This window comes from Megascapheus bottae, unplaced genomic scaffold, assembly GCF_031878675.1.
Source record: "Megascapheus bottae isolate mThoBot1 unplaced genomic scaffold, mThoBot2.hap1 HAP1_SCAFFOLD_107, whole genome shotgun sequence".
NCBI lineage: Eukaryota > Metazoa > Chordata > Mammalia > Rodentia > Geomyidae > Megascapheus > Megascapheus bottae.
In genome coordinates, this window is record NW_028327432.1 from 285,041 (window position 1) to 357,129 (window position 72,089).

The 72,089-nt window shown below is 37.9% G+C and overlaps 1 long non-coding RNA gene across 1 annotated transcript; it reads right to left on the reverse strand.

Moving 5' to 3' along the window:
- Positions 1-15,389: 15,389 nt before the first annotated feature.
- On the reverse strand, positions 15,390-32,809 carry LOC150039859 (uncharacterized). The gene is made up of 3 exons (XR_016534200.1): positions 32,653-32,809; positions 28,654-28,766; positions 15,390-15,471 (listed from the first exon to the last, which is right to left on the reverse strand). It is a non-coding gene; the product is annotated as an uncharacterized LOC150039859 (long non-coding RNA).
- Positions 32,810-72,089: the final 39,280 nt, after the last annotated feature.

A 72,089-nucleotide genomic window follows, 5' to 3' on the forward strand; every position in this document is an offset into this window, starting at 1 on the left:
ACGAAAATGGTAATATCACGACAGAAATTGCCAAGATCCAGAGTATCATGAGGGAATACTTCTCAAACCTTTATGCCAACAAATTTGAGAATCTAGATGAAATGGATGAATTCCTAGCCAATATTAACATACCCACACTGAACCAAGAAGAACTAACCCAACTCAACAGGCCTATTTCAAGCTCTGAAATAGAAATGGCAATTAGAGAACCTCCACGTAAGAAAAGCCTAGAGCCAGATGAATTGACAGCTGAATTCCATAAGGTCTTCAAAGCAGAGCTTACACCAATACTCAAGCTCTTCAACGAAATTGAAAATGAAGGTTCCTTACCCCTTCATGTTAAAAGCTCTGGAGAAACTAGGAATCAATGGAACATTCCTCAATGTAATAAAGGCTGTGTATGAGAAACCTACTGCTAGTATTACACTTAATGGTGAAAATCTAAAGCCATTCCCTCTAAAATCAGGAACGAGACAAGGATGCCCACTCTCTCCACTCCTCTTTAACATATTACTAGAATTCCTAGCCAGTGCAATAAGGCACGAAGCAAGCATAAAGGGGACTTAGAAAAAATCATATTAAGTGAAGTAAGCCAGACTCAAAGGAACTTAGGCTCAATGGTTTCCCTCATTCGTCATAATCAGTAGAAACCTTGGGTTCTACTAGCAGACATTTGCAATAGAGCAAAATCTTGATACATAAAGACATATAATGTGAAGCCAATTGAAAGGACCTCCAGGATAGTGAAACAAAAGCCATATAATGAATGATTGTCGTCCTTAATGTACTATGTTGTCTCTCATCTCCTTTGCTGTCCCTTGGTTATCTCATATTGGTATAGTATCTCACTTTGTTATCTGATATATTGAAGTTATTTGTATTTGGATATTTGAAATTTGATACGGAAGGGGGGAAAACCAAGATGGGTAGGGGGTGTGGGGGGGGAGGGAAACGGGTACCAAGACATGTGAAAGGGTAGCAATGTATGTGAATTAATGCACCTTCTATCTGGCAAATATCATGTAACCCTTTTATTAATTACAATAAAAAAAAGAAATGCAAATCAAAACACCTCTAAGATTCCACCTCACTCCAGTTAGAATGTCCAGGATCAGGAAAACGAATAATAACAGATGCTGGAGGGGATGTGGCCAGGAGAGATCACTACTACACTGTTGGTGGCAGTGCAAACTCATTCAACCACTATGGAAAGCAGCAGTATGGCAGTTTCTCAAAAGACTAAACATAGAGCTCCCCTATGACCCAGCAATTCCACTACTTGGCATTTACCCAGGCGTCCAGAAACGAGGACATGCTAAATCCACTAGCACAGCGATGTTCATTGCAGCATTATTCACCATAGCAAAGATATGGAACCAACCTAGATGTCCCTCAGTTGATGAGTGGATCAACAAGTTGTGGTATTTGTACACAATGGAATTCTATGTTGCTGTCAGAAAAAATGACATCGCCCCATTTGTTAGGAAATGGAAAGACTTAGAAAAAATCCTATTAAGTGAAGTAAGCCAGACTCAAAGGAACTTAGGCTCAATGGGTTCCCTCTTTCGTCATAATCATTGGAAACCGTGGGCTCTACTAGCAGAGACTTGCAATAGAGCAAAATCTTGATACATAAGACCATATAGTATGAAGCTAAGTGAAAGGACCTCCAGGATATTGAAACAAAAGCCATATAACGAATGATTGTTGTCCTTAATGTACTATGTTGTCTCTCATCTCCTTTGCTGTCTCTTGGTTATCTCATATTGCTACAGTATCTCACTTTGTTATCTGATATATTGAATTTATTTGTATTTGGTTATTTGAAATTTGATAGGGAAGGGGGGAAAACCAAGACGGGTGGGAGGACGGGGGGGAGGATAATGCGTACCAAGACATGTGAAAGGGTATCAATGTATGTGAATTAATGCACCTTCGATCTGGCAAATATCATGTAACCCTTTTACTAATTATAATAAAAAATTAAAAAAAAAACAATGTATGGCTTGTTCTACCTACATCATGACTCTCTTGGCATCCTCAAAAGCAAATACCCTAACAAACTTGTCAGAAGCACATGAGCTGAAGACGAAGGAGGGAAAAAAATCACCTTTACATCAGATCCAATGTTTTTAAGCAGCCTTTGTACCAAGTGTTGGCGTGAAGGAACCCTCGCTCTCTGAAACAGCTAATGAAAATATAAAACGGTTCCTTACCAAACTCATTCTATGAAGCCAGTATAACCCTCATCCCCAAACCAGACAGAGATTCTTCAAAGAAAGAGAACTATAGACCTATATCTTTGATGAACATCGATGCAAAACTTCTCAACAAAATACTGGCCAACCGTCTACAACAACTCATCAAAAAAATTACACACTATGATCAAACTGGATTCATCACGGGGAGGCAAAGCTGGTTCAACATACGCAAATAAATTAATATAATTCAACACATCAACAGGAGCAAAGACAAAAATCACATGATTGTCTCAATAGACACGGAAAAGGCATTTGACAAGATCCAACACCCCTTTATGTTAAAAGTTCTGGAGAAACTAGGAATCCATGGAACATTCCTCAATGTAATAAAGGCTGTGTATGAGAAACCTACTGCTAGTATTACACTTAATGGTGAAAATCTAAAGCTATTCCCTCTAAAATCAGGAACGAGACAAGGATGCCCACTCTCTCCACTCCTCTTTAACATAGTACTAGAATTCCTAGCCAGTGCAATAAGGCAAGAAGCAAGCATAAAGGGGATCCAAGTAGGGAAAGAGGAAATAAAACTATCCCTCTTTGCAGATGACATGATTCTGTATTTAAAGAATCCTATAGACTCTACTCCCAAGCTCCTTGAGCTGATTCAAAACTTTGGAAGTGTAGCAGGCTATAAAATCAACCCTCAAAAATTAGCTTCCTTCCTTTATGCCAACAGTGAGAGGAACGAGGCAATAATCAGGAAAGAAACTCCTTTCACAATAGTCTCAAAGAAAATAAAGTACCTAGGAATTACCTTAACTAAGAATGTAAAGGACCTTTTTGATGAAAACTTTAAAACCCTAAAAAAGGAAATTAAAGCAGAACTAAGGAAATGGAAAAACCTCCCATGCTCCTGGATTGGAAGAATCAACATTGTGAAAATGACAATCTTGCCAAGAGCTATCTACAAATTCAATGCAATACCCATCAACATCCCAATGTCATTCTTTAAAGAAATAGAAGAGGCAATTCAAAATTTCATATGGAATAATAAAAGACCCCGTATAGCAAAAACACTTCTTAGCAGAAAGAACAGCGCTGGAGGAATTTCAATTCCAAACTTTAGACTCTATTACAGAGCTATAATTCTCAAAACAGCTTGGTACTGGCACAGGAACAGGCCTGAAGACGAATGGAATAGAACTGAGGACCCAGATATTAAACCACAGACCTATGGCCACCTCATCTTTGACAAGGGAGCCAAAAAAATAGAATGGAAGAAAGACAGCCTCTTCAACAAGTTGTGCTGGCAGAACTGGTTAAGCACCGGCAGAAAACTAAAGCTGGATCCTTCTTTGTCACCTTGCACTAGAATTAACTCCAAATGGATCCAAGACCTGGAGGTAAAAGCTGACACACTGAAAACTCTACAGGAAGGAATAGGAGATACACTAGGCCTCCTTGGCACAGGTCGAAACTTTCTTAATAAGGACCAAGAATCACAACAAATCAGAGAAAGGCTGGATAAGTGGGACTGCATTAAACTGCAGAGCTTTTGCATGGCAAAGACATAGCTAGTAAACTAATCAGGAAGCCTACAGAGTGGGAGAAAATCTTCACCAACCAAACAACGGACAAAGGCTTCATATCTAAAATATATCAACAGCTCAAAAAATTGAATCAGTCCAAAACTACTCTCCAAAGTAACAACCATCCCATTAAAAAATGGGCCAAAGACTTAAAGAGAGTCTTCTCTGAAGAAGAAACCAAAATGGCCTATAGACACATGAAGAAATGCTCAACATCTCTGGTCATAAAAGAAATGCAAATCAAAACAACTCTAAGATTCCACCTCACTCCAGCTAGAATGGACAGGATCAGGAAAACGAATGACAACAGATGCTGGAGGGGATGTGGCCAGGAGGGATCACTACTACACTGTTGGTGGGAGTGCAAACTCGTCCAACCACTATGGAAAGCAGTGTGGCAGTGCCTCAAAAGGCTAAACATAGAACTCCCCTATGACCCAGCAATTCCACTACTTGGCATTTACCCAACCACCCAGAAACAAGGACATACTAAACCCACTAGCACAACAATGTTCATTGCAGCACTATTCACCATAGCAAAGATATGGAACCAACCTAGATGTCCCTCAGTGGATGAGTGGATCAACAAGTTGTGGTATTTGTACACAATGGAATTCTATGCTGCTGTCAGAAAGAATGACATCGCCCCATTTGTTAGGAAATGGAAAGACTTAGAAAAAGTGAAGTAAGCCAGACTCAAAGGAACTTAGGCTCAATGGTTTCCCTCATTCGTCATAATCAGTAGAAACCTTGGGCTCTACTAGCAGAGATTTGCAATAGAGCAAAATCTTGATACATAAGGACATATAATGTGAAGCCAATTGAAAGGACCTCCAGGATAGTGAAACAAAAGCCATATAATGAATGATTGTTGTCCTTAATGTACTATGTTGTCTCTCATCTCTTTTGCTGTCCCTTGGTTATCTCATATTGGTATAGTATCTCACTTTGTTATCTGATATATTGAATTTATTTGTATTTGGATATTTGAAATTTGATAGGGAAGGGGGGAAAACCAAGACGGGTGGGGGGTGACTGGGGGAAGGGAAACCGGTACCCAGACATGTGAAAGGGTATCAATGTATGTGAATTAATGCACCTTCTATCTGGCAAAGATCATGTAACCCTTTTACTAATTACAATAAAAAAGAAAAAAAAAGAAATTAAAAAAAAGAAAATATAAAACGGTATAACCACGTCAGAAAATGTGTTTGCTGTTTCTCCAAACCTTAAAAAACCACCTACTGTATGATTAAGGAATTCATACCTCGCAATGCATTCCAGAAAGAAAGAAAAAAAAAACAGCATATACTGCTACAAAGACTTGTGCACACATGTTCACAGCAGCTTTATGTGTGTGGGGAAACATAAAAATAAAACAGTAATAGCCAACGGCAGCTCCACATTTGTGCCCCAGCCTTGAGCACAGACACTCAGGCTGCCAGCCCGAGTGCAAGGGCCAGGAAGGCACCGAGCGGCTGAGCTGTGGTTATAACTCTTCCTTATCTGACAGCTAATGAAATGTAAACAAAAGCCATCTCACTGTGACTCCCGCAAGACACAGACTCAACAATCTTCATGGAAAAAACCAAAAAATGAAAAATCCCACTGGAAGGCTTCACGCATCGCGCGCTTCAGGCCTGGGAAATGCGCCCAGGGGCAACTTCGCGCATGCGCAGATCCTCCCACCTGAGAGACACGCGCAAGGAGCAACTTCACACATGTGCAGATCCTCAGCCTGAGCTGCACAAGGCACAACTTCGCGCATGCACAGATCCTCCCAAAACCTATCAGCCCAGTCAAGGCCCCTCGTTCCTCTCAGACCATGAGGCCCCAGCCCCATGCAGGCCCCGTGCAGCCCCCGTGTCGCCCCAACTGGGGTCTCTACTCCCTGGTTCATTCACCTGCAAGCCCCGGCACAGATACCTGAAAGACCTGGTCTCTTTCTTCCTCAGGGTCAGGGGTGTTAGGGGTGAGGTAGAGGACGCCCTCATCCTTGCTGGGGTTCTTTCTACTTTGAGAGGCTAAACGCGGCCCCTGGTCATTTACCGGGCTCCTCAGCTCTGGGAGACACGTTTGAGGCAATGGCGGGTGTTGAGCTTCGCGTGTTTGTGGGGAGAACGGCATCAGGGCCACCTGTTCGTGGCTGCCATCGTGGGCCATGAGATGGGGGCGTGGCCTTGGCAAACACGCATGCTCACTGAGCACCGTGGCCGTGGCCCAGCGAAGAGCACGCATGCTCAGTGAGCACGAGGGCCAAGGCCCAGTGAAGAGCACGCATGCGGAGAGGGAAGGAAGATTGCACCGAGACAAAAAGAGAGAACTAGGGAGTCCCACGAGCCAATTATCTTAAGAAATCCACAACAACAAACTCAAAAAGCAACGGAGAAGGACTCAAAGTGGAAAAGAAATCCAGATAAAGCTCACATCCAACTTTCTGAAAGAATTGGGAATGCGAGGACCCCTCCCCCACCTTTATCTGCCAATTCCAAGCCACGGACAGCACTGGCAGGCTGGGGAAAAGCAGCGGCAGGCCTGGAAAAGCGGTGGCGGGCCGGGAAAAGCGGCGGCTGGCAGAGGGGGCCAGCCTGGGAGCCCGATTGCTGCAGAAACCAACATACAACCGGGCCGGCGAATGGCGGAAGCAGCAAAACCCAGACACGGAACCAGAACAGCAAGCAGCGGAACCCAGACTCGGAACACAGGCGACAGCGGAGACCCGAGGGGAGTGAGAGACTCCCCACCACCGTGGAGCACCCGCAGACAGACGCAGAGGCGTGAGTAATACAGCGCGTCCCCTAACACAAAGGGAAAGCAGAGCTGTGCCAAGCAATAGAACTTAACCCAGACCCCTCCACCCCGCCCACACAGGCCTAGAGGCAAAAAGAATACAAGGAGGAATCCTAAAGTTGGCTGCGCCTCCACTACCAGATTTTTGTAGACTCCAACTTACAGGCCAGAAGTTGAGAATTAATGGCTCAATAGATCAAATTAGTCCCATTCCATGTTTGTTTAAGCAGCATAGTATTTCTACACATTTGAGCCATCATTTAACAAAACAGAAGACCTATATCAGGCACCAGTATCTCACACTTTCAATCCTAGCTACTCAGGAAGCTGAGATGTGAGGATCACGGTTTGAGGTCAACTTAAGCAGGAAAGTCTGTAAGATTCTTAAACCTAATTAACCAATAGGAATTCAGAAGTACAGGTATGGCTTGAGTGGTACAGCACCAACCTTAACACCAACCCTTAAATTAATTAACATACATGTGGGTCTGTGTATATGTGCACACATATATATTATTGTATATATATACATCTATTATGTATGCTGTATACATGCACATGTGTGTGTGTTTGTGTCAGGAGACTTAAGTTTAAAATTTAAATTTCCTTAAAACAGTGAAACAACTGACCATTCTAGGCTTACAGTCCTGCCTCATGATGATAAGCTGTAGCAGAGTAGAGGCTTCCCTTCCAGATAAACTACTCAGCTGATCACAGCCCCTGTTACTCCCACTAGGCCCCACTCTAGCCTGTTTTCCTGCCTTAATCCTGTTGAAATCTTGGCTCTTCCTAAGGAGGTTCTTCAATTACTGTGTGTCTGCATAGTAATTAAAGACTAAACTCAAGTTGGGCATAGTAGCACTTGCCTATAAGCCCATCCTTAGGAAATGGAAACTGAAAGATCTTAAGTTTGAGGCCAGCCTGGACTACATATGTAGTTATTTCCAAGCCAGCCTAAGCTACATAGCCAGATCCTGTCTCAAAATAGAAAAAGGAAAAAAAAAGTCAAAAAGCAGAACAGAAAAGAACAAAACCGATTGGGCTCATTTTGGTGCTCAGAATGAGATTTCTACGTTTGGACCTTTTTCATTTTCTTCTCATATTTTATTATAATATTCCAAAGAAACTCTCAGAAGGCAATGATTATATCATATATTTTGCATTTCCCACAGCTCTCCATACAAAACGTAGTACAAAGTACATAATTAATGATTGTTAAAAGAATGCATGAATAAAGAATACATATATATATATATATATATAAAACAGGAATTTCTTGAAACATGAAAGCAAGATTATAACAACTGCTTGTTGCTCATGTTTTGAAAAACATGAAATGTCAGTATTAAAAATATTTGCTTTTAGAGGGGAGGGGGTGGGGGGGAGGGAAATGGGCACCAAGACATGCGAAATGGTATTAATGAATGGGAATTAATGCACCATCTATCTGGCAAATATCATGTAACCCTTCTATTAATTACAATAAAAATATATGAAAATACTAGTAGCCTGCTTTTCAGTGCATTAGCTTGGGGAACGATTGTGCCTGAGGTTATGTTCTAATTGATCAGTAAAGCTTCTCCTTATCACAGTTCTATCTAGTTGATTCTTTTTGAGCTTTCTTTCAGAACTGCAAATCAGTCATTTCAGGACCAGAGTAGAGGTACAGCAAAGATTATCCTGAGGCATGTAATTTGTTTTAATTTCAGTGAATCCTCAAGAAAAATTTCTGGGACACCTTCAGTACATTTTGACAACCCCTATTATTCTCAATGCCACAAATCATCAGGAAAATTCTAATATTAATATAGTGTGGAGTTATGAAATATTTGCCCAGAGAATAGTTCATATTAAAATTAATATTTAAAATGGCTTGTTTTCTACCAAGTGGATTTCATTAATTTCCTACTAACATACAAACATACAGGCCTTTTTCCTGTCTTAATTGTTTAGTATATAGCATTTCTTCTAATCAAGTTAGTCTTAATCCCTTTAAAGCACAACTTACAGTAATTCCACAACAATGCAGGTAACTAGTATGTGAGTTTTAGAAAAGATGGAAATAATGGCTCTGTGAGGGTTTTTTAAATCATTTTTCATATATTTTAAAGCCTGCAGGATTCCAAAATTTTTATGACCTTAAAATTATCTCACTTTTTAAACATATAATATTAAACTTGAAATTGTCTATGAAAGAAGAAAAATATGTAGGAGGCTGCAAAACATAATAGTATCCCAGAATCAGAGAAAATGTGGACTGTCTGAGCTTAACAGAAAGGCCATAGCAGTGCTAAGTCTTTTCCTCTTACCTACAGAGACCATGCAGTGAATTTTAAGAGTGCAATCTGATGAAAGAGGAAAAGGGAAGATGCTTAGAGAATATAAATTACTCAGAGCATCAGAGCTTCATGGGAAAAGGTACTGTGTTTTAAAATCATATTAATAACACATATGTCCTTTCTAGGTAACACAACATGCATAAAGCTTACTGAATGTTGTACATCTAATAATCCATATGCATAACAACTGACATTGTTCTTTTACATGCCTCTACAAAGTGCCGCTCGGGTTCATATTTCTCTGTAAGCTTTTTACTACCCCAGGAAAAATTAATAAAATAGCATATAGGATAGTTGTGATGGACAGCAGTACCTTCCCACAGAATTGGATGTCTGGTCGACCTCGGTGAAGTAGATATTGTTACTTCAGGCCAAGGTGTTAAGTAATTTTGCTCTGTGTGTTCTGAGTACTGGGGAAACAAGTCTCAGTCCCTGATGGCATTGTAAGTTAAGGTGTAACCGATAAATCCAGCAAAATCCAGCCGAAAGAATAGGCATTGTTGATCACACATTGCCTGCCAAACAGCCAACAGGCTTGATCCATGTTCTGTTATTTAGTCTGTTGAGTTTTGTGGATGAGTGTTTCAAGTGAAGTTTCCAGTGTTGTTTCTCAGTCTTGAGAAACGTGGATGGTACCATCAGTCTCTTCCTCACTCAGTAGTCAAGGGCACTTCTTAGAGACACCATTCTGGTTTCTTTGGCAACAGGACAGCATCAAAACAGGGAAGCAACCAGCAGGACAGGAAGAGCTCTTTCAAGTTCACATCTAAAAACACCACTCCCAGTCATACATCTGGAAAACAGGCCAAGGAAGACACATTTGAAAGATACTCTGCCTCAAAGGGAATTTTGAAAATTATGTAAAGGAATAGGACATTTCCCTTTTGTGGGAAGACAAATTAATACATCAATAGTGGGTCTAAACTTTAAACATGCATACCTTCTGAAACTAATTTTGTTTCTAATAATGTACAGTATGCTGTACCACCTCAGCATTGAATTAGGAAGTATCAATGTAATATAATAAATCCATGCAGAGGAATCTCTATTCAGCTTTGAGAAAGACTATAAATCTATATATACTGACATGGGAAGTATCTTGATTATATTACAAGGTTTAAAAAAACAGTTCAAATAACAATAGAACAGGCTGGAAATGTGGCTTGGTGGAAGAGTGTGCCTAACCTGCAATACCTGGGCTTTCATTTCTAGCCCCAGGACTGGCAAAAATGACAGTGGGATACACTGTCTATTTTCATGTGTGAAAAAGCATGTGCATCCACCTCACTCCATTTAGAATGGCCAGGATCAGGAAAACGAATAATAACAGATGCTGGAGGGGATGTGGCCAGGAGGGATCACTACTACACTGTTGGTGGGAGTGCAAAGTCATTCAACCACTATGGAGAGCAGTGTGGCAGTGCCTCAAAAGGCTAAACATAGAACTCCCCTATAACCAGCAATTCCACTACTTGGCATTTACCCAATCATCCAGAAACAAGGGCATACTAAATCCACTAGCACAACAATGTTCATTGCAGCACTATTCACCATAGCAAAGATATGGAACCAACCTAGATGTCCCTCAGTTGATGAGTGAATCAACAAGTTGTGGTATTTGTACACAATGGAATTCTATGCTGCTGTCAGAAAGAATGACATCGCCCCATTTGTTAGGAAATTGAAAGACTTAGAAAAAATCATATTAAGTGAAGTAAGCCAGACTCAAAGGAACTTAGGCTCAATGGGTTCCCTCTTTCGTCATAATCAGTAGAAACCTTGGGCTCTACTTGCAGAGGTCTGCAATTAGAGCAAAATCTTGATACATAAGACCATATAGTATGAAGCTAATTGAAAGGACCTCCAGAACATTGAAACAAAAGCCATATAACGAATGATTGTTGTCCTTAATGTGCTATGTTGTCTTTCATCTCCTTTGCTGTCCCTTCGTTATCTCATATTGTTATAGTATCTCACTTTATTATCTGATTTATTGAATTTATTTGTATTTGGTTATTTGAAATTTGATAGGGAAGGGGGGAAAACCAAGACGGGTGGGGGGTGTGGGGGGGAGGGTAATGGGTACCAAGGCATGTGAAAGGGTATCAATGTATGTGAATTAATGCACCTTCTATCTGGCAAATATCATGTAACCCTTTTACTAATTACAATAATAAATAAATTAATTAATTAAAAAAAGAAAAAGCATGTGCACAGTTTTGCTTGCAGGCATAGAAATTACATTATTCACAAAATATTTTCTACATAGTAGGTAGGACATGAAACGGCGGGGACAATTAATATGGATGAAACAGTCCTGTTTTATTAACTTTCTACCTTATTGTTCATTTATTTCTTCAAGTTTTGGGTTTGTCTGAGAGATGAGACACTCTCTTCTCTCTTTGATTATATCAGAATAAAAATAGATATTGGTCTGGAGGTTTGGCTCAAATACTAGAGCACCAGATGTGCAAGCAAGCTCAGCAAATATGAAGCCATAAGTTCAAACCAAGTAGTTTCTAAAATCATCATCATCATCAATAAAAAAATAAATAGCATAAGCTGGGGACAAGGCAGAAAAGTTCATGAAATGTTAATTTCTAATTAATCAGCAAAAAGAAATTCAGAAGTGGAGATGTGCCTCAAGTGGTAGAGCATGAAATAGTTGAAATAGGCAAGTGAGAGCTCAAGGTCCTGAGTTCATGTCCCAGTGGTGCTTCTCTTAATCAAATATGAATGCACACATACTGAAAATGTACATGGTATACACTGCCAAATACACAGCTCACTCCCTCCAGCAGCTCCTAAAACCTGTTATTAGGTTACAGGTTTGAAGTTTAGCAACTCCACATCTCTTAGGTACCTTATTTCAACGAGGATTGAACAGAGGGACCAGGAAAAGACTTAATTAACTAGGGCAGTATTTCTCGAGATATTTGTTGTTGACATTGCAAAAGGGACAACGTATTATATTTGATTTCCCATTTTCAAAGCAGAAGGAAAGGCAATCCACAACATAGGAAACATTTCACTTTCCTTCCTATTTTAATCAATCTTGAAAGAAAGACTGGGGTGGGAACACTTAAATCATAACTCTGCGGTTATTGAAAACCCCAAGAATGATGAACTTCATGCATATGATGTTGAAATAACACACAATGAATTGTAGGCACTCTGAACGGCAGTGAAATTTACAACTCCTTTCCTCTGTTCCAAAATAAAATAAGCATTTCTATCTTCCCAGCAAGTGGTCTCCAAAATAAATGCTGTTCTCACACCCATGAGCAAAGAAATAAGTTGGGGCAAGAAAGCACAGTGTGTTTTCATTTACAAATTATATACATCACATCACTTTACTAACATGCTGCCAAATATATAAATTGAAATATAAACTGTATGAGATATAAAATGCATAGCATATTAGGCCTCTCAGTATTTTTCCCCACATTACCTGACATACTGTTCCACATAACTCAAATACTGACTATGATGATGTCTCGTGCATAACTATAAATATCTACCTCCCTAAATATCCCTTCCACACAGCTGAAAACAAAAAACTTGAAGACAACTCTTGTTGCTGGCATGCCTCTTTTAGAGAGCATAAAAGGACAGAAATAAGTTGAGACCATAAATGATGCGCTCAATTTGGGTAGGTACGATACTAACTGAGTGCTTTCCAGGTGTGAGGCATTGTAATGTCTTGTGTTTAATTTTCCCTAAAACTCCATGTGGTAGATCATCTTCCCAGTTAACAGCTAAAGAAACTGAGGACTAATGTACCTTAGAATTGGCTAGTTACAAAACAGTAGCAAACTGTGTAAGAATCCTTTCTTGACTGAATTTATTCTGGGTCCATGGCTCGCCAGAGAGAAGCTTCGGATTCCCAAGGGGATCCTTAGCAACATGGGAAGGAGGGGGAAATTTGGGTTGTCTGGAGGCACAGGGAGATGTCAGGGTTCCTCTCATCTTTTGGTAGAAGCGAGGGATGCTAATATTATGACGTGGACAGGACAGTCCAAGAACATACCCACAGTGCTGTGGAGGGAGAATCAAGAGGTATCAGAGATGAATGACGAGCCACATATGTTCATCACAGTGCAATTTGTAATAGCTGAGTAGTCCAAGACTCAATAAATTACAGTGTATCTATTTATCAGAGCTCTGTGGCTACTAGCATGATATTTTTTCAAAAGAATAACCATATGAAAAAATTCACCCTTCCTATTTACATGTGCAAAAGCAATATTTGCCAAAACATTCATATTCACAAGTCCTAAAAGTAATCTGGTTAGCAGGGTTGTTGTGTTAGAAAAGTATTTATATGTTTATGTATGCACATGGGAAATACTTTGAAAGACATCAGCCAAAGTATTAATTACTATTTGTTGCTGAAGTATAGTAGAGAGTCCATATAAAATATTTTATGACAGAATCATTATAAATAGCCACACATACCACTGTAAGAAGGAAACACTCATAAGTAATATAATCTATTATCTCAAAGTCCTTATGAATTCCGTAAGCCAAAGATTTGATACCCATCTTTTCAGAATGTGTCGCTGGCAGCATTTTATTTCATTTTATTTTCTGACATCAAGTTCTTTAATAATAGAAAAGAAAAGCACCAGGTGTTTCTCAACAGGTTTCTTTGCAATGGCAGCAGAGTTCACTGGTATATTTTTTTCAGAGCCAAAATAACACCTACTATTCACATGCCCTATCTTTAAAGCCTTCATTGTTTCACTATGATTCAAAAGTGAAGTTACTCACTCCCGCCCACACAGCAAGAACAATACGATCACGACACTGAACTGAATAAATACTTGAAACTTCATAAATAGTAGGTATCTCATCTCAGAATGTCTTATGAGTAGAAATCATTATGATGCTGTCTGCCATGTAATTTATCATCATCATCGTTTGGGTTTTTGTTCTGGTACTGGCGATGGAACTCCATCACCTGAGCCATACCACCAGTCCAACATTTTGCTGGTTAATTGGAAATGAAGAATTTTCTGTTTGGACTAGCTTCAAACTGATCCTCCAGGTCTCAGCATAGTGAGCAGATAGGATTTCATATGACAGTCACTGGTGTCTTGCTCAGAAGTCTTACTTTATTAGAACACACTCTAACAAATTACCCTTTATTTTACTGACCAGTACCTCATAGTGACCTGGAAAAAAAATACAACTAAAATGGTAGAAAACCTTCAAAAATACCATGAGATTTATATCGGCCAAAAAAACCTGCTAAGAAAAAGTTTATTCCCCAATACAGATGAAAAATTTGACCTACAGTAGCAAGAAAAACAACAAAAAAGTAAGAGCTGGACAAACACAAAATGGAGAAAGAAGATAAGAATTGTGATTTCTTTCAAAATTGTAATGATTAAATAAAATAAAATTTGCTTATTTTCATCTTCAAGGAATCCAAATGGTTTACATTATATCTAGCATACAGACTACTACTAAATAATAACAGTTAACAATATCACAAAGTATAAAGGTTTTCAGAAACATAAAAATGTTAGAAGGTATTTCAGATACTTCTTTGATTCAAATTAGAGAAGATATATCTAATTATGACATGATATCAAAAGGAATGCTGTATAAACTAAGTAAGCAAAGATATTTGCCAGTAATATTAAAAGTAATTCCTGAATGTTTCTCAAGTATGTGAAATACAGAGAAAATCAATGCCTAGCATGACAGTGCCACTTGTCAAAACAGTCTGTTGAATATCTTTATCATGCTGTCTTGCTCATTTATAATCTCCTATATTTGAAATTCAAAGAGCAGTTGTTAAAAGCTTAGTTCCATGGTAGGTGTTCTTAAAATGTATTCTATCCTCTATAATGATGTGGTGGCTTAGTTATTCTATTATGGCGTGTTTATCATTGAGAAAACAGAGTGTAAAGAAATTAAATAAGCCCAGAGTTGAGTCAGTGGACCAGAAAACCTGAACTCTCAATCCCTCTGCTGTATACCCTCTGCTGTATACCACAACCCTCCCTATAATCCATATGCAAATGAGTACCCAATTCAATTCAACAAATGTTTCAGAGCAATTTATATTTAGCAAGACATTGTACTTTATGAGAATGAAGCATAGAAATATTAGAGGACTTGCCTGAAATCTCAGAACACTTTCGCAAATGTCCATACTAGAACGCAAGTACTAAACATTGGGCCTGAAGAGCAAGCAACAAGACAAGTTGAAAGAGAACAAGCTCTGGAAATGAGACACATTGGTCCTCAGAATCCAGGCCCATCACATCCAATGTATGACATAGGTCTAAAGTGAACCTTACTTATTTTACATCCCCACCAATTAACTAAATTAAATATTAGGTACTGCTCTGCAATTTTATAGAACTTTTTACTTTGTTTAACACATTCTAGTCTTCTTCGCTGCAAATGAAGTAGATACTCCTCTTAAAAACAATGTGAACACAGTAGTGGTTCTTGCCTGTAAAACAAGGTTTTGAAAGGTGAGACGGGAGGATCATGAATTCAAGGGTCACCCTGGAATACATTTTGAAATCCTCTCTAAAAACCACAAAGGAAAGAAAAAGAAAATATGGTTTCAGAAATATAAAAGCCACATATAGTTTTTCAGATAAAATAAAGGACTCTCAACTAAATTGGAATTTAAGAACCAATTTTTCAGTTCAAGGATGTCTTAAATATTGCATGTTTATCTAAAATTAAAATTTTACTGGGCAGTTCATATATGTTTGCTAAATATGGCAACCTAAAAATGGCTGTGCTTGAAATAACTAAGAATTTCTTGGAATATCATTCAAAACAGAACAAAAATTTCTTCCTCCTAGAAATTAAAATATCTTAAGATATCAATAACAAAAAAACCCATAAGGAAAAGAAAGGAAGGACTTTGAAACTAATTTCCCTTGGGATACATAGCCACTGTAATTATCAGAAGCATTTGGAAATGACCCATATATTGCTTAGAAATTTTGATCAATAATACTTCTAATCTTTTGCCCATTCTCCTCAAGATTTAATTTTTGGAATCCTATTTATTCAAAAGATGTTAGACATTATCATTTTATTGGTTTATTTCCACCTGTGAACTTTGACCCATAATGGAGACTTTTGTTTTGTATGGTCTGCTCTCCTCCCTTGGCCTACCAAGGAGACCTTTTGGACTGGACATGGAGATCAGAACAGATGCTCCAATGCACAATATCCAGACTCGGAGCACAGATTTATTTCCTCCAAGTCAGTTTTGCTCAGTGAAGTTTCCCCAGACTCTCAACCACTGCCAAGGTTAATGTAGGCCCTGACTCTGCCTGCTGATTCATATTAATTAAGACAATCAATGATCTTGTTTCATACAGTGTCTGTTTTTAATATAACCTATTTGATGAGGCTGTATTAATTTAGGAGAAATATGCACTGGCATTCTGGCCTGCACTTTTCCTAATTATCTCACAGCTCTCATTCCGCAGTGAAATTAGACTGTGGTTATCACAGTTAATGGAAGCCCATAGCTCTTAGCTAAGTGATCTCCTCCAGTGGAAAGTCATCGTTTCTTGCTCCTGGCTACATAAACATGATTGTGCTATCTAAGCAATGCCCTGTGGCTGTGGATGTGAATGTTTTAACAAAATATTCAGGTTCAAAAGAAATCCTTTATATGTTCCCTTATGCTTCTCTTGAGTTCTACATCACCTATCTCGCACTGCCCATTTTTCTTTTAAGAACTCAGTAGAATCTTGGTCCAAATGAGGACTTACTCTTCTGTGTGCCTGTCCACTCTTTTCAATCATTCACTTACTAAGTGCCTACATCCCTCACTAGAAAGAAACCAGTCACTTCCTGCATGAAACATGAATCCATGAGGCAGGCAGCTCCACAAGTTAATTTAAGTCAATCATCACAAATTGTAAATACACTAAGAATTTTTAATGGATTGATTTCATACAAAATGATCTGGCAAAACAATTTTTGAAAGAGGGACAACATCTGGGCTGAAACTGTTGTGATTACAAACATTCAGTTATCGGAAGAACCAAGAAAAGAAAATGAGCCCGTGAAGGAATAGTACTCATGAAATCCTGAAGCAGGACCCTTTCTTATTCTAGAAACCAAGCCAAGGCTAGAGTATGAGGAGGCATGCAGAGAATACAAGAGAGACTGATTGTAAGCTTCCACCAAAGGGGCCTTTTGCCTTCCCATGTTCCTTCTACCAGTGGACCCTGAAAAGGGGTTGACAGCACATCATTCCCCTGGCCTACTGGGCAAATATGTAACTTAAAAGGAAGTAATGACACAGTGCTCATCTTGTATTACTGACTATGCCAGTGAGGATGCCTGGATCAAATAGAAATGTTAGAAAGTTGAGCCAACTGTAGTTGCATTTGTTTAAATGGACTATGAATTCCAGTTTTATCTGTGAAAACAGTAAGCCAGTCCATTTCTGAAAGACTTGTTATTTACAGTAGGCAGTGTTTGGTAAGCTATTTTCACCAACAAGACACTGCTTATATATTTCCACTTCTTTAAGGCTTACATTCAGAGTAGATTTATTTGTTTTCATTCTAAAGATAAAAGACTCAGGAACAGATATAGCAATGAACTAAAATTGGGAGTATTAGTGTTTGAACCCAAGGCAATCAAGTCCAGAATACATATCCTTAATCATGATTACTAGCAGCCAAAATTCATCTTGGGAAGCTAATCAAACCATTAAGGTGCATCAGTATTTAATGCACTGAGATGGCAGCAAGATATTTGACATGTCAAAGAGTATACTTGCCCTGAATGTGCATTAGGTAGAAGATATGAAATATATCTTTAATGAATTTCCATATCTCTGCTTTCTTAGTTATAAGAAAAGATTATCTAGTCACACTTCAAATGGTTCCACTGTTGCTATAGAAACTGCTTTCCTTTAAGTTTTTGAGGTGACTGTCAGCTTGTAAAACACTCAATGCTAGCAGCAACACAGCACTAATGGATGCCTTTAGGAAATTCTAATTTCCCCCAATGTTCTCCATCCTCTAACTTTTTTTCCCCAAATCAACTTACATACGGAACCTAATGAGAATCAGTGTACTTGCTAGGCAAACATAGTTGTAAATCAAACTGTGGGTCTCAGGCCAGGGCATAACCCTGGGAAGACCTCCCAAGATCCTTCTGTAAATGACCTATTTCCCCTGAAGTTTCTGGGTCTCTGACAAAGGCAATGAAGGAGAAAGAAATAGGAGAAAGAAGAGGAGAAGGAGGAAGGGAGGGAGGAAGAAGAAAAGGAAAAGGAGAGGCTTCAGCGTGGAGGAGAAGGAGGAGGAGGAGGAGGAAGAGGAAATGAAGAAAAAGAAGAAGAAGAAATTTACCCACCTTTATTCAGCAGTGTTAAGAGCCTATTCGCTACCTTCTCTTTCTTCTGTCTTCAATCCTCCACTTCCAGCACACAGGGGGACTTTACGTCTCTCCTCACATTTCCAGATCCAGAACACTATTTCTTCCGCCCCTTTTTGCTTTTCCTGCCACCTCATTTTTAATATAAGCATTGATGATTTTAATTCCTAGTGTATCCTACACATGCCCAATCTCTTACTTTTCTATTCTTATTATTGTTTCTGATTTTTATTTACCATACTTAAATGTATAGTTTGTCTTTGAAGTATTGTTATTGTAACCATGGTCTTCTCTCTTCTGAGTGGTAGTGAGGAAATGGAGATTTGTGTGTGGCACATAAACCACAGGCTTGATTTTGCAAGGGTAGTATTTTGTGTTCTCATATAAAATCTGAGATTAGAGAAGACATAGAAAGGGAAAGGGGAGTTAAGAAAGAGGTTGATACATAAAGTGGCAACTCCTTTTTTGTACACCTACTTAAAGATAGTTTTTAAAAAAAGCACAAAAATTAACTAGATCTAAAATACTTGGGCATAAGAAATTATACAGGTCTCTAGGCATTCACATATAGTGAAACCAAAGGAGGAGACAGGAGAAGAACAGAAAGACACACTGCCTATGTGCATCTGATCATCCAAAATAATATATATCCACATGAACTTCAGGAAATGAAAGTGAGGGTTTTTTTTTCTTTTTAGTTTCTCTTGTCTTTCCATTTTGTTCTGTCTGGTTATCTGTCTGTGGGAGATTGAAGGGAGGCACAGAAATGGAGAGACAAAGGATAAACAAATGCAGCAGTGGGGCTCACTGGACACTATGCTGAAAATTGTTGAATACAAGTGGTGTACAACTTGTGAGTGGGGGAATGGGAGGGAAAGCCTGAGAGAGAGCAAGGGAAGAGGTGACATTACCCAAAAAAGAAATGTACTTTTTACCGAACTGTAGCCCCTCTGTACATCCCCTTTACAATAATTTTTAAAATTACAATTACTTTTAAAAGGAAGTTGACATGATATGAACATTCAGAATGTCACAGCAGAACCCATTGCTTTGTACATTAATGTGTATCAATAAGAAAGTGACAAAAGTATAAGCTCATGATAACTAAATGAAACTATTCTTTCTGGAGAAAGAAGCTAATAGGAGAAAAGTGAACTTAAACATTATGTGCAGGAGGAAATAAAAAGTATTTTCAAACTTATGGTAAGAAATAATACTTTGAAATTTTTTTTCAGTGCTAACAGAATTCTGAAAGGCCATGGGGAAATTAAAACATCATCCACATTTTGCTGGGGGGGGAATCTTTTATCCAGACAGAATACTGCAAATGCAAAAATTTTAATTGCATTGTCATATCTAACCGAGGAAGGTGTTCCTTTCTAATTTTTTTTTTGTCTAAAGCATCCTCTCAGAACATTTTTGAGGAGAAAAAACTGCATTTTTAGATGCTCAGCTGGAAAGTCATAGGAAAGTTTTTGTTAATAAAAAATGCAAGCGGTGATTTAAGAAGCCTCCGCGGGGGCCAGGAGTTTGGCCTAGTGGTAGAGGGCTTGCCTAGCATGCACGAAGACCCGGGTTCAACTCCTTGGTGTTACATACATAGAAAAATGCTGGATGTGGTGCTGTGGCTCAAGTGGTAGAGCTCTAGCCTTGAGAAAGTCCAAGGACAGTGTACAGGCCCTAAGTTCAGTCTCCAGAACTGGCAAAAAAAAAGAAGCCTCCATGGCACCCAGATCATCCTGATCAAACAGGGAAGAAAGCACCAAAGGTTCAAACACTATTGGCAGAACCTGACATAGAACTGTAGCGTAAGACCACATACTCAATAACCAATGTGTACAGGGGAAAACGACGTCAGGGAAAGCTTGATTTTATTTTCATGTAAATTGCAATGTCATTGAAAACCTATTTCAAATAACTAAATTAAGCAAGGGAAGAAGTGGGCTGGGTGGTGTAGGTAAGACACATTGAAAGGGATGACATTGATTAAGATGCCCTGAATTTATAACTGCTTTCAAGAAGAGGAACAAAATACAGAATGGTCAAGTCTGAACCATAGGAGTGTAATAGGAAACCATCCCCATCTCTTTGAATGACTCAATGAGTCTCTAAGCAAAGTCTGCCAGCAGTTGTGAAATGTGCAGTATTAACTTGCAGTATTAACTTTCAGTATTAACTTTCAGAATTCTACAAAAACCTATTTCTGGAAGTCAAATATGATTATACGTTACAAGCATAGAAGTTAAGGTCAGATTGTGTCAAATTTATTCACTTTTCCAATTATCTTTCAAATTAGGTTCATCATTCATTTTGAAGCTTTCTTCTGGTTTTTACATAATAAAAATTAGTTTGAAAAAACTTCATTTAATTTAATAAAATTCCAACTCAAAATTATTTCATTAGCTGAGTAAAAATTTTTTTAAAAAATTTATTAACATTGATTTTTAAATCATATTTCAAATGACATGTTTAACAAACAAGTATTCAAGAAAGGAATCTCTATATACAATCACTGGCACTTAGTGTTTAGAACATAATCAAAATTAGGGTAAGGGTTCATATATCGTAGATACATATTATTATGTAATAAAACATGTCTATAGAATCATAGGTTTTTATATCTATGTAGTTGTGTTTATCTCCAATATCATGTCCATAGCATTGGGTATGCAACTATTGAGTCTTTACTCTTGTACTGTTTGGATCTAATAGCCACATATTGAGGATACCATGCGCCTTTTGTTCCTTTGTTCTTGACTCGTCTCTGAGTAAAAATCTTTTATCAATTTTAAAATACTGTGTAACAAAATAAAATTCCAAGCTACTGAAATACAAGTAACATTTCTTGATGCTTAAATAGATAGCTTGTGCAAAAACATAATCTACTGCTAGAAAAAGCCAGAGGGTTATCAAGGAGTATTGTTTATTGTTTTTCTCCGCCCTGCTGAGCTCTTCTCAAAACCTCTACTAAAGCGTGTTCAACCCTTAGATTCTGAGTGCTTTTAGAAGGTCTCAAGTACATTTTCTCACTGCAATTTATTATTAATTCTGACCTTCAAAAGACTTTCGCAAGCAGGATGTAGCCCAAGAAAATAATGGGGGAAAAAAAGCAAACTGGTCTTCAGCATTACTTATATAATTTTCTTCAGGATTTGCTAGTCAAAGCTCTCACCCAAATTTCTGTTTATCTAGAATCCTGTTCACTGTTTAGGTCATTGCTCTGGTTGAGATTAGCCTAAGAAAGTGGTTTGTGGCCATGACTCAATACTTGTAATGTACTTGAGCATGGAGGTCTCCCAGCAATCCTGCTAAGAGCAGGTCTATAGCCTCTCAATTACTCAAATTTCTTCATTCATAAAATGGGAGGGGGAAAAAGCTAGCAAACTATTTCAGAAACAGAGAAACTACTTAAAATTACTTCCCAAGGAAAAGTCTGATGAAATCTACTCTGTAAATAGCTATTTGAAGGAGTTTAGACTCACTCATGATGGGCCTGTTTCCAGGTACAGCAAGTTTCTATACATCACACAGAAGCAGAAACTTGAGACTTTGTCATAGTTCAAGCTGAAAGAAGATATTTCTGAGGGCTATTAATTCCATTTCTCAGGTGACTATCCCTATATTCAAAATACCTTGAATAAAAATGGCCATCTGTATCTGGAAAGTTTTATTTTCCCCTCAGAATTCACTGGATATGGCAGCTGCTTATTTACTGCACAGCTCTGGCTTTGCAAAGCAGATCTGATGATCTCTTAACACCTAAGTTTCAGCTTCTCTCAGAGGAAAAATATCACACTACCCCAGTCTCATTAAATTCACCTTAGTTTGCATAGGTGCTGCAAATAGTATTCCTCACCTTTATTTGTCAGCTAATGAGAGAATTCTTATGATTAGAAGGTGGAGGAATTATTTATACTTGCAGAAGGTGTTAAGTAGTTTTCCCAATGGCAGTAATTTCTATTTTTAGGACTGTACTTTCACAACATTTTCCTTGCAAATGTATTTTTAATCTTTACTTTCATTCTTCATTGCTTTGTTTTAAATTAATCATTCTTTTTTAAAAAAAATCTGTGGACTACTTTTCAAAACAATGGAATGCCCACAAGCTGGCAGTTATGCTATGGTTTTACTGATAAGTAAAATGAGGTGAACATGGTACCTTCTACATTTCTATAGCCAAATATAGGTCATAAGAATACCATAGAGGTTTATTTTGCATTTTCCAGTGTAGAGACAAATTTCAAAGGACTGATGCAAGAAGAGATTCAGAAACAACAATTATTAGGTAAGTTAAATAGCCCAGTCACACTTAGACTTTAGCAGCTGAGTACAATAACTTCTAATAGAACATGATAGAGTAACAATTAGTCATTTTGCCTAAATAAACAAGTGGAATAAAATTTAATACTCATGAATGCTGAATCTATAGAAATGACACCTGTTTCAAAATGGTTTGTCTAGTAACATTTATATTGAGACCTGTTTTTGCAAGCTACTTTAATTGTTCTTAGACTGTTTTGAGGAAGTTGTACCATAGTCTCCAGTATCCAAACCCTTCCTTCTTTATAGAGTACATTGGTATTCTTACTGGCTTGATAATCTAGTCCTGGGTTCCATATGCTGTGTCCTTTCAGCCATTTATCTCATCTACTGAATCTGGGTGGGGCCTCAGGGCCCAAGGGAGAGCAGACATCATGGTAAGGAAGCAAGCTACTTGGAAGTCTGTTCTCCCTGCGGGGGTAACAGAAGCAATCAATCATCCCAGGAGGTTTAGAAAGGTACTTCAGGTCTCTTGTTGATATAAAGTTTCTTGGAATGAAAAAAACAAGTCTACAATATTTAAGCACTGAATCTATTTCTAGAGAAAAGTTGGTATGGCAAAGGAACATAATGTATTCTTAATTGGAGCCAAACTTCTTATCTCATCATTTTAGTACACATCTAAAACAGATTCCTATTATACACAGAGACAGTTTAAAGGGTATTTTAGCCAGTAAACACTAACTCCTCACAAAAACTGTTTTCAGCAGCTTGCTAGGATTCTATCATTTACCAAGAGGCCTTGAGGAGTTCTGTAACTGGGTACTCTGTGGGAGCCAACCAATCAATAGCAAATGCAGTGCTCCGCTCACTCCTCCACAAGTCTATTAGTAGTCCCGAGTCATTTCAAACTCATAGTATTTACTGAGCTTATAATTACTGCTCATGATTTGTGGCCACAAATTTCTGTCAAAGCACATTTCCTCCATCAACCATTATATGTATCTTTATGATGGGCCTGGTGGTTCACACCTGTAATCCTAGCTACTCAACCTTCTCTCACTGAGCATAAGAAAGTAGACCTGAAGCATTTGTTTTCACAAGCAGAATGTACAGTTATTCCCCTCTCTGAGCAAAGTCTTGCCCAACCAAAACATTTTCAGCCTCTCTTATTATGAAGCTTTCTGTTAAGGATTTTGTAGGGGGAGAGGAGTCAAAATGTGTCTTACACAGCCACTGCAGTATTCACTTTTGAATGAATCCAAGGAAATTTTATTAGGTTAAAATTTATTGAGTATATCCAAAGTAATGACACTGCATGCTTCAAGTACTTCAGAGGAGTTAGTAATAGTTCCTACATCCATCTTATTACTGGAGACATCAATCCACAATTTGTTTAAATTAAAGCACGGTGTTCCAAATAGCATTGGCTCTGACTGATGTGAGAAGCCAATAAGCACATCAAGAAAGGTCAAGGGTATTTTGGGTGCCAATCTTAAGACTTACTAGAGTTTAAAAGATGAGTCTCAAGGCCAGAATTGCTCCCCAATTAATCCAGCCATAAATTTTAAGTCTAAACCAAACACCACAACTTTTCTAAGACTAAATAATCAATTCTTAGAAATATCTGGAACTGAGTTGGATTTTCCTTGTGAATAGCACTCCATATATACCAAAGAGAAACTAGTTAATTCTGCATTTTAAATTAAAAACAAGTAACATTTTATGATATGTATGTCTCAAGTGTTACCTGCAACAGCCACACTAAACCAATCATCATTTATAGGTAATTCTGGTTTGACTGCATTTTGTGTGTCCTCGTTTGCCAGAACCCTAAAGCCTATTATAATACCCAGCATTTGCCATTTCAGGAATGTTAGTAATATTTTTAGAGCCCTGATTAATTATTCAAAGATTTTTTAAGCGGTAAGACATTTGAAATATCCAGTGTACTCACTCTGAATCTTAATTATATATATGTGTTTTTTTCTGAAATTATATATTTTTCTCCATAGCACCAGTTGTTTTAAAAAGCATTAATACCAATCATTTATGTGAGAATGCATTCCTTTGAAATATTTATGTATCTTTATGAAGTAGTGGTGTAAAGGGGCTTCAATTCCAGAAGTCAGGTTCTCAATTATCAGTGTGCTGCCCAAGCTCCATTTTCAACTTTGCTTCATGGGATTAGGTTCTACTTCCTTTCTGCTAACATAATATTTTATGGATATATTTATTTTAATGTATCTTAAGTAGTTTCACAGAAAGGTTTCAATTCTCCATGTCAACTTAGGAATACGAGGCATCCTGATAAATGTCACACCTTCCACCATTCTGCCCCGACTTGTTCCAACCCCACGTCTTCCCCTCCAGTTATTTCATACGGTTTCCAAACATGTACATTAAATGTGAGTACTGTTACTACTGTGACTCTGCTACCATCTTAAAAGTCAAAACCAAACCTTTAACTCGGTAGGCTTCCCATGTTTTATATAGCTTATCCCACTGTTGGTCTTCTCACTAAATGATATGCCTTGAGAAAAACAAATGTTGGACCTCTGCACCTATTCGTGTATGCATCCCCCTTTCCAGTTAATCAGACTCAGAAGGAAGCTGTGGTGGAAGAGCAGCTACACCCGAAGGCAGCAATCATTCTGAAATGGCAGAAGGTAACTATGCAGCCCAATCCCTTAACAGTCTCTAACTGCTTGTTAGGTCAAGACCAAAAATAAATGGAATAGCAGATGTTCAAGTGAAGCCTTTTCCAATTTATGGGGCCTTTGGGAAAATATGTATTTTTTTCTAGGCCATGGAAAGTAGTTGAAATTGCTAAAGTAGATGATATTATCATTATAACAATGTCTTCTAAAAAACTAGGGGAAACTTTGGGGCCTGTTGACTCTACTCAGATGATAACCTTTAAATATTTTATCCTCCCTTTATTTGAATTTCAAGAATGAAACAAAGAACTGAAAATGGCTGTTTTTAAATTTTCACATAACCCCTAGGTATTTATAGTAAATAAACTATGTTGAAAATATATTTTCTGTGCACTAATTTTCAGACTTTTCTTATTCTGATGATTGGCTGTTCAGTACCTGAACAAAATTCAAATTTACTTTGAATTATTTCAAACGGTGTTAATTTTTGCCAAATGTTTTATACCCTATATATGGGTCACGTATAATATAACCCAAGTTAATTACCAGTATGAAATAATAAACTTAAACTGTTGTACATCGTCTCTATTTAACATCTGTTAGTTTTTCTGGTTAGGAAACATCGATTTTTTTTACTTCATTTTAGTCTTCATCTAGAATTTTGGTTAAACTGTAACTTAGTGTCCTCATTCTTCTCCCAGGGGATATAAGTTCTCTACTTTTGAATGAGTGTAAAGGAGACACACAAAAAACTGAAAATAGTTTCGAACCTCTTAGTTTTATCTTCCCAAATCCTAACACCTTTCTATATTCCTGTAGGAGGATAATACTATGAACTTTTTCTTTTATTTGAAGTTATATTTATTATATTCCAGAATCATTATTTAATTGAATGGAACAAAGTTGCTTGAAACTAAAGACCTTTGAAATACATGCTATATACATTCATTTAAACTTAGAAAGAAAAAAAGAAGATGTAGACAGTATGAGTTGGCTGCCATGACAATTCTTGGCTCTAGGTGACTGAGTTCAGTGGTGTTCAGGACAATTTTCCTCTGAGGCCTCATTTTAGGTTTATAGACAATTTCTGAACCACATGGTCTTCCTCTGTGTGTGTTTATGTCCTAATTTTCTTCTCTTATATGAATAACAGTTATATTGGAGTAGAGCTTATTTTAATGACCTCATTTTAACCTAATTATCTCATTAGAGACCATGTCTTCAATTATAAAGGCTTCAAAATATAAATTCAGAGGGGGAGAAATACAGAGATAAAAGAAAGCTAAATGCTGCTGCATGACCACATTACTGGAGACTTTGAGAAAAGGTAAGAAAATTCACCATGACAAAAGTGGTAGATAAAAGTTGAGGTGTAAGAAGACAGCATGTTCAGAAATCTATACAGAAATACGGTAATTTTTGATATTGCTAACAAATTTAGTAACGCATTGTAAGAAAAGCTTGAGAATGTCTTTATATTAGTAACATGTACATTCCTAGATATGTAATAAAATAGCTCTTATTCCTTGGCAATTGACACACTGTGCATTCCCGGGGGAAATCAAGATGAGCCGGGGGAGGGGAGGGAGGGAAATGGGGACCATGACATGAGAAAGGGTATCAATGTTTGTGAAGTAATGCACCTTCTATCTGGTGAATATAATGTAACCCTTCTATTAATTACAATAAAAATATATGGAAAAAAACTTACAGAGATGCCCACCCTATGGGATTTTTCTATAATTACTCTGAAACATTTTTAAATGTGACCCTCAGTAGGCAATCATTTCACATCACAATTCTATGATGCAAAACCAAATTAAAACTTTAATGAGACAACGTTCGCTCTATTTATACATGATGTACTATTCTCATTTGTCTTTGATGGAGTTCTAATTTATTTTCTCAAAACTTACCATTATAATGTAAAGCGACTTCATAAAAACACTAATAGCTCACAATATGCAGTTTGAAAAAATACAGCAAAAATGGCAGAAATGGTACAATCATGTATTTATTGCAAACTGTCATTTTTCTCATTATCTCTAAGATTCTTCTGTCCTCTGAAACATCCCAAATATAGATAATCCTGAGAGAGAAGCCATATCTCAACTACATAATACTCCCATATAAACTCTGATAGAAATCATACAACAACATCCCCCTGGATCTATTTGCAAGTTCTAATATCAGGATTGTCTAATAACACTTCAGCAATAGTAGAAATGCTTTTAAAAACATATTGTCTAACATGGCAGTCAAGGGAAACATGTGGCTGGTCGATATTTGACTAGGATACTTACGCACCACAGGGATGTAAAGTTTTAAATGTAATTAATTTTTACTATAATTAATCTTGAACACAATTAATTATTTAGTGCTTAGTAGTTCCTATACTATTAGAGGGCACAGTGACAGGGATTACTGGACTGCCAGAGGGCACCAACTAACATGCTAACTGACAGGTAAACTCTCATCAGTCTCCTAACACAGAATTACAAAAGAAATATCTTACTTTTCCTCTTCTCCAATATACATCCTTGAAATATTGGCATATGTTTAGTTTAAATGGACGTATCCATGGTGTGTGTGTGTGTGTGTGTGTGTGTGTGTGTATGTGCGCGCGTGTGTGTGTGTGTGTGTGATGTGTGTATGTCAATGGCATGGGGCAAATTTTAATTTTTTCTTTCATGTGTAGATATCAATAGAAAAGGTTAAAAGAAATAAAGTATGAGATTAAAATACATCCTATTAATCTTCAGAAATTTGAAGGAAAATCCCAAAGCAAATGAGGGCCATAGATCTAAACTGGCTTAGAAGAGATAAGAAAGAGTAAGTTGCTAAGATGGGGGACACACAAAGCATGAGGGCAGTCATCATGCTGGGAAGGGGACAGCCTCGGAGGAGGATACAAAACTCATGGAAGTCGCTCAGTTTACATTGGTATGTCATCATTTTAAACATGGTGTAATTGGTTATTGAAATATACCCTTTCGTGATGTTGAAATTGAAATAAGTTTAGGCAACTACCCCAAAGTCACATTTGTTACTGAGGTGAGAATCTTGAATTCTAACTATGCAATAATGTTATCTTCATAATCCCAACCTTATGTGAGGAACTTCGCCTTTCTTAACAAAATTAAACAAATGACCAAAAGAAACAAGGAGTAGACCGCACTCAAACATCTGGTTTCAGTGGACAGATCTATTTACCCACTAGACTGAGACCTATATTTTCTCATCACACTATTGTAGTGTGGACTGAGTTGAGCCTTCACATTTCAGCCCCATGCTCATTTCATCTTATGATCCATCTGTGGACCAATATTCTTGATCGCCTATTGTTCTCCAGGCATTGTTCTCATAGGCCCATATGATGGGTTAGAAGTTAAGTCCTTGACTCTTAGAAGGATTCTGTGTCATGTACCTTTGACATCCTGCTGCAATGGTCCAAGCTGCTCTTTTGACCTTATCCCAGTCACACTGCATTAGAAGCCAACCAGTGTGTTCAAAGTATAGCTGAAGTTCAGCAAATGTCTTCTGAGAGAAAAAAAAGAAAGCATACCGTATCAACATTTGCCTTGGGAGTCAGGTGATACATTTTCAAATAATGTAATGGAAATTTTCTAATGAGTATAAAGCCAAGACAGAAAAGCTTAATAATAGATAAATATGAATAGTTGCTTGTCACACATAGAGTATACCACTGTCAAGAAGCAACTGAAGTTCATGGATGAATAGTAATTAATGTTTATGGGAAACTCCACAAAATCAATTCCTTTCCTACAGTCTCCCAGGAAGAGTTTGGCTTCAACTCACTATTGATGGATAGGCTTTTTGAACTTGAAAGAATTTTAAACTGAAAATGTTTCCCTGGGGATCAGCTATACAATCACCATTTTCCTGTTAGGGAAACTACTTTGATTTTGATTAATCATTGCAGAGACATAGAGCCTACAGTGAGAAAAAGGCTGTATGTGACATAAAGCTCAGGGAGTCATTGCAGGATATGAGGTAAGTCTAGAAGAAAGTGGTGACTAGATGCCCTCATGACCTAGTCACACTTCTGTGCCTCAGTATCTCCAGTGATTTCAATAATTATTCTGTGTGGTAGCCTATGATCTCTCATTTGGATATCTTGGATACACAAAATATCTAAATACTGGGTAAGGGATTTCAGTGTCTGAAGGAGCTTTTGCGTAAACTGTCTTAACACTCCATCTCTCTGCCCTCAAGGTGAAGTAGGAAGAAAATTTTGTAAGCAGAAATTCTTCCCAACTGCAACTCTGCTAATGCTCTGAAGGGATTCTTGGCATTTCCCACATTCCAGGCATTTGGAGTTCAACTTTCCCTTTTGTCAGACTGAGTTTGTGTGAAAGTTATTGAGGATGGTTCTTGTTTTTGGAGCCTAGTTTGGCATTTTCTGTAGAAATCTATTATGGCATGGCCAAAGGCTCTATACTTCAGCCTTCAATTTTTCATGCGTACAGCTAGAGTCATAATTAAAGTTAGCTGTAAAATATCACATAAATTGGCCAAACTCTTATCTATTAGGCTTAGGTTCCTCGAAAAATGTATTTTTGGTTTATAATATGTAAGTCATTAAGAAAATGGAAAAGAATGAAAAGAGGTTGTGACTGTACCTCATTTATATTTTATAAGACAAGTGTTTCAGCACTTACATTTTATGTAACTTTTAATTAAATCATGCATACAGTTTTATACAACTATTAATAAGTCAAAGTATTTCTATGCAGAATGATTATCCCTCTTCATTTTTTTTGTGGGTCATGGTGCTTAAACTCAGCCTGGGTTCTGTTGCTGAGCACTTCAGCTCAAGGCTACTGCCCTACCCCTGGGCCTGGGTGTTGTCCCTGAGCTCTTCAGCTCAAGGCTACCACCCTACCCTTGAGCTAAACCCCACTTCCTTTTGTGCCTGGGCTGGCTTTGAACCTTGATTCTGAGATCTCAGCCTCCTGAGTAGCTAGGATTACATGTGTGAGCCACCTTGCTCTGGTGTCTCTTCAATGTTATACTATTAATACTCTCAAACTTTTACTAGGACAGGTTCCCTAAGATGATTTTGCATATAAACAATATTACCCTGAAGGGCCTAATTCTTTTTTTGTTTGTTTTGCTAGTCCTGGGGATTGAACTCAGGGCCCAGGTACTGTCTTTGAGTTTCTTTTGCTCAGGGTTAGCACTCGACCACTTGAGCCAAACCACCACTTCTAGCCTTTTCTGTATATGTGGTACTGAGGAATTGAACCCAGGGCTTCATGCATGCTAGGCACGCAGTCTACCACTAAGGTACATTGCCAGCCCCTGCCCAAATTTTATGCTTTAAATTCTAGTCCCATTTGGCTGGTAGTCAACTCTACTTTCCATTACCAATTACAAATAATTTAAGCTTTTCTGTTTAGTTTATAGGGTACCTTATAGCCTAGCATTTATTCGGCAGGTTTTCAGGTGACACAATTAGAAACAGAATGAGAAAAATAGAAAAAAAAGAACAGGCATAGACGGAGGAAAAATAGAATGCAGGAAATAAGTGGGTGATATTAGATGCAATTGGATCCAGAATTGTAAACTGTTTAATCAACTTGCTTATTTTCCTCATCCCCCCAACTTACGGGGATTTTACAATAAACTGTCTTAGGTAAGTCACTGAAAGAATGACTCAAAAGTAGCTGTATGTATTAGTGACGAGAGTACTCTACTTAACATAAAAATATACTGCTGCATTTTGGCAGTATATATTAATGTTTTGATGATATAACTCCTGATAGATGTTTCTGACCAGTAGATGCTATTTCCTTCCTTAGTCTACACTTCAATTATGTAGCTCTATTTTTTTCTGTCTCTTTCTCCCTCTCTTTCTTTCTCCCTCCCTCTCTCTTTCTTCCCCTCTCTCCCTGCTTCCCCCTCCTTTCCCCCCCCCGACATAGCTTAGAATCCTTTGTGTTAGACAATCAGATAAATTATGAAGAAATGTATGGAGAGGGTGCGACTTACTTTCTTAATTTACCTTTTTCAATTAGAGAACTGAAACATCACAACAGTTCCCACTCCTTTGGCAACAATCAGTCATGTAGGCCCACTTATACAAGAGGAAAAAAGGGAAACATGGCTTATAAGCAGCCAGCAACTGCCCAGCCTCAACTACTGTCCAGCCCCCACTACTTGCAGCACCAGCAGTCTGGAATATAAGAAAATGTTTATATACAGCTAGTAATGACTTTGTCCCCATCACTGTATCTGATGCAATTCCAGCAAGTTCATTTCTAAGATTAAAATGCCCTGATGCTTATTGTGAATAGCACTGGTAGCTACATGAACAATTTCAGCAGCCAATTATTTTTTCTTTAGTGAAAATGAAATAAAATAAGCACCAGAACACCAAACCCACTGACCTATTTTCTTTTCTTGTTTCTGGCACCAGTTTATTACAGTTTAGATTAATTTCTGTTTTAAAATTGTGCATGTGGAAGGGTATCAATGTATGTGAATTAATGCACCTTCTATCTGGCAAATATCATGTAACCCTTTTATTAAATACAATAAAAATTATTAAAAAAATAAAATAAAATTGTGTGGAAATACAGTCTCAGCTAGGATTGCATAGGTGATATTATAGGCTTCTGTGATTTCTCTGATTGTTGTTATTGTTTAAAATATTTTATAGAATTTAAAGCTAAGTAGGAATACTGATGTTTATGCTGTTAGGTAGGAATAAGTATGTAAAGTAGGGTAATTACAAATAGAAAGACTGGATTTTTCAAAAGGATAAAAGAAAGAATTATGAATGCTTTTTATCATAGACAAAGATAAATTTTAAGACAAAAAGTTTTAAATGGATTTAAAATTACATAATATATGTGTGAAAGTACCTTAGTATTATATGTAATTTAATGTGTTTTTAAAAATAAATGCAACGTAACTTAAAATTATTTTAGTGATCAATTTAAAAGAAGTGATGGTAATTAGCAGACATAATAAAAATGCCAGGATATTGAAACAAAAGCCCTATAACAAATGATTGTTGTCCTTAATGTACTATGTTGTCTCTCATCTCCTTTGCTGTCCCTTTGTTATCTCATATTGTTACAGTATCTCACTTTGTTATCTGATATAATGAATTTAGTTGTATTTGGTTATTTGAAATTTGATAGGAAAGGGGGGAAAACCAAGACAAGTGGGGGTGTAGGGGGGAGGGTAATAGGTACCAAGACATGTGAAAGGGTATCAATGTATGTGAATTAATTCACCTTCTGTATGGCAAATATCATGTAACCCTTTTACTAATTACAATAAAAAAAACCTACAAGTAAAAAAAATGCCTGTATTTACTACACTCTAGCTTGTCAAGGTGAGGCTAATTAATTGCTTGTTTAATTCATTTATATTAACATTGACGCATACTCACAAAACATGAGGCTAAAGGGTGAGTGTTTCATCAGTGGGAGACACAAAAAGCAGGTGGCAATTACCACAATAGTGTGTCCAGTGCTAGAACCCTGGAAAATCAGGACAACTCATCAGCAGATACCACATTATGCTACTTCATTCCATTTTGGATGAATAATGAGTCTAACCTCTCTCAAACAAGCTGCAAATAGAAAAGAATATGAACATGACTATAGAACAATGATCTGCTATAGATAAAAACATCCTAAAAACATCCACAGTAAAGTCACCTTTATTTTGGTCAGCAATCTGAATCTAGAGATTTATCTTTCCTCTATGTATTACAAGCTCATTATTCTTCTAAAGTTTCTTTTAGTCACCTTTTAAATATTATGCTTTTTGTTGTTTGTGGGGCTTGAACTCTGGGCCTAGGCACTGTCCCTGAGCTCTTCAGCTCAAGGCTACTGCCCTACCCTTGAGCCACAACCCCACTTCCAGTTTTCTAGTGATTAATTTGAGATAAGAGTCTTACAGTCTTAAGAGCCTGGGCTGGCTTTGAACAATAATCATCAGATCTCAGCCTCCTGAGTAGCTAGGGTTACAGGCGTGAGCCACCATACCTGGCATTAAATATACATTTTTATAACTTGCTTTCTCCATGGATGTAACATGTTTTCATTTGTCATTCATACTTACTCAATAAACACAATGTCTCACATACCATATATCTGATTATTTACTGAAGTGATCAATTGTTATTTGTCAAACCTCTAATAAAATAAATAAAATATTTTGCTGGTTAGTCTCAGCAGTATATAAAAATTTTCATCTCAAAATATGGCAACTACTCAGATTCATACTTTTGTTCTAATTGCTTTTAGTATTTTGCCTTCAGTTTTGCTTGTTTGGCTACATGAAATCTCACAAATATTTTGGAATCAGATTTCATGCAACTTTGACTGTATGCCAAATGAGGTGTTTTATACTCATGTCATGGTTGATGTGGTAGATGAGGATAAAACAAGGCAAACGCTCATCACTTGTTGTGGTCTTTCATCTTCTGGAAAAGAGGTAGGAAAGAGGGAAAGTGCTGACCACAAGTCTGACTCATTGTTATGCTGGTAAAATAGCAACACATTCAGAGGCACATGGTCAGCCACTATAAAACTCCCCTACTTCTTTCCCATTTTCCTACTACCTCTTAGAAACACAGACCTCTACCTTCATATTTGAAAGTGCCAAGCTCATTCTACTCCTGAACATTTTAATTTGTTGTTCCCTTGCAAGATCCTAACTAAATTCACGGAAGAATCTCTTCAAATGTACCCCCATAGAAAGCAAAGTACCACCATACTATTCAAAATAGGCTTGTTTGCCTTTTGCCATGTTCTAAATGTTTCTGAGGTTAAATCATACCCTGAAGTAATGAACCAAATCCACCCCAAAAAACAATTTTAAATATCTCTTCTATGAAGAAGACACAGACTCTTTTATATATAGAACCATATCTATGGGTTTTTTTTATCAAGCAATGTTTCCATTTTCCCTTCCTCCCTTCCTCTATCCCTTCTTTCTTCCTTCCCTCTTCTAGAATTAGCCTATATATGCACTGTAAAAAAAAGAAAGGGGAGGAATTATCCTTTCCTTTTAGAACCTTCTAGCTGACAATCTACTCTGAATTTTCAACTCCATTCTGGCTGTCTTCTGTGAATGTCTAATAGGATTCACATAGTAGGCAACTGATTTTTAAAGCTCATATGTATCATTTAAAGAAGAAATGTACTCCCTTGGCTGAATACTGCCAACATTTCAACATATGTACTCATTTCTACCAAGGACCAATTCCTTCATATAGCTGAAATACATACTCCCTTTGTTGAACAGCATCTGCTTTGAGGTGAACCAAACTTGTCTCCCTAAAGTTCACTGCTTCTGTAGGCTCTCCATTTTCCACCCAAATGATTTATTTAAAGCATTTCTGTACCTGTCTTGGTTTCTATTGCTGAGGAAAGAAATACTTTAAGCAGTTCTGTACGTTTTTCTTTAGCTTCCCTGCTAGGAACCATATCTCTTGCTTAGCTATTAGTCTAAATGTTCTTTTGCACAGGCGTTTGTCTTGTAATTTAAATTTAACTTCAAAGGTAAATGAAATTATTCAAGTCCAATAGATCCTTACTCTCTTTCCATCAGTATTATAAGTGATTTGCTTCCTAATCACCATTTAAAATAATGTATACATGCCTATTTTTATACTGCTAATATTCATCAGTGCTATACACAGCTGAATAATTATATCTGAAAATCATTGCTGCAAATTGGATGTTTATTTACAGAAACATCTAGCTGATGATCACTTGCTGGCAAGGTTAGACATGTTTCAAGTGACTCCAAAGGAGACTTAGCCTTCTTATAAAGAGGAAGTCTGCCCACTGCACAATATACTCATTTGGTCATTTGTGTTTCTAAGAGCACTAGGAGTCCATCAAAAGCAAGTTTGTCACATTTGAGGTTGAAATTTCATTTATTCACTGCAATAATATTGACTGTAATCCCCTAATTACATGTCTCAATGAAAGAAGACAGAATGTAGATACTGATCCAGCAGTGACTGTGAATGATAATATTGCTAATTCCTCTTAGTCACTGGGGTGGATTTCTTTTTCCCATTTCTTTCAAAATCTTACTTTCCTGTTTCCATAGGCCAATGATAAAACAGAAATTGTTGTGGTATTTTGGAAGGGTAATCTGGGAATAAGAACTGTGTTTCAGCATCTGATAGGCTCATTAATAACTAAATCTAGATACATGAAACAGACAAGGAGTTGGGGGCAAAGGACTGTTAGAAGTGGCAGCAAAATGTAAGAGAGGTTTATCTAGAGGCATAAGGCAGGAAGCAGGACACAATGACCATCTCTTCGAAAGTATTTTCAGTGCTTCTGAGTAATCTGTCCATTGTCACACTGTACAGGGATAGCATTTTGGTTGGCCCACAAAGGAAGAGGATCTAGCTGGTCTATCACGAATGACATGTCCACTATTTTCAACACTAAACATAGACTTCTAATAGATGTTTTCATCCGAGCATATTCCAAAAGCAAAGTGGTTATTACCAGTTAATCAACTGGTCATTAGACTAACCAACACATTACGTGATCAAAAAATTAACACTAAGCATTCATTTTGATTAAGGTTTGCCTTATAGATTAAAACATGGGAGTATAATCAACAAAGCTTTCAAGACTTCTGGCTAATAAATAATGTTGTAAAAATCCAAAGTGAACATGAAATTAAAAATAAATTCCAGTTGTCAGTGGCTTACACTTATATTCAGTGACTCCGGAGGCTGACATTTGTAGGACTATGGTTCAAGGCTAGGCAGTTAGAAGAGTTCACTAGACTCCATCTTAAAAAACAAAACAGTTAGGTATGGCCCTAACTTTAAACTACAGTACTTAAAAGAAGATCAGACTACTTATGAATGAACAGTACAATTCTTACTTAAACAAAAGCATTATAAAAAGTTCCATATGTAGACATATTGTATTTATTCACTTGCTTGTTTCATTTTGGTTTTTGTGACAAAATAGGTCTCACTATATAGCCCAGATTTATTTGAAATTCACTATGTAGTATAGATTGGTCTCAAATTTGATCTCATACTTGGATGTGTTGAACATGGGAAAATTGAAGTTAATTATTTTATTTTGTTTTGTTTTGTTTTGCAAACCACAGCAATGTTTTTAAAAGAATGACCTAGAGGCTGTGTGTATCTTAAACACATGGAGACCTTGGAGCCTGACTCTGTGGCCTTAGGTCTGAAGGTATGAGTCAGGTTTGGAGCTAGAATTGCAATATATTTTTAGAACATAAGTATCCCATGTGCATCTAGGGTGTGTGCTTGACACACCACAGTATTTGAGACGCTGACTAAGTCCAATAATTAGTCCACAGATTGAGAAAGCTGCACCCAGGGAATGCAAACGTTGTTTATAAAGCATTTACATCGACATGCTTAGTGTTAAGAAAATTATTTCTTCCTGGAAAATTCTATTATCTGTCAGTCTTCCATAACACATCCCTTTAAAAAATTGTGCTTTTTCACACTTTGTAAAGAAGAACAGAGTCTCTCTGATAATAAATTTTACAACGTTGCATTGCCCTTAGGTATAAATCATCCAGGCACTGAACAAAGGGACAATGCCAGAGTTCAGAGTTGGAGATGAGAACTTATACAAAGGCAGAAACTTGAGAGATGCAGAGAGCGAGAGAGAGAGAGAGAGAGACAGAGAGAGAGAGAGAGAGAGACAGAGAGACAGAGAGAGACAGAGAGAGAGAGAGAGAGAGAGAGAGAGAGGCTTCAATGTTGACAATGACTTTCAAATCTGAATCCCCGTCATTATTAGATTATGATTTCATTTCTTTGCCATGTGTTGGTATTTGTATTTTGTCCACAAATGTCCTTCATTTGTTTGTTAGCGTGAACAAATCTGAATAGCATCTCCCACTTGTCTCAAGTGACTTCATGCCTAAATAAATGCCACATAAACAAGAGAAAAGCTTTTTAAAACTATCAAGAAAGAATTTCTTGAAGTTACATAGACTTTTCTGCCAAAGCTGGCTCTGAACCACAATCCTCAAATTTCAGCCTCCTGAGTAGCTAGGATTATAAGTGTGAGCTATTGGCATTTAGCTCAAGGAAGAATTTCTTTAAAGTCTCCAAACTACTTCTAGAACCCCAAAGCAGTCACTCACATCTCATCAGCCTCATTAAATAGGATGGTGAAGTATCTATTTCAATGTATCTCTCTTTATAAATGAGGAAACGGAACCTTTTGAGGCAATTCAGTAACAATCCCAGACAAACAAACCTGCAGGTCTAGATGAAAGGAAAGTATCTGATCCATCACATAGAATAGTTTCGAAATGGAACTCGCTGCTCAGTAGTCTGCTATTATTCTGATTCATATTCAACAGTGGATGACTTAAACTTCAGAATTTTTCAAAAATATAATTGCTGTTTCAGCAATTTAGTTACCTAATTATTTGCTTGTATTCATTTTCAAGACAGGATTCTATGCTAAAAACACACCTTGTGAATATCAAATCAGGTTGCCATAGTAACAGGGTCTGTTCTCAACCAACTGCACTCTTAGCTAACTTATTTGATAATCATGGCTTTCTTACTAAAGCTGAGTGTTATTAAAGATTACTATGGAGTTTTATGTGTATTTTATTTTTGTCAAATATTAATTTCATAGGCTCTTCTTACATTATCCTCCAAATACTGTTCATTAGGAAAATGTTAAAAGACCTAAATTTGGTTTTGCTGACATGAGCCATTTTGTGTTTAAATCTGTTTGTCTAGGCAATGTGAAGAAAATGTCTAAGAAGAATTTAAATAAATTTTGAGAGATTGGGGAGAATGATCCTTCTCAACACAATAAATGACATGCGCACGTGTTCACCTGTGGGTGTGTTCTTAGTAGTGTCTGGAGAATGAAAAGGCCAACAGGGACACAGGATACCGCAATGCTGACTGACCTCTGCCTGGCATTCACCTTACAGATTTTGGAAAATCGAGCCTTTTAAGGACCAGTCAAAAAATTCTAAAAACTATATTTTGTCGGGTTCCTTGAAGGGAAATGTTACAATTTTCCTTCTTGAACAAAAGCCATATTGCCTGGATTAACACAGAAGCCATGTTCAAAAGTCTTTCAGGAGTCTGTATTTTAATACCACAAGAAAGCTATGACAATACATTCCCATCCTGCATTAAACATAAGATTTCACTCAACATATTTTCAAGCATGTTGTTATTTTACTTTTGAAATTACTTAGTGCTGAGAAATTCATTTCACTTTTGGTTGGCTGAATTTTTAAGCAATTATTTAACAAGCCTAGAAAATCTTTTACTGTGAGAAATTGAACCTGCAAATTGCTTTCAAAATGTACTGAGAAATTTATAAATATTAACCATGGCAGCTAACAAGGTTGACACAATAATATGTTTATTTAAACATCTAGTCATTTTTATTTCTTAAATATCAAGTCAGTGACTTATGTTTGTTTTTTCCAGATCTCTCATATTCCCTCAACCTTTGAAAAGTATTTAGATAACGGAGCTCTCTGTTTAGTGACTTAAGATGAAAGCTATCCAGTGCCTGGTTAGTTATTGCATTTTAGTACCTACTTGATGGCAACAATAAACAAATATTTATTTTTAGAGCTATCTCAAATGTGTCACAAAGGTGCAAGTGGAATGTAAGATTTTTTTTGGTAGCACTGGGATTTGAACTCAGGGTCTTGCATTTACAAGACAGGTGCTCTCGGAGTTATGTCTTCAGTCCTTTTTGCACTAGTTACTTTGCACATAGGGTCTTACTTCCAGTGTTATAATTTCTGAGAAGACAGACACACAACCCCACCCAGTGAAATGGCATTTCATTGTCTTTTTCTCACTGGGCTGGCCTGGACACTTGATCCTCCCAGACTCAGCCTCCCACATAGCTAGGGAGGTTGGCCCATGCCACTGCACTGAGTTTGTTTAGGAGGGGTCTTGCCTGTATGTCTAAGCTGTCCCTGAACCATGATCCTCGTTATCCTAGCCTACCAAGAAGCTAGGATTTCCAGTGTGGACTAATAGTACAGAATTCAATTCACTGTTTTCCTTAAGCAATTGAAGAATAAAATGCCACCGTGATGCCCAACCATGACTGGCTCCTTGGACAGTATTAACTACAAGGTAGGGTGTACTCACATGCAACCTCAATTCAATGTGAATATCAGAAAATTAATATGAATATTTTAAAACCTAATCAATCCTCAGTTACGTTCAAGTGCTACCAGTGTCCCAATAATGTCATGGTATCACTAATGACTGATACAGTGGCTGCTAAAAGGCACAATATTAAAATTTATTGTGCCTTGTCTTAGGAAGAAAAATGAAAAAGAGGCAGAGACAGACAGACAGACAGACAGACAGAGAGGATAGCAAGAGGGGGAAGAAGGAAAGTGACAGTGAAGGAAGGGACATGGAAGACAGGGAAGGAGAAGGGGTGTCATTTCCTAGAAAAGTCTGGGGCATATGCATTCTGATATTAATGACAAGAAAAATAGGCAAAGGTATGTGGTCCTCCTGAGCTCTTCTTGTGCCCAGCTTGCATATTACTGATGCTTGTGCCATATGGAATATCATATAGCTCAGGCAATGTTACACGATACTCAAATCCAACGTTTTTTTCACAGTCATGTGTATTTATCTCTGTGTGTGTAACTCAAAGAACATGGCATGTGGAGGAAAATGGGTTCTGGCCTCAGAAAGAATTTAACTCAGTGACAATTGTGCCACTAGGTTTGGTCTGGCCCTTACATTAGGAACAGCCTCTTCTAAATCCTCCGCCTAAGACTGGAGCTGGGGAATGCCACCATTTCCCAGAATTTCACAGCTGGCTCTGTCAGTTCCACTGTATGTCAGTGGCTGCCAAAAATAAGTTTTGTGCTTTTCTTGTCTGCAGTTGTTCTGCTCCATCTGTCTTCAGAACAGCTCTCCTGAGGCTCTGAAACTATCCATTTTCTTTATATGTTCGCTCCAAAGATCACTGCTAGAGTGGCTCTTCACATCCGTGGGCTGGCTATGGTCCAGACTTCCAACAACTCATCTTTCTGTGTCTTCAACGACTAGAAACTCCTGTCTGTGATAGAAATGAGGCTGCTCCAAGGAGCCAGCTCCAATTCAAGGCCCACAAGGCTTCAGGTAGCATGGCTCCACACCCCAGACCTGGGGAGAGCCCTTCCTGAAACTCACCCCTTTCGTTTCCTTCACAGGTCATTACAGATTCTCCGTCACCTTTAATAAGATTCCTGCACAAAACATAAATGTCTCTGGACTGACGTTTAAAACCCTTTAAAAGTTGACTTTCACTGATAATTTACACTGTATCTTTAGTCTCCATCCACTTGGTTCAAGGCAAGAGGGTACTTCAGTTCCTGTCTCTGCCTTGGAACTGTGTTCACCTCCTGATTGCCAGTTTGACACGGTGACCAAGGTGGTTCTTTGTATGAAATCCCTCCACAGAAAGCTTCTAATCACTTCTTCTGTTACTCGGGGAAAGAAAAATAAATCGATAGAGCCCTTTTTTTTGGCTCACAGGGCCCTCCTTATTCTCTACTCTCTCCCATTCTTTCCAACCTATTTCATAAAGCCTGACAAGTACATGTCCATTTCTGGATCTGTTCTTTTACTCTCCTTTTTGACTGGATCCTTCGTTTCCTTCTTATAACCCTTGGCATCTAATGCAGGCACCCTTGCACCTCCTCCCTGTCACGCTCCGATGTGGTTGCATGCACAACTGCATTTTGCAGTCCTTTTGTGCCTCATAAACTGGGAACTCCATCTTATACAATATACATTTTCTTTTCTTTTTTCCCCACACTCAGTAACTTTGTATTTAAAATGGAGAATTTTGATACTGGAGACAGTGTCTTACTTATTTCTATACTTCTGTCTCTACCATGCACCATTCTGCATGGCATATAATATGATCTGGATGTAATTTTGTAGAATAATTAAGCCAGTGAATGTCAAATGTCATCACCTGCTATGCATTTCTGTTGGCTTCCTACCTTCAGTGCATTATTCTCTTGCTCCTTTTCACATTTTTAGTCTGAACTTTCCTTCCAGTTGAGCTCAAATCCTGTATTAGTATTATTTGTAAAATGACTCGTGGTGAATACTTCTTGCTTCTGGCTCTTACGTGATAGATTTGGATAGCAAATATATTGATCCATTAATGAAACACATATTTTCATAGAAAAAAAGTCTACCTTTGGTTAAAGTAAGTACATTATTTGACTTTAGTATCCTCAATTTCTTCGTCTTTAAAACAGATGATAATTTATTGAATCTGGAAAAGTGAACATTACTTTCACCTGCATTTGTGATATCTTTTCCAATTAGTGCTTAGGATATACTTAATCACCATATATTCTGTTTCTGAACGGATAAAAATTTGTTTCCTCTCAAATATAAATAAGTTTGATCCATTAAGTCTCAATAAGTTGAAACATCAAACATCCTGGATTTAAAATAACCTGGCATTATTCAGAGTCATTATTTGAGAGGAAATTGACCCAAAGTACCAAAGGAAAGACTTATATCAAATGTGGAATTTCAAAGCCTACGGGAAGGGAAGATAGTGGAGAAGGTAAAGAAACCATGTCAATCTCAAATGTTTTGATTATTGGAGGCAACGTGTAGATAAAATCAGTTACCATAGAATGAAAACCAGAAGACAGGCAGAAGTATGGATAAACAAAACTCTACACCCTGTAAATACAATAGTTGCCACCAAACACTGCCTGACAGTGACCTAGAAAACAGGCCACATATAAGGGACATTTCAATGATTTGAAATCAACCAAAAATCTATGTCAAAAATCCAATTTGAAATTTGAAAAGAAGAATGGGAAAAAGAAGTGTGTGTGTGGAGGGAGGTGGTGAGGTCTAGTGCACTAGCTACATGGCTCTTCTCCAAAGAACCCTTAAAAACACTCATCGCGTACATGCAGAACAAAGGATTTTTCCATATAAGAGAACTTCGTTACTAATACAGCTAGCTAGACAAAGGTACTTCCTAAGCTAACAACAATCTCCGTTGCTTTTTGAGTTTGTTGTTGTGGATTTCTTTAGGTAGTTGGCTCGTGGGACTCCCTGGTTCTCTCTTTTTGTCAGAGAGAGCTAGGCAGCGTCCCTATTGTCTCGGCGCCATCTTCCTTCCCCCTGCATTAGCGTTTATAAGTTAATTATTATGGTCCTCTAAACTGTCAAGATGGAAATCTGAAATAGAGCCAGGAAAGGTTTATCCATGAGCCAAATCTAGCTTGTTAGAGCTTTGGTTAAACCAACAATTGAATCTCATTAGAAGAAAGACACATTCTTGTATTTATGTAACTTCTTTTGTGCTATCAGGACAGGAAATGCCATCTCAGAGCCTCAATACATGTCATTTTGCCTTACGGAAAGCATTGTGACTTCTTAGATGAGACTATAGTGCTTCAATTCAACATTTTAATCATCAATAAAGCCTATGGATCTTACTTTTGACATAAATCAACTAATCTTGATTTCACTTTTTTTATTTATCAGCTCCACTACTACTCTAATTTAGTTACTAGATATTTGTATGTGCAAGGTTTTCTTATCCAGTGTCCTACAGTCTCATTATAATCAGTTCTATTCGAGTATTCATGACATGAATAGGTACAGATATACAATGCCCACCCCTCTTTCTAAGAGTTCAAGAAGGCTGGCTAATGTCATTAGTGTCTTCATAGTCTGAAATTTAAGTTAGCCTTAATCAAAGTTCCACGTGAATTCAGGGCACTCTATAGTCCACCTGTGCATATCACAGACAGAGATATTTATACATTATGTGTGGTCATAACAAATATTTTTGATAGAAATATTATCCAGACTTTAAGGTAGCTGCAATGGGATGAGAAAGTTACTACATAAATAATCTTAGTAAATGATAGTTCAATAGGATTGTCTGCTAGTGACTCAGCAAATTAGTTTGTAGCATGTATGGCTGATATGATAAATGCTGTCGAAGATGATTGCATACATTTTATATTCTATGGTGATCATGTACCTAGAACAGACCTCATATACATTGTCATTCAGGACACACTGGGTATGACAGGGTGTGAGTAAATAGAACCTTCCTTCTACAGAGGAACAAGATATCAAGGTGTACCCTACAGGTCATGCAATCATTCATTTACATAACGTTTTAAAATAGTCATTTATTAAGTGGATTTACACAATTAGTTTAGATGCTACGGACTATCTAATCTACCACCACTATTTAGCTTTGGAAGAACAGCAGCAAAACAATTATCAATAACATCCAAACTAAGGTTGTGATTGTTTTCCAATAAAACTATATTTACCCATAGATAAGAAGTCAGATCCGACCTTCAGGTTATATTTTACTAAATTATATTTTAACAGTGTATGAATGGCTATTCTACTTATTTACAAGTCAGATCCTTCTCTGTAGATATCAGTTTATGATATTTGTATGTACCCTAAGTACATTCTACCATGTTATCTATCTAGTTCATTAGCTCATTTTAAATTAAAAATAATTAATGTGTTTAGCTCTCTAAATTGTTTATATGTTCTGTATAGTCATCACTTATCAGCTAACTAGTTTGCAAATACATATCCTCATTCTGTAGATCACTGTTTATTCCTTTAGATAATTTCCTTTGCTGTGCAAAAGATGTTGTTGTTACCTATGACCCTGAAATGCTATCTAAAAAGTCATTGGTAACATCACTATTTTAAACAATGCTGTTGTGTTTTCTCACATCGTTTGATGATCTCAGGATTTGCATTTAGGCCTTTGATCCATTTTGGTTGACTTCTGTGTGGATAAGCGGTGGGATCTGGCTGCATTATTCTTCATGTGTGTATAAGTGATCTTAGCATCATTTGGTGTAAGACTGTCTTTCCTTTACATTCTTTTTTTTTTAAAAAATTAATTTTATCATCCAGGTGAAGTAAGGGGGGTTTATAGCTTCATACATAAGACAATGAGTATATTTCTGGTTGAACATTGTTACCTCCTCCTTCGTATTTCTCCCACATTACTTCTCCTCAGCCTCCCTCCAAGTTGTAAAGCTCATTTCCAGCATATTTTGGATATGGTTGTTGCACTGCCTTGCCATTTGTCCTTTGTCTTGTCATTTTCTTGTGCTCTTTCCCTTCCCCAATTCAGATAAACATATACATAAGACCCAGGGACTAAAATCAAATACAGTAACAACCGGGGATAAAACAAATGAAATAAATGAAGTAACTTCACACAGTACCTCAAGACAACAACAAAAACCTCTCGTTTCCATATCTTGGGGTTCATTTTGCTTAGCCTCATCTTACATGGTCATGTATACATAGCTATTGAGCTATCCTCTTCTAGGACTATCCTAGACATATACTAATTATTACAAATGAGCGAAACCATGGAGTCTATGTTCCTTTGGGTCTGGCTTATTTCACTTAATATAATGTTTTTCCAAGTCTTTCTATTTCCTTATGAATGGGGCTATGTTGCTCTTTCTGATGGAAAAATTGAATTCCACTGTGCACGTACACCATATTTTCTTGATCTATTCTTCTACTCAGGGGCATTTTGGTTGGTTCCATATCTTAGCTATGGTAAATAACGCAGTAATGAGCATAGTTGTGCTGATAGTGTGGCCTTGTTTGTGGTCTTTTGGGTAAATGCACACGAGTGGGATTGCTGAATCATAGGGAATTTCTGTGTTTAGTCTTTTGAGGAAACTCCACACTACTTTCCAGAGTGGCTGAATACTGTTGGTGGCAGTAAACTTGTTCAATCACTATACGTTCTTATAACTATAAAAACTCAGTCTGCTGTATGAAAGTGGATTAATTTCTGTTTTTTATTCTATTCCACTAACCTATGTGTCCACTTTTTGCTAGTATCATGATGTTTCATGACTACAGCTTTTAGTATGAAATACAGTTGTGATACCACCAGATTTAGCCACTTCCTTCTCCTCTTCTTCCTCTTTTCATCTTCTTTGTCCTTCTTTTCCTTTTCCCAGGATCACTATGGATTTTCTGAGTTTTTATGCTTCTGTATGAATTTAAAGATTGCTTTCTATTTAGTTGAAAAAATGATTCAAAAATAGCACACTGGTTAGAGATTCTTGTAAGTAGCATGGTCATTTTAACCATATTAATTATTCTAATGCACACACATAGGGTGTATTTTCATTTTTATGTCCTCCAGAGTTCTTGTCATCAGTGTTTTATAATTTGCATCTTCATTTCCTTGGGTTAATTTAATCCTGATTATTTTAATTTTATGGCTATTATGAATGGGATCATTTTGATGCCTTTTCAATAAATTCATTATAAATGTTTAAAATGTAAGTCTTTTTGTGTACTGATTTGGCATCCTGCTACTGCACTGAATTCATTAATCTATTCCAAGAGTTTTTTGATGCAGTATTTAGGTTTTTCTATGTATAAAACCTTGTCATTTTCAAACAAGGATAATTCAATTCATTCTTCCCTATCTGTATGCACAAGTTTCTCCTTTTTTTGCCTGCGTACTCTAGATAACACTTTGGTGCAATGTTAGTAAATGTGATAGAAAGTCTTGTTCATGAGTTCAGAAGAAATAGATGAGATTTTTTTTCCCAGCTCAGTATGGTATTAGCAATGAGTTTTTCATAGGCAGTATTTAGTAGTTTTTTATGTTCCAGGACTAGGTCTTGAACTCAAGGCCTGGGCACTGCTCCCGGACGTTCCTGCTCAAGGCTGATGAGCTATCACTTGAGCCACACATCAACATCAGCTTTTTGAAGGTGTCATTTTCACTTTCTTGATTCTTGCTTCACCACAATGCTATCTGTGTAGCTGACATAATTTCCAATCTGAGTTTCTCAAGTAGCTTTCCCAGGGGCATATTTTTTATGGGATACCAGTTTGATGGCTGCTTGGGCTTTGTTTATACAGACACAGGAAAGTACAGCTTCTGTGCCTTCTTCATTTTTTTTATTGATATTAGCAGTACAGGTATGCCTCAGTCATCTAGACCGAAGCAGTTCATGAAGGAGCATGACATGGAAGCTTCCACAAGTCTGTGTCCTCACCTCCATAGAGCCAAGACCTGACAGAATTAGTAGCACTGTGTCATTGAAAGAAATTCACCTCAAACACTGAGCTGTATCCAGTGTTATCTTTGAAAGAAGTTCTAACCACCCTCTCCTGAATGGTATGCACAAAGACACCCATGTAGCAGATGCCGAATCACTCACACAAATGCTGATGATAGTTTTCAGACACCTCGGACTGGGTAATTCTGACTACCATTTGTTCCAGTCCAAGGACTTTAAGGCCAGAAGCAAATGCCTTTTCAATTTCTTCTGATTAATGTCCCTCCACAGAATATCTGCCATTTCTAGAGGGTCCTCATGCTATTCTCCAAGGCAAACCTACCCTGAACTGATTTGGAAAGCAAATGGGTTGTGTTAAATAAGCACTATTAGATTTTTAAAGTACTTGGAATTTGCTGGTCCTCACTGCTGGACATTAAATATTAGATTTCTGAAGCAGATTCATCAAATAAAAATTTCCCTCATTTCTTTTCTAAGTCTGGATTCATTAAGTAAGGTAATGGCATCGGTGTATTGATTTGATCAATAAGGTGCCTAATTATATAAATGTCACATAGTACAAATTAAGTCAATTTGGACAAATTTCCATAGAATTCCCGAGATATCCATGATCAGACTTCTCTCTTTCTTTCTTCATTTCTTTCTTTTTTCTTGTTGTTGTGGGGCTTGGACTCTGGGCCTGGGCATTGGCCCTGGGCTCTTCAGCTTAAGGCTACTTCCCTACTCTTTGAGCTTCAGTGCCACTTCTGGTTTTCTAGGGGTTAATTAGAGATAAGAGTATAATGGTCTTCAGGGGGGGTGGAAAATATTCTAAATCTATATAGTGGTGATATTTTTAAAATACTAAAAGGGATTACATTGTACACTTGACATGAGTGGCTTGTATGGATGTATATGATTTATATCACAATAAAGCTACAGAGAGGAAAGAATTTATCCTAAAGTATTTGCTCTAGAAAACAAGACTATAGATGTGACATTGATTTGTTATAATACTGAGATAGTAAGTTGCTTCTCATTGTAATTTAAAGCTAGCACTTTGCCATCTCATCATGGCCCAATTTCTAGACAACGTCTAGTGTTTATCAATCTATATTCTCTTGTCCTCCATGTTTTGTTGGCTCCTCCCCACAATAAACCTTTGTCACTCATGAAAAAAAAAGTATAATAGTCTTTAGTTCCCAGCCTGGCTTTGAACCATGATCCTCAGGCATGAGCCACACCCCACCCAGATAAGACCAAATTTCCACTTAGTTAACATTAACAATCTTTTTTTTGCCAGTCCTGGGGCTTGAACTCAGGGCTTGAGCATTGTCCTTTGGCTTTCTCAAGGCTAGAGCTTTACCAATTGAGCCACAGCACCATTTCAGGCTTTCTCTATGTATGTGGTACCAAGGAATTGAAGCCAGGTCTTTGTGTAAGCTAGGCAAGTACTCTATCACAAGGCCAAACTCCCAGACCCTTGGTTAACATTATTAAAAAGCAAGATATAATTTTTCTCCATGAGTATCACAGAATCTCAGATATATCTTCTGTGTAAAATAATATTTTCAACTTAGAATTCATGCTCACATAGAAATTCCATTTCACTTTCATGAGTGATCTTTGACCTTGAAATGAAAATGAAATCTGTTCATTCACCTCTAAATACCACAAAGGCTCACCACTATAAAATACATTGTTATTTCACAGTATTACTTCAATACAGTTTATTTAAGTGTCATGGGCTATGTAGAAAATATGAACCAATCCTCTGGAACTTTTAGATCATGTTTCCTTTTTCAACTCACCTGTTAAAAATCTCTTCTTTGAGGGACCGGGAGTTTGGCCTAGTGGTTAAAATGCTTGCCTAGCATGCATGAAGACCCGGGTTCGATTCCTTGGTACCACATACATAGAAAAAAGCCGGAAGTGGTGCTGAGGCTCAAGTGGTAGAGCTCTAGCCTTGAGAAAGTCCAAGGACAGTGCTCAGGCCCTGAGCTCAAGCCCAGGACTGGCAAAAAAAATCTCTTCTTTGAAAGGATAACAGAAAATAATTAGAGATGCTCAGGCTTCAAGAGAAACAGAAAAAATTCTCTTGAAGCAGTATAATCATGGTGAGATGCTGACAGCAACACTGATATGTGTTATAAGGTCTCTTAGATTTCCTAGCAGCCACACAGAAGAAAGAAACAATAATGCCCACAAGGAAAAGTAGTCAACCCAAGCTATTATTAAGAGAAGAAAAGTAGTTTTTTAAATTATAAGGTAACTGAGTCATAAGAATATGAGAATCTGATAGCAAAAGAAAGAGCAGAACAATGGACTTAAAACTGAGTTTGCTAACCAAATGGATAGAAACCTAGGTCAAAACTTGTTGAGACAGAGAGAGAGAGAGAGAGAGAGAGAGAGAGAGAGAGAGAGAGAGAGAGAGAGAGAGAGAGAGAGAGAGAGAGAGAGAGAACAAGCGAGAGCAAGCAAAGTCCCCTGCAAGGATGAGATTCCTCCATCCATCCCAGGTTTCAGCACCATTTGTCAGGAAAGATCAAATGGACAAAAGAAAAGAAAGGGGGGACTGAGACCTCAACAGATCAGGTCAGATTTTAATCACTGCTGAAGAGAGGCACCAAGCAGCACCCATGGGCTGGGAGATAAGAGGAGTGCAGAGAGGAACTCTGGGGCTCTGTACAGGCACATGAGCTGCAGCAGAAGATCACAGACATTATGAAGAGCACTTAGGTCAAAAGCTATGCTGCCCCTATTGTGACAGAAAAGAATGGCTTTTTTTTAGATAAGTCAGTGGTGATGTTTTTACTGTCCCACTCTGGGGTGGAGATTTCTCTGACTGGAGGTTGGGGAAGATGGGCAGTGGGCCTGGGGGTGTTACTGAGGTGTGTGAGAACAAGGCAGATTCTCATCATATAATGATTTCTAATTTATCCTTGTGTGTGTGTGTGTGTGTGTGCATGTGTATGTGTTTGCGTGTGCGCACGTGTTGTAATTATATTCTTCCCGTTTAAGACAATTTCTTGATAGGTACTGAAAGCTGGCTTGGAATTCAGGATCCTACTGTCTCAAGACCCTAAAATGCAGGTGTCTATTCACTGCTTTGCATCTTTCTTTCAATGCTAAGTTTTCTGCCTGGAATAAAACTTGTGTGAATTTAGACAAATTATATTGCTTCACTATGGTTTATGTTCCCCATTCTAATATGGAGAAAATGATATTATCCCCGAGGATTTATCTGAGAAATTCAGGTTGTCATATTTCCACTTTTGCTAGAGGACAGGCATATTACAAAAACTTTTAAAACAATAGATGTGTTTCTTTTATAAGGATGGGCTAGACATCACAGCATTTTCTTTGTCTTTAGTTTTCATTTGCCAGAACAAGCTCAAAGTTTATAAAGATTACTCCAATTTGCATATCTGGGAATTAGAAACCTTATCTATTCAAAAAGTCTCAATTCAAATAACAAAGCCTCACTGGTCAGGCTTCAATGGCCAAAGAAAACAAAGCTGTAGAATCATAGAATTTTTGGCAAAGTGTACAGAACTCATCTGGCATTCATGATCTAAGAATGTCACATGAGGCCTGGGAAAAATCTTGATTATAGAAGATGAAATTCTCATTTCTTCCAACAAATTTATTGATTCTTTTTACTTCTGATCTTTTTCCACAATTTCCCACTCATTTTTCACAAAACAGAAAGCTCAGAGTACATTCAGAATAAAAACTGTTTCTTACCTCTACTTTCCTAAAAATTGTCAAGTCATCTCTCTCCCCCAGGACAGAATTGGCCAACAAATTTGAAAATTAGCTTTCATTTGTCTACCAACTGAAGAACTCAAGAACATACCCATTAATCTGCCTACTATTTTTTTTATCATCTTTCTATGTATGGATAAATTTTCCATATGCCATCTTACAATAGTCTATCATGAGAATATTTGATAGTTGTAGTATGCATTCATTGTTTTATTCAAAACTACAGGCTAATGCTTAAAAGTACACACCAAGAGGCTCATATTGATTAAACACAAAGATAATACAGATCATAAATCCCCCACAATAAGCAAAGCAATAATAAAACTATATCAATTTAACCCTCCTAGTTACCATAGTCAACAAAATCTTATGTCAACAGATGAATCCTATTGTTTTTTCCAGAGTGAACACTTGGCTTTACCCATGAGAGGCTCTATATGGGGCAGAATAGAGTCCTATTTGACACTCAGTGGCTTTGGCAACTGGCATCACTGCTTAATGATCTATGCATCAATATTCTTCATTTGTCATTTACCATTTCTAAATTATAAACAAGTCAAAGATCAGCAATTATCCAGTACTTTGGGCTTTAGTCAAAATACATTCACTGGGTATATTTGTCATACTTCAATTCCACAAGAGCAGATAGAGATTTCTTTTTTTTAATTTATTTTTATTGTATTTAATAAAAGGGTAACGTGATATTTGCCAGACAGAAGGTGCATTAATTCACATACATTGATACCCTTCCACATGTCTTGGTCCCATTACCCTCCCCCACCCCCTCTTGGCTTTCCCCCCTTCCCTGTCCAATTTCAAGTAACCAAATACAAAGATAGAGATTTCTGAGTTAAACTTTCTGTAGTTTTTTCTATTTTTGTAGCTTATTATTTGGTTGTTATTATGAAGATGAAGTACAGAGGGTTACGATGTCATAAGTTAGGTGAAGAGTACATTTCTCTTTGGATAAAGGCACCCTTTCATCTCTCCCTTTTTGTCTTCTTGTCCCTCACACAGGTTGTATAGCTCCTTTTCAACATAGTGTTTATTGAGTACCATTGCCATCGCTTTTATTATTTTTAATAACAACCACAAGACCACATTCTACTGCAGATAAATCATCCATCTCTAGTTTAATACATAGGAATCAGCCAGGAATGCAAAAATAAAATATATTTGTTCAATCCAAAAGAACAATTACAGTGTTGGCTTTCTAAGTGCAAACGTGATTACATAATGCCTTATTGGAGAGATTAAAATATATCTCTTATGTATCCATTCAAAATATTATCAAAATTATCTTTCTCATTAAAAATCCATTATAGATCCAAGAGTAAAATTTTTGATTAAATATATGATTTTTAAAGGAGATGTGAAATACAGTGACGCAGAACATAACCCATCATCAAAGAAGTAGGAATCCAAGTTCAGTACATCTTTAAAGGGTGAAAGACATAATCTACTGTATTAGTTAAGATGCAGGTGCTGCAAGTGAGATAAACTCATTCTGGAGTGGTCCCTGCAAAAGGATTGTGTGTGGGGGGAGTGGGAGGGCGGGAGTTTGGCCTAGTGGTAAAGTGCTTGCCTAGCAAGCATGAAGACCCGGGTTCAATTCCTCGGTACCACATACATAGAAAAAAGCTGGAAGTGGTGCTGAGGCTCAAGTGGTAGAGCTCTAGCCTTGAGAAAACCCAAGGACAGTGCTCAGGCCCTGAGCTCAGGCTCAGGACTGGCAAAAACAAAAAGAAAAGGATGGTGTGAGCCATCTTTTCTTGGTAACCTAGAGCTAACCCAGTTTTCCTCTTTTTCTTGTTTATTGTAGTTAAGAATGACTGAGTAAGGTGCATTATCCTATGACAGCAGCAGCTCTATTCCTGTCTCCTATAGCAACCAGGATATGTGATGCTTCTGTCAGTAGATTGTTCTTCTGGTGTAAAGCCTGAGGCAGGCTGTTTTCTGAGGTTGGTTAGCTTCAGTGCAAGTGGAAAATGCACAGACAATACCTTATTACCATGTAAACTTTCCTGAGTCTTGGGAAACCATCTTGCTCTGCATCATAGACTGGCTGCCTACAGATGGACTTTGGTACATATCTGTAGGTGATTGAACCAATGCACTGCATATAATATGCTGTGTGGGGAAAGATTCTGAACCTTGCAAAAAACGTTAAGCTGACTGTATCATCTACCCACCCTTAAACTGATTGCATGTAACTTGCATGTGCACATTCTATTTCACTGGATACATACATGCTATAACCCGTTCACATTGGACCGGTTTCACAGAAGACTAGAGAGGGAGGGAGGGAGGGAGAGAGAGGGAGAGAGAAAGAGAGAGAGTGATAGAGAGAGAGAGAGAGAGAGAGAGAGAGAGAGAGAGAGAGAGAGAGAGAGAGAGAGTGGGGGGGGGCGGATATTTGAGCAATATTACATTACATGTCCACAGAGGTTTAGAGGTGTACATTTCCAAGTTAAAGTGGACAATTATGGACCAAAACCCACAAACTTTCTCTTGTTCAGTGCCTTTTCACCAGCACCTAGACCACTTATTGGCAGTCTATATAGAGGGGAAGGAAAAGTATTGGCTGGATGAATTGACTCATTAATAAATAACACTATACGGTGTGAAAAAAGTTCCTTTGGGTTTTGTTTTGTTTTATTTTGTTTTTACCCAATTCAATCCTTTTGAAGTACTGACCACACAACCTTGGTGGCCTGTTTGGAATCTTAAGTAACTCTTGTAAGTCTTCACGAAGAGAAGATGGAGAGCCTTTAATATATGTCATATGGATTTTGCAATTTGATCTTCGTACCCCTTTTCTAGACAGAGAATCTCTGACCTATTTTCTCAAGTGTGCAGTTAGTTGACGTTAATAATGGACTTGTGCTAAGTATAAATCAAGTGTGAAGCAGCTGCTTTAACCTGGCCCCTCAAAAAACATTTTCAATTCCACCAGCATACAAATGAGTGTTGTAAATAGGATTTATTGGGGGAGCTTCTATGCCGAGAGGTCCCTAATAAATATTTCAGAAGCAAGAACTAAAGAAGACAATAAGTTTGAGACAAACGATGGTAATGTTAATGGCAAAATGTCAGAAAGGTATTCAAGGTTTTCAAGCTTTATGTATTTTCCTTCAAAAGATGAGCTTTTGAGCAATTTCATGTGTCTATTATACCCAACTTTTATTAGAGTCCTCAGGGAGTTTTCAGAATGCTCAAGTGAACAAATTCTATCCCTCTCAATGTTCCTGCGTTTTCTGGAGGCAATCAGGCACCCAGGAATTTAGACCAAGACTTTGTTCATCAATAACTCCCAGACACCCAGCTTTCCCTATGAAGCATTTCAATACTCCTTATCTTTGAACACAATACTTCTCATCTTTGTGGATGTTAGTTTTAGCTACATTCAGGCCATTATGCAGTTCAATTAGAATACAGAGTATTTTCTAGATGATCTTCTTCAGAAGGACACTTGTTTGAAAATCAAGACAATTAACTTTCTTCAGAGACTTAATAAAAGACAAAAGCTCTTAATGTTTTGGGAAAGAACTTCATAATCATGCAATGTACCAAAAATACATTAAGATAAAATTTATTATTTTTACTAAAGAAAATACAAAAGATTACCTTCCTTTTATACTGATTATCTGTTAAATGATTAGAAAAATATTTAAAACTTTGTATCGGTTCCTAATATCCACATGGTATTCCTTGTTAGATATCAAATTAAACAAAAATCTGTACTTGAAAACTGAATTGTGTTTTCCATAAGATTCCTGAGATTCCATAAGATTTCCATAAGTCCACTGAGATTAGCCTCTCTACCACTAATCTTTTCCTGTTCCATTACTTTTTTATTTCTTGTACTTTTGGAGATTTTCAGTGCTTTTATTCATTTATTTATTTAGCCAGTACTGGGCCTTGAATTCAGGGTCTGGGCACTGTCCTTGAGCTTTCTCAAGGCTAGACCTCTACTACTTGAGCCACAGCACCACTTCCAGCTTTTTTTCTATGTATGTGGTACTGAGGAATTAAACCTGGGTCTTCGTGCATGTTAGGCAAGCACTCTACCATTAGGCCAAACTCCTGGCTCTTGTATTTTTGGTTTTGCATTTTTTGGGGGGGGTTGAATTTCAGGCCCCACACTTACTGGAAGAGCACTGTGACACTTGACCTGTATCTCCAGCCTGTATTACATTCATTATTTTTGAAATATGACTTCATACTTAATACCTGGCCTGAAGTCCTCCTGTTTATACCTCAAGGTAACTTGCTTAAGAGGAAAATAAACATTAAAGGATGCTTAAAAATATTAATGTTAAAAGTGATTTGACTGTGTTCTAATACTGCTCAACTCCTGCTCTTTAAGCATAGAGAGAGACTCTCTCTAATCATGGTGTTTTCTCATCATCCAATATGGCACCACAGACACATGCATGTACATGAACACTCTCTCCCTCCCTGTCTCTGTCTCTGTCTCTCTCTCTCTCTCTCCCTCCCTCCTGTCTCTGTCTCTGTCTCTCTCTTTCTCTAGTTCCCTCCTGTCTCTGTCTCTGTCTCTCCCTCCCTCCTGGCTCTGGCTCTGTCTCTGTCTCTGTCTGTCTCTGTCTCTGTCTGTCTCTCTCTGTCTCTGTCTCTCTCTCTTGCTCTCTCTGTCTTTCTCTGTCTCTGTCTGTCTCTGTCTCTCTCTCTGACTCTGTCTCTCTCTCTCTCTTGCTCTCTCTGTCTTTCTCTGTCTCTGTCTGTGTCTGTCTCTGTCTGTCTCTGTCTCTCTCTCACTGTCTCTCTGTCTCTGTCTCTCTCTGTCTCTCTCTCTGTCTCTGTCCCTGTCTCTCTCTCTGTCTCTCTCTCTCTCTCTGAGTGATTTTGTGCCTTTCCAAGAGCAGACTAGTGCTGTATGAATCCCACCAGGTTTGACACAAGAAGAGGTCCTGCATTTGCTTAAGAAGCGGCAGAACCCAGGAGTGATATAATCAAGTCTCCATCACTGGTAACCGTGTAAGTCCAAGATTCAGACTTCCTAATGCTACATTTTCCAACACTTAGTTTTGAATCCATTAGTGTAAAATGTGATAATATTCTCTCTCTCTCTCTCTCTCTCTCTCTCTCTCTCTCTCTCTCTCTCTCTCTCTCGCCAGATAGATAGATAAATAGATACATAAATACATATGGTAAGTATATATACAGTGAATTTATTTTAAAACACAAAGAAGATAAGGGTTGAGGTGCTTGCACTCAAAATGCAAAGCCTTTCAAAATGACATAGTAATGAATTAAATTCTGTATGCTCTCTCAGAAGGAGAAGCAAGAAGTGTCCCTAACAAAGGGAAATGTTTAAACAGCATAGAGAAAACATTATCATCAGTTCCTCTCCTTTGGCTTTGTAGTTGAGTAGGATGAGAACCCCTATCGCTCTGAACGATTTCCTGTTTTGCACCATGCTACAATTACTCCCATGGTTAAACAGTGATTTTAAAAAATAAAAGAGAGAGAGGACAGAAGATGGCGTCGAGACAATAGGGATGCTGCCTAGCTCTCTCTCACAAAAAGAGAGAACCAGGGAGTCCCACGAGCCAATTATCTTAAGAAATCCACACCAACAAACTTAAAAAGCAACAGAGAAGGACTCAAAGTGGAAAAGAAATCCAGATAAAGCTCACATCCAACTTTCGCAAAGAATTCGGAACGCGAGGACCCCGCCCCCAACTCTCTCCGCCGGCTCCAAGCTGCGAAAAGTGGGGGCTGGCAGAGGGCAGCCCGACCCCTGCAGAAACCAGCATAGAACTGGCCAGTGAGCGAGCAGAGGAAGCAACGGAAGCCAGATGCAGAACCAGAACAGCAAGCAGCGGAACCCAGACGCGGAACACAGGTGGTGGTGGAGACCCAAGGGGAGTAGAAGACTCGACACCACTGTGGAACACACACAGACTGAACACAGAGGCGTGAGTAATACAGCGAGTCCCTAAACCATCGGGAAAGCAGGGCGGGTGCCAAGCAATAGAACTTAACTCAGACCCCTTCATCCCACCCGAGGAAGACTGGCATGAGTAGGGGGGCAAGGAATTAAGAATCCTGTCCCTTCCCTCAACAGCCCCCTCCCTCTGGCCATTGACTGGAGAATGACAGGTGGGCTACCTAAGACCCAGCACCCCACCAAGGGAGGCGGAGCTGTCCCAACTCCCACCCGCCCAACGGGCTTAACTCCCAGCCCTCTGACTGGAGACTGACAAGCAGGCGGACGCTAAGACTCCTCTCCCAGGCCACTGGATCTGGAGAGTGGAGGGCGCTGGGACCGGGCCTTACAAAAGTGGGTAGGGTGTGCGGGAAAATAGGAGCCAGCATCTCTCCCCCCTCAATTCTTGAGCGGGGCATCCTCCAGGACCTTTCTGATGAAAACTTTAAAACCCTAAAAAAGGAAATTAAAGCAGAACTAAGGAAATGGAAAAACCTCCCATGCTCCAGGATTGGAAGAATCAACATTGTGAAAATGACAATCTTGCCAAGGGCTATCTACAAATTCAATGCAGTACCCATCAATATCCCAATGGCATTCTTTAAAGAAATAGAAGAAGCAATTCAAAATTTCATATGGAATAATAAAAGACCCCGTATAGCAAAAACACTTCTTAGCAGAAAGAACAGCGCTGGAGGAATTTCAATTCCAAACTTTAGACTCTATTACGGAGCTATAATTCTCAAAACAGCTTGGTACTGGCACAGGAACAGGCCTGAAGACCAATGGAATAGAACTGAGGACCCAGATATTAAACCACAGACCTATGGCCACCTAATCTTTGACAAGGGAGCCAAAGAAATAGAATGGAAGAAAGACAGCCTCTTCAACAAGTTGTGCTGGCAGAACTGGTTAAGCACCTGCAGAAAACTAAAGTGGGATCCTTCTTTGTCACCTTGCACTAGAATTAACTCCAAATGGATCAAAGACCTGGAGGTAAAAGCTGACACACTGAAAACTTTACAGGAAGGATTAGGAGATACACTAGGCCTCCTTGGCACAGGTTGAAACTTTCTTAATAAGGACCAAGAATCACAACAAATCAGAGAAAGGCTGGGTAAGTGGGACTGCATTAAACTGGGGAGCTTTTGTATGGCAAAGGACATAGGTAGTAAACTAATCAGGAAGCCTACAGAGTGGGAGAAGATCTTCACCAACCAAACAACAGACAAAGGTCTCATATCTAAAATATATCAACAACTCAAAAAATTGAATCACTCCAAAACTAATCTCCAAAGTAACAACCATCCCATTAAAAAATGGGCCAAAGACTTAAAGAGAGTCTTCTCTGAAGAAGAAACAACAATGGCCTATAGACACATGAAGAAATGCTCAACATCTCTGGTCATAAAAGAAATGCAAATCAAAACAACTCTAAGATTCCACCTCACTCCAGTTAGAATGGCCCGGATCAGGAAAACGAATAATAACAAATGCTGGAGGGGATATGGCCGGGAGGGATCACTATTACACTGTTGGTGGCAGTGCGAACTCATTCAACCACTATGGAAAGCAGTGTGGCAGTGCCTCAAAAGGCTAAACATAGAACTCCCCTATGACCCAGCAATTCCACCACTTGGCATTTACCCAACCACCCAGAAACAAGGACATACTAAATCCACTAGCACAACAATGCTCATTGCAGCACTATTCACCATAGCAAAGATATGGAACCAACCTAGATGTCCCTCAGTTGATGAGTGGATCAACAAGTTGTGGTATTTGTACACAATGGAATTCTATGCTGCTGTCAGAAAGAACGACATCGCCCCATTTGTTAGGAAATGGAAAGACTTAGAAAAAATCATATTTAGTGAAGTAAGCCAGACTTAAAGGAACTTAGGCTTAATGGTTTCCCTCATTCGTCATAATCAGTAGAAACCTTGGGCTCTACTAGCAGAGATCTGCAATAGAGCAAAATCTTGATACATAAGGCCATATAGTATGAAGCTAATTGAAAGGACCTCCAGGATATTGAAACAAAAGCCATATAATGAATGATTGTTGTCCTTAATGTATTATGTTGTCTCATCTTTGCTGTCCCTTGGTTATCTCATATTGTTACAGTATCTCACTTTGTTATCTGTTATATTGAATTTAGTTGTACTTGGTTATTTGAAATTTGATAAGGAAGGGGGGAAAACCAAGAGGGGTGGGGGGTGTGCGTGGTAGGGTAATGGGTACCAAGACATGTGAAAGGGTATCAGTGTATGTGAATTAATGTACCTTCTATCTGGCAAATATCATGTAACCCTTTTACTAATTACAATAAAAATTTTTTTAAAAAGTTTAATAATTTTTCACTCAAAAAATAAAATTTTACAGTAAAATTTTGCCTGTCATCTGTGGCACACTTTTATATGGTAAAAGACTTAAAAGTAAAACAAAGTACATAAAAATATCAGCACGTGCCTTACACATAAATAATATACTTCTTATTGTTTCCAATAAACATATTATTCAACTGGCTAGTATATGTTTGATACTGATTGCATTCACTGATTGCATTTGTCATCTAACATGGTGAAAATTAAAATGTGCTGGGACAGATGAACCTTTAAATGAAAGTAATTAACAAAGCGCATTCATGAACACTCATCGCAAACAACCATATATAATTATGTCCTTAAGAATTAAAAGCCTTAATCTCATCATTTTTTCTTGAGAGTAATATGTAAGAATTTGATTAATACACTCTAAATACTGATTAAGCCATCTACTTCTCTCTGGATTCAATTCTCGATAACTCACTGTAAGTGAACATCATTAACGCTAATGGTCATTGCTGAAAATATATGTGACTGTTCTTAATATCTTGGCTATCATCATTAGCATATTATACAATTCCTCCCACCGGCTTTAGGGATTTGATTTTGTTTTGGCAAAATGGAGAAGTATTTAGCATAATCTGATTACAACTCATACTTGAAATAATGAAGATCTCCTTATTTTCCAAAGTTCCATGCTATACTATATACATAGCACAGTTATGAAAAAATTAAAACATAAAAATATCTAAGTACACTGTTTACTAAGGTGGAAATTAATGAATATTCCTATTTTGAAAAATGAACAATAATCTCTCTATATAGCCTAGTTCCTGAAAACATGAAAAAGTGCAATTGACAAAATCTATGTACCAAACTTAAATCAGTTACTTTAACCTAGATGGCAAAGGAGTACTTCATTTTTTTCTGTATTATTACAAGATACATTTTACTTGCTTAACTTTGATTAAATATAAAAAGAATACCGCTCAGTTCCCCAATTTCAAGATAAGAAGCCTTTAGTGTCTACTTATCATATTTGGGGAAGTTAGGTATTCTAATTCTTACAACACTTAAAGACAAACAACAGTATCTTCATTTTTCAGACTGAGAAAAACAAAAGCAGATCCAGAACCGGTCTCAACTACCATTCCCTAAGCCATATAGCAGACACTAAGTAGACCCTGTCTGACGCTAAAGCATGATTACACAATATTCCTTCAATAAGCCTATCTTGATATGTTCACAGAATAATCTCACAACTGCAAATATCAAAGGACTAAGTACTATAGGCCTTGTACTTTAATGAGACACTATATCTTTTTTATGTTTCTTTTTAATTCTAAAGGTGATATCCAAAGGGATTATTAATTATATAATTCACTTCAAACATAGTGTCAAACATAGTGTCTAGTGAGTATCATTGCTGAATTAGGTCTCCCTTTGTTCTACCAGTTTTGTGATTTTCCATCTTCTCCCCTAATCACTTACAAGACAAACGGTAGAGAAATCAAAAACAGAGACAAAAGGGAAAAATCAGAAGAAAAAAAGAACTACAAACAGTATAATAAAAAGAAAACCTCTTGTTTTCATTTCTTGGAGTTCAATCCATAAGCAGCAACATTCTCTATGATCATATGCACAAAATTACTGAGCCCTTGTGATCCTCTCCTAAGAATATCCTCCTTTGGTCTCCCTGTGTGAATGCTTTAGAGTCCTGACCAAAGTATAATATTTTGTCTTTTACTATTCATAAAGTTTACATGTAGATTTATAGGCACATTCTAATTATTACAAGTGAGGAAAATCATGCACCCTATGTTTCTTTTGGTCTGGCTTACTTCATTTAATATAATTTTTTCCAAGTCTTTCTATTTCCATATGAATAGGGCAATGAGACACTGCCTCTTGAAAAAGTAGTGAGACCTAATATACTGACATGCATATAATACTGGGTGACTAGGTCAAAGTGGACAGTCACAACATTCCCTTCACCATTAATCTGTGGGCACTCAGCAGCATTGCTTGGACGAATGACATCAGTCCCTAGTGAAATATAAATGTATCATTGCCTCCTAGTATTAAAATGTGTTTGCCGGGACTGTGTGAAGGTACTTTCATCTATTTCATGCAAAGAATAAGCCATGAAACATTTTTCTTCATTTAGTGCACATATACCATTGTAAGCTCTAAGCTTTATTATTCCCTTTGTCACTAAGAGAAAACCTATAAACTGTCTGGTTAGGAAAAGTGTTTTGCAGGTCGTCATACAACAAAAGAGATCACTGGCAAATTTGGCAGTTAATTGCCTCTGATTTCCAGAAGAAGCCACATGCTGACAATGATACAAATTGCCTTAGAAAACTACTTCTAAATAGAAGATATCAGACCAGAACATAAACCCAAATGAAGTGGATATCTTTACATGCTTCCCTAATCATTTTCATTCACAAGGAAGAAACTGACTGTTTTTTGTATAGTGAGAATTGGTGTCAAAATAATCACATTTGTTAGATCATTTTTTGTGGTACATAATAGGCTTTTTTTTTGCTAGTCCTGGCGCTTGCACTTGGGGCCTGAGCACTGTCCTTGGGCTTTCCTCAAAGCTAACACTCTACCACATCAACCACAGTACCACTTCTGGATTTTTCTGTGTATGTGGTATTGAGGAATCAACTCCAGGGCTTCTTCAAGAATGCTAGGCAAGCACTCTACCACTAGGCCACATTCCCAACCCCTATTATAGGCTTTTATGCCAGAATCTATATTATGGTTCCATACTCATAAAATAATTAATTTAAAATGCTTTGGACTCCAAAGAGAACTTTTCAGAGATTACATCTAGTTGAATGAGCCACTCAATCAGAAATGAAACACAAAATTAGTTGGCCCATAGTTTTTCCAAAAATATGATACTATAGTTCTAATTTAATTTTTTATTAGTCAAACTTATGAACATACATTCAAAAAGTTTTACTACTAATGAGCCACTAATTCATACAAAAAACAAATGCTTCTATTGTATTTGACCTAGTCTACAATTCATAAATTGTGAATAAAAATTATAAAATATCTGAAATAGGACAGGAAAGGGGGAATACAAGATGAGGGGATCAGGGGAGGGAAACTGGGACAAAAACATGAGAAGGGGTATCAATGTATGTGAAATAATGCACCTTCTATCTGGCAAATAGAATGTAACCCTTCTATTAATTATAATAAAAAGGAATATAAAATAAAAATTATAAAATATACAATTTAAGTATATAGTTATGAATGAAAAATTATGATAATCTCCATTTATTAATTCATCTACTTATCCAAAGAAATAAATGTTAAAAATCAATTATTAATAAAATAATTCATTAGGTACTGAATATTTAGGTACTAAATATTTAAGTTTATTAATCAATAATTGTTTTTAATTGCAACTATTAAAGATACCAACTAAAACTGCAAGTTTTAAAATAATTTAAAAACTTAGGAACCCATGTACATAAAAGATTTTGATGTCTTTTCAATATTTATTACACTAAAGTCTGACCATTTAATTGGTTAAATGTTATCAATGTTTCTGCATTTCAAAATCCTAAACATTTTGACAAATGTGCAAGATCATTAGTTGTACTGAAATTTCTTGGAGACACTATGAAATGTGTTCTCCATGGGATATTAATTAATTCAGAAATAAGTTTCTGTTGATTACCCTCGAGCTAGACATAAATGTTAATAGAAGATCACTGCTTAAGAGATGATGAGATGTATTTAAATAAAATGGACTGGAAGACTGGTTTTTGTCTTTATTTTTTTAATGCCTCAATTGCCTGGCAATCACAGGGTTCTTTATTTTTTCTTTTCTTTTAATTGTATTTTATTGTCAAAATGATATATACAGGGGTTACAGTAACATTCATCAGGTAGTGGGTACATTATTTCTTGAACATTGATACCCATTCCCATGTGTTTACTTCATCTATTGCCAACATAGTTAAAAAGTAAAAGCAAGGTTCTTAATTTACTCCATTGTATAAATTTCAGGAATACTGTGAAGAAGAACCACAGAATTACTCATACCATGGTGGTCAACTTTACTACAGACATCAGAAAAATGTTCTCATAGGAAATGTCACTTAAGCAAACCAGTAGTTGTCATATAGCAAAAGTGGTATAGGTAAAACTAGGAAGATAGGTTGGGGAGATAAAGCATGCCAGGTCTATGGGAAGCTCTGAGGCTGGAGAAGGCATAAAAACAGATGAGGCTGAAGGTAGGTGACTGTAAATGGAATGAACAGGTATGGGAAAGCCCTTGCTATATGAACTCTTAAATATGTGTGTATGTATTTGTAGGGTAATGTGCAGAGGGTTGCTGTTACATAAGTCAAGTATTGAATACATTTTTAACAGTGTCACCCCTTCCCTTGCTCTCTCCCAGTTTTTCCCTCATCCTCACCTGGTGAGTATCACTGCTGCAATTCTTTAACCTTTAGTCCCATCCTCTCAAAAACAGATTAACAAAACAAAAACAAACAGCAACAAATTATTTTTTTTGCCAGTCCTGGGCTTGAGCTCAGAGCCTGAGCCCTGTCCTTGGACTTTCTCAAGACTAAAGTTCTACCACTTGAGCCTCAACACCACTTCTGGCTTTTTTCTATGTATCTGGTACTGAGGAATCGAACCCGGATCTTCATGCATGCTAGGCAAGCACTCTACCACTAGGCCAAACTCCTGGCCCAACAAATTTTTTAAAATACCCTCTTCTTTCTGCTTCCTGGAGGTGAATAGATATTATTTTATATGCACATAGCTATTGAATCTTTGTGATCCTCTGCCAAGAATATCCTCCTTTGGTCTCACTGTGTCAATGTCTGGAGACCTGTATAATTTATCATATCCCAGTGTATTTTTTATCTTGTAATATTGAGTGTGCTTACTTGCAGATTGATAGGCATATGTTAGTTACCACAAATAAGAGAAATCAAGCAGTCTGTTTCTTTGGGTTTGGCTTACTTCACTTAATATACAGAAATACAAATACAAAGAACGTTGAGATTCTACCTTACTGGACTTAAAATGGCCATTATCAAAAAAGTAATAATAACAAATACTGGTAGGGTGTGGCCAAAAGGAACTCTACTACACTACTGGTAAGAATGTGAACTTGTTCAACCACTCTGGAAAGCAGTACAGAGGTTCCTCAAAGTTGAAACATTAGAGCTTCCCTATGATCCAGCAATTCTACTTCTGGGCGTTTATCCAATATAACACAAACGAGGCACAAGCATATGCACCACAGTATTGATTATCATAGGCAAGATATAGAATCAGATGCCCCTCACTGGATAAATGGGTCACAAAAATCTGGTATGTATACAAAATGCAATTCTACTCTTCCATCAGAGAGAATGATTTTGTACCATAGAAACTCATAAATCAAAACTGAAGCTCTGATCTTTGTCCTGGGTGGCAGAGGAATGTAGTACAAGTCTTCAAAGTGTGCTGGCAATGAGAAGGAAGGGTTTGGGCAGGAGTTGGTAAAATGTTATGGCATCAAATATGGCTTTACTTTACCAAGATGCTTAATCCCATGTAATTACAGGGATATTTTCCTACTACACTAATTGCAGAGAGAGTTATTCTTAAATTTCAAAATCCTTTCATGTATGTAGGGATATGAACTACATTTACTGTCACAGAATTATTACACACAGATTACTTCTTGCTTTCTAATTTATCAATCATTTTATCATGACAACTTTTGTACAGTTTTAAGATCTTCAGAATTTCATATCATTACTAATTATGATAAAAAGAAATCATGTATCATGTAACCTTAACCTATAGGTGAGTCTTGACCCCCAGAGGAAACTAGCTAAGTCCCTTCTCACCTAACTACAAGATTCTCTCCCCATTTCCCTGCCACAGAGTCTCCTAGATCAAGGTGATTTGCATGAGTCCTGCTCTTTCCTGAGATTTATGTATCAGTTCTGTGCCTGCCCTTCAAATGCCTCAAAAAAGGTAAACCCTTCCACACACAGGAACAGAGGGCATCCATGCCTGAATCTAGTCACCTCCCACAGCTCCTGTCTTCTCATACAATGTCCTTCTTCTTGTAAACTTGAGTAACTATTATAAACTACTGCCATGTCCATCTGTCCAATGCTGTGATCCCTATATTCATCCATCTCTAGAAACTTAAGGCAGAATCTATCCACCACAAAGGACATGAGCAGGCAGTCATAAAACTGACAATTGGAGAAAGAAAACAGCCTGGGAAAATATGTTTGAAAGTGATGAAGTGCTTTACAAATATAAATGAGACCTCTATATTAAGCAAAGTTTCCCTATTTTTACTTGGAAAGTACCCTGCACTGCTTTATAGATAATTGAGGCCAACACAATGAACTTGTTTCTTTCTAATGGTTGTTTCTCCCAAGATCATACAATTACTAAGCATAAAAGCGGGGATTTAAAATGTTTTGTTTGTCTGAACCCCAGGCCTTTATTGCTTCTATTCTGCCATTTTGCTATCATGTACCCCTCCCCCACACTCCTTCCAGAACAAAATGCAATAAATGATTACTATTTCTATTTAAAGGAATATAAACAATCAAGAAATGATTTTCTTAAAAATAATTTGTCATTATTCTCCTACTATCCACCCAGAAGCGTAGGAAAATAACCACATACAAAGCTTTTAGGCCTAATTCCTCCATCACCGTCATCTTCTGACAGGTACAAATAGAAGATCTAACACATGAAAGGTCTAACACAGACACACACACACACAATAACACAACACATGAAAGGTCTAACACACACACACACACACAATAACACAACACATGAAAGGTCTAACACAGACACACACACACACAATAACACAACACATGAAAGGTCTAACACACACACACACACAATAACACAATACATGGCTACGATTGTTGCCTACTCCACACAGCCTTGTGAAATTGCTAATTCTCATATAAAGAAGAGGAGGTTTTTCTCTATTCAATCAACACAGAGTGCATGTGCACCAAAAAGAAAGTGTAGTCATAATATTTTAAATGGGAAACCACAGATTATGCTGTTACTGTTATAATGTTTAAATGTGTTCATGACACCATTTATTTAGCACCCAACTTGGCCAATGTCTTGGGAAGATGTTTCAAAAAACAAAGTCTAGTGTGTTAAGAAAGTACTGACAAGTGAACGTGATCGTTACTCACGCGTGCCAGGGTCTGAAGTGTGGACTGTTAGGCCAAGGGAGGGTCCAGAATGCAGCGCTGGGACAATCCTGTGGCCAGCTTCAATCTGGAAAATAAAAGATGACCACATTATCTTACATTAGCAAATTAAATGCAGACATTGCTCATAGTATCAGGAATCAAAGCAAGCTTGTGCTTCTTCTACATAATCTTCAACGTGGAGAAAAGACTTTCGTGTTTATTGTGACATTTACATTCTACATATGCTTGTATAAAACTAAATGGCAATATAAAGTATTTAGTCATGATTAGTCAGAATAAACAACAATTCAAAACCCAAGTTAGCAAAGTAGAGAAGCTCTTTCTTCTCAAAAGTCAGCTATGCCTTCTATAACTGTACACACACACACACACACACACACACACACACACACACACACTACAATTGCATGCATTTTGCCTTTCTAAATTCATACTAATCAGGCAATTTTCCAAATAAGAAAAATTGTAGAAAGAGGAGGAAGCGCTGGATTTTATTTAAGTCACCAGCATCTACTGAGTGTCTAATGTCTACTTGGAACCTGGTGCACTTTGAACATATATGTTAACTCAAATGTACACCATCTCTCAAATATGCCCCATGGTTAGCAAGAAGCAGAGATCGGCCTACCACTTTATTCTGACTTTTTTGATTCCATACCGTTCACTGGTAAACATTTGAGTCTTTCCACATGTGAACTGGCTGCTTCATCACCAGATGGAAAGCTCACTGAAGAAAGAACTCCTTCCTATCTGCTCCATGCACAGCTGTACCCCCTGCCCTTCATAGGGACCTTCTATGTTGAATATGTACTATCATATGAAGAGGTTTCCCATACAACTCCCAGCAGCAATGATTCATCAGAACTCAACAATTAAGCAAAAAGCTGTATTCTTTGGGGGTATAGTTTATTACAGCACAACGAGACTATAATTAGCAAACAAAAAAAAGCCTCCTATATCAGAGTCCAGAGACCAAGCACGGTTTCTGTTATCCTCTCCCAGTGGACTAGCACAGACCATACTTAATTTCCCCAGCCATGATGTATGACAACCGACATCAAACACTGTCAGCCAGAGAAGTTTACTTGAGCGTCTTGTCCAGGGGTCTTGCCCCTGTTAATCAAATAGGAATAAAACTCCTATGAAACTGACATTATCAAGTCAATCTCTAGCCTCTTCTAAGGCCAAAGTGATAAGGCAATGACCCCATCAGCCTCAAGTGTGAGTCAATAATTCATTGCACAGAGTCAATACTTCAATGCTAAGAGAATGCAAGGTGAGGGATTTTTGCAAACAGAGTGCCACAACACCATAAAAAAAAGATGGAGCCTCGTTCTGAAAATATGAGAAAATATCCCTGTGGACAATGGTAGATACCCAGATCTGGAACATAAATGGGGGTTAACAAAAGCCAGAGGTTTATAAATGGAGGCCAGAGGGTTAGAAATTTGGCCTAGTGGTAGAGTGCTTGCTTAATATGAGCCAAGACCCGGATTTGATTCCTCAGTACAACATACACAGAAAAAAGCCAGAAGTGGTGCTGTGACTCAAGTGGTAGAGCTCTACCTTGAGGAAGCCAAAGGACAGTGCTCAGGTCCTCAGTTAAACCCAGGACTGGCAAAGATAAATAAATAAATAAGGTCAGATGTGTAAAGAGAAAGGAAAAGAGAGGTGGCAGAGGCATGCAAAGTGAATAAACAACATATGAAGACCTGGAGACACAAATTTTCAAAATGTATGCATTTAAATTCATCTTTAAACTCTTAGGTGCATCCTTTTGTATTTTATATCAAGAAAAAACAACTCCTTACTTTGGCCAATGCATTTTAAATTCCAATCTTAGTCTTATGCTGCTGTTTATCTAATCAAATATATTTATTGAGAGTTACTATGTATTAAACATAACACAGAATACTGTCAATATAACTATAAATCTCAGTTCTCACTATTAATGGGGCATTTTATCTAAAACGAATTGGCGCTGTTTTACAAGTTGGGATTATAAAAGAAAGGAAAACTATAAATTGGAATAATAGGTTAAGTCGAACTGATGTCATTAAGATTATAATGATCTAAAAGGAGTTAGACAGGTAACAGACGGAGGATAGGAAGAAGACAATGGACAGCAGTACTGGAAAAGCTTCATTGCAGCTTATGAAAGGAACTAGTCGGGGAAACTTGAAGTGCTCCCGGAGTAGAAAGGAAATTAATACTCCTGGGCAGACAGCAAAAGAAATGGTAAGGGAGACATCTCATGGTAGAAGGCCTTCTGGAAGAAGGAAAGGAAGTATCCTTAGTTCTTAATGCAAAGTGAGGGTTACAGAGGGAGTTCTAGAACTATTCAGTTTTTTTGTAAGAACAGCTGTAAGTTTAAGGATATCTGTGAGATAAATTTCTGTCCTGAACATGGTGTTTTCTCATCATCCAATACGGCACCACAGACACATGCATGTACATGAACACTCTCTCCCTCCCTGTCTCTGTCTCTGTCTCTCTCTCTCTTTCCCTCCCTCCTGTCTCTGTCTCTGTCTCTCTCTTGCTCTCTCTCTCTCTGTCTCTCTCCCTCCCTCCTGGCTCTGGCTCTGTCTCTGCCTCTGTCTGTCTCTGTCTCTGTCTGTCTCTCTCTCTGACTCTGTCTCTCTCTCTCTTGCTCTCTCTGTCTTTCTCTGTCTCTGTCTGTCTGTCTCTGTCTCTGTCTGTCTCTGTCTCTCTCTCAATGTCTCTCTGTCTCTGTCTCTCTCTGTCTCTCTCTGTGTCTCTGTCCCTGTCTCTCTCTCTGTCTCTCTCTCTCTCTGAGTGATTTTGTGCCTTTCCAAGAGCAGACTTGTGCTGTGTGACTCCCACCAGCTATGAGACAAGAAGAGGTCCTGCATTTACTTAAGAAGCGGCAGAACCCAGGAGTGATATAATCAAGTCTCCATCATTGGTAACCTTGTAAGTCCAAGATTCAGACTTCCTAATGCTACATTTTCCAACACTTAGTTTTGAATCCATTAGTGTAAAATGTGATAGTATTCCCTCTCTCTCTCTCTCTCTCTCTCTCTCTCTCTCTCTCTCTCTCTCTCTCTCTCTCTCTCTCTCTCGCCAGATAGATAGATAAATAGATACATAAATACATATGGTAAGTATATATACAGTGAATTTATTTTAAAACACAAAGATAAGGGTTGAGGTGCTTGCACTCAAAATGCAAAGCCTTTCAAAATGACATAGTAATGAATTAAATTCTGTATGCTCTCTCAGAAGGAGAAGCAAGAAGTGTCCCTAACAAAGGGAAAAGTTTAAACAGCATAGAGAAAACATTATCATCAGTTCCTCTCCTTTGGCTTTGTAGTTGAGTAGGATGAGAACCCCTATCGCTCTGAACGATTTCCTGTTTTGCACCATGCTACAATTACTCCCCTGGTTAAACAGTGATTTTAAAAAATAAAAGAGAGAGAGGACAGAAGATGCGCTGAGACAATAGGGATGCTTCCTAGTTCTCTCTCACAAAAAGAGAGAACCAGGGAGTCCCAGGAGCCAATTATCTTAAGAAATCCAAACCAACAAACTTAAAAAGCAACAGAGAAGGCCTAAAAGTGGAAAAGAAATCCAGATAAAGCTCACATCCAACTTTCTCAAAGAATTCGGAACGCGAGGACCACTCCCCCCAACTCTCTCCGATGGCTCCAAGCTGCGAAAACTGGCGGCTGGCGGAGGGCAGCCCAACCCCTGCAGAAACCAGCATAGAACTGGTTCCACCACCGTGGAACACACACAGATGGAACGCAGAGGCGTGAGTAATACAGCGATTCCCTAAACCCATCGGAAATGTAGGGCGGGTGCCAAGCAATAGAACTTAACTCAGACCCCTTCATCCCACCCGAGAAAGACTGGCAGGAGTAGGGGGGCAAGGAATTAAGAATCCTGTCCCTTCCCTCAACAGCCCCCTCCCTCTGGCCATTGACTGGAGAATGACAGGTGGGCTACCTAAGACCCAGCACCCCACCAAGGGAGGCGGAGCTGTCCCAACTCCCACCCGCCCAACGGGCTTAACTCCCAGCCCTCTGACTGGAGACTGACAAGCAGGCGGACGCTAAGACTCCTCTCCCAGGCCACTGGATCTGGAGAGTGGAGGGCGCTGGGACCTGGCCTTACAAAAGTGGGTAGGGTGTGCGGGAAAATAGGAGCCATCATCTCTCCCACATCAATTCTTGAGCGAGGCATCCTCCAGGACTTTTTGATGAAAACTTTAAAACCCTAAAAAAGGAAATTAAAGCAGAACTAAGGAAATGGAAAAACCTCCCATGCTCCTGGATTGGAAGAATCAACATTGTGAAAATGACAATCTTGCCAAGGGCTATCTCCAAGTTCAATGCAATACCCATCAATATCCCAATGGCATTCTTTAAAGAAATAGAAGAAGCAATTCAAAATTTCATATGGAATAATAAAAGACCCCGTATAGCAAAAACACTTCTTAGCAGAAAGAACAGTGCCGGAGGAATTTCAATCCAAACTTTAGACTCTATTACGGAGCTATAATTCTCAAAACAGCTTGGTTCTGGCGCAAGAATAGGCCTGAAGACCAATGGAATAGAACTGAGGACCCAGATATTAAACCACAGACCTATGGCGACCTAATCTTTGACAAGGGAGCCAAAAAAATAGAATGGAAGAAAAACAGCCTCTTCAACAAGTTGTGCTGGCAGAACTGGTTAAGCACATGCAGAAAACCAAAGCTGGATCCTTCTTTGTCACCTTGCACTAGAATTAACTCCAAATGGATCAAAGACCTGGAGGTAAAAGCTGACACACTGAAAACTCTACAGGAAGGAATAGGAGATACACTAGGCCTCCTTGGCCCAGGTCGAAACTTTCTTAATAAGGACCAAGAATCACAACAAATCAGAGAAAGGCTGGATAAGTGGGACTGCATTAAACTGCAGAGCTTTTGCATGGCAAAGGACATAGCTACTAAACTAATCAGGAAGCCTACAGAGAGGGAGAAGATCTTCACCAACCAAACAACGGACAAAGGCCTCATATCTAAAATATATCAACAACTCAAAAAATTGAATCACTCCAAAACTAACCTCCAAAGTAACAACTATCCCATTAAAAAATGGGCCAAAGACTTAAAGAGAGTCTTCTCTGAAGAAGAAACAAAAATGGCCTATAGACACATGAAGAAATGCTCAACATCTCTGGTCATAAAAGAAATGCAAATCAAAACAACTCTAAGATTCCACCTCACTCCAGCTAGAATGGCCAGGATCAGGAAAATGAATGACAACAGATGCTGGAGTGGATGTGGCCAGGAGGGATCACTACTACACTGTTGTTGGGAGTGCAAACTCGTCCAACCACTATGGAAAGTAGTGTGGCAGTGCCTCAAAAGGCTAAACATAGAACTCCCCTATGACCCAGCAATTCCACTACTTGGCATTTACCCAACCACCCAGAAACAAGGACATACTAAACCCACTAGCACAACAATGTTCACTGCAGCACTATTCACCATAGCAAAGATATGGAACCAACCTAGATGTCCCTCAGTTGATGAGTGGATCAACAAGTTGTGGTATTTGTACACAATGGAATTCTATGCTGCTGTCAGAAAGAACGACATCGCCCCATTTGTTAGGAAATGGAAAGACTTAGAAAAAATCATATTAAGTGAAGTAAGCCAGACTCAAAGGAACTTAGGCTCAATGGTTTCCCTCATTCGTTATAATCAGTAGAAACCTTGGGCTCTACTAGCAGAGATTTGCAATAGAGCAAAATCTTGATACATAAGGACATATAATGTGAAGCCAATTGAAAGGACCTCCAGGATAGTGAAACAAAAGCCATATAATGAATGATTGTTGTCCTTAATGTACTATGTTGTCTCTCATCTCTTTTGCTGTCCCTTGGTTATCTCATATTGGTATAGTATCTCTCTTTGTTATCTGATATATTGAATTTATTTGTATTTGGATATTTGAAATTTGATAGGGAAGGGGGGAAAAACAAGACGGGTGGGGGGTGTGGGGGGGAAGGGAAACGGGTACCAAGACATGTGAAAGGGTATCAATGTATGTGAATTAATGCACCTTCTATATGGCAAATATCATGTAACCCTTTTACTAATTACAATAAAAAAGAAAAAAAAGCAATTAAAAAAAAAGAAAATAGAAAACGGTATAACCACGTCAGAAAATGTGTTTGCTGTTTCTCCAAACCTTAAACACCCACCTACTGTATGATTAAGGTATTCATACCTCACAATGCATTCCAGAAAGAAAGAAAAAAAACAGCATATACTGCTACAAAGACTTGTGCACACATGTTCACAGCAGCTTTATGTGTGTGGGGAAACATAAAAATAAAACAGTAATAGCCAACGGCAGCTCCACATTTGTGCCCCAGCCTTGAGCACAGACACTCAGGCTGCCGGCCCGAGTGCAAGGGCCAGGAAGGCGCCGAGGGGCTGAGCTGTGGT